This window comes from Scyliorhinus canicula, chromosome 30, assembly GCF_902713615.1.
Source record: "Scyliorhinus canicula chromosome 30, sScyCan1.1, whole genome shotgun sequence".
NCBI lineage: Eukaryota > Metazoa > Chordata > Chondrichthyes > Carcharhiniformes > Scyliorhinidae > Scyliorhinus > Scyliorhinus canicula.
In genome coordinates, this window is record NC_052175.1 from 12,366,687 (window position 1) to 12,428,555 (window position 61,869).

Consider the following 61,869-nt stretch of genomic DNA (forward strand, 5'->3'; position numbering starts at 1 on the left):
AGGGAGCGGCGCGTTCTGGAGCACACGTCTTCAGTACTATTGCTGGGATATTGTCAGGGCCCAGTGCCTCTGCAGTATCCAGTGCCTTCAGCCATTTCTTGATATCACGTGGAGTGAACCGTATTGTCTTGGACATCTGTGATGCTGGGGACCTCCGGAGGAGACCCAGGTGGATCATCTACTCGGCACTTCTGGCTGAAGATTGTTGCAAATGCCTCAGCCTCGTCTTTTGCACAGATGTGCTGGGCTCCTCCCTCATTGACGATTAAATGAAAATCGCTCGTCACAAGCAGGCTTCAAATGAAGTTACTGTGAAAAGCCCCCTAATCGCCACTTTCCGGCGCCTGTTTGGGGAGGCTGTTACGGGAATTGAACCGTGCTGCGGGTCTGCTTTCAAAGCCAGCGATTTAGCCCAGTGTGCTCCTCCTCCAGTGAGTTAATTGTCCGCCGCCATTCACGGCTGGATGTGGCAGGATTGCCGAGCTTAGATCTGATGCGTTGGTTGTGGAATCGCTTCGCTCTGTCTGCTTATGCTGTTTGGCACACAAGTAGTCCTGTGTTGTAACGTCACCAGGCTGATATTTCATTTCTCGGTCTGCCTGATGTTGCTCCTGGCATGCTCTCCTGTGCTCTTCATTGAACCAGGGTTGCTCCCCTGGCTGGGTGGTAATGGTAGAGTGGGGGGTGTGTCAGGCCATGTGGTTACAGATTGTGGCTGAATACAATTCTTCTGATGGCCCACAGCGCCTCATGGATGGCCAGTTTTGAGTTGCTAGATCTGTTCGAAGTTTATCCCATTGAGCACAGTGGTAGTGCCAAACAACACGAGGGTCTCCTCAATGTGAAGACGGGACTTTGTCTCCACAAGGATTGTGCGGTGGTCACTTCTACCGATACGGTCTTGGACAGATGCATCTGTAGCAGTCCCAGTCTAGCAGCGATTGTCCTTTCGGACCCCCCGCCAGCTCGGTCTGTGATGGTGCTACCGAGCCACTCTTGGTGATGGACATTGAAGTCCCCACCCAGAGTATATTCTGTGCCGCCACCACCCTCAGTGCTTCCTCCAAGTGGTGTGCCAACATGTGAGGAGGACGATTCATCAGCTGGATGGTGGCCGGTACGTGGACATCAGCAGGTTTCCCTGCCCATGTTTAATCTGAAGCCCCGAGACTCCATGGGGTCCAGAGTCAATGTTGAGGACTTCCAGGGTAACTCCCTCCAGCCTGTATCCCACTGTGCCATCCCCTCTGTTGGGTCTGTCCTGCCGGTGAGATAGGACATACCCAGGAATGTGATAGCGGTGTCTGGGACATTGTCTGTGTCATGTGAGTGTACCTTCAACAAATGGGCGTTTATAAATGGGGGTGTATATAAATATCTGTAGTGAGAGCACCTTTAAGAAATGGGTGTGTATAGGTACACTACGAGCCCGGTGGTGGCGGCTACCCTCAAAATTTGGGGGCAGTGGAGGCGACACAGGGGGGAAGTGGGGGGCTCGGTGGAGGCCCCGCTGCAGGGGAACCACAGGTTTGGCCCAGGGAACATGGATGGCGGGTTCCTGGGGTGGCACAGGGCGGGCATTAGGAAGTTGGAGACCTGTTTATCGACGGGAGGTTCGCAAGCCTTGGCGAACTGGGGGAGAAGTTTGAGCTTCCCCCCGGGGAATATGTTCAGGTACCTTCAGGTCAAGGCGTTTGCTAGGCGGCAGGTGGAGGGGCTCCCTTTGCTGCCCCCGCGGGGGGTGAGGGATAGGGTGCTTTCGGGGGTGTGGGTTGGAGATGGGAAGGTGTCTGACATCTACCAGGTAATGCAGGAGGTGGGGGAGGCGTCGGTAGAACATAGAACAGTACAGCACAGAACAGGCCCTTCGGCCCTCAATGTTGTGCCGAGCCATGATCACCCTACTCAAACCCACGCATCCACCCCGTATCCGTAACCCAACAACCCCCCCCTTAACCTTACTTTTATTAGGACACTACGGGCAATTTAGCATGGCCAATCCACCTAACCCGCACATCTTTGGACTGTGGGAGGAAACCGGAGCACCCGGAGGAAACCCACGCACACAGGGGGAGGACGTGCAGACTCCACACAGACAGTGACCCAGCCGGGAATCGAACCTGGGACCCTGGAGCTGTGAAGCATTTATGCTAACCACCATGCTACCCTGCTGCCCCAAGGAGCTGAAGGCTAAGTGGGAGGTGGAGCTGGGGGAGCAGATTGAGGAGGGGACATGGGCGGACGCCCTGGAGAGGGTGAACTCCTCCTCTTCATGCGCGAGGCTTAGTCTCATCCAGTTCAAGGTGCTGCACCGGGCCCACATGTCTGGATCTAGGATGAGCAGGTTCTTTGGGGGCGAAGACAGGTGTGTCAGGTGTTCAGGGAGTCCAGCGAACCATGCCCATATGTTCTGGGCATGCCCGGCACTGGAGGAGTTCTGGAAGGGGGTGGCGAGGACGGTGTCGAGGGTGGTGGGATCCAGGGTCAAGCCAGGCTGGGGACTCGCGATATTTGGAGTTGGGGTGGAGCCGGGAGTGCAGGAGGCGAAAGAGGCAGATGTTTTGGCCTTTGCGTCCCCAGTAGCCCGGCGGAGGATCTTGCTGCAGTGGAAAGATGCGAGACCTCCGAGCGTGGAGACCTGGATTAATGACGGCGGGATTTATTCAGCTGGAGAGGGTCAAATTCGCCGAGGGATTCGGTACAAGGGTTCTTTAGGAGGTGGCAGCCTTTCCGGCTCAACGATAAGGTTCTAGGTCAGCAGCAGCAGCAACCCGACCGGGGGGGGGGGGGTTTAGGGGGATAGTGTTTAAGTTAATTTGATTATTGTTAATTTAATTTATTTTGTTGTTCATTGGGTTGGGGGGGGGGGGGGGGGTTTGTTATATGCGCGGTTACGGAGATGCCGGGGGGGGGGGGTGTTTATTATTATTGTTCTGTTGATTATATTTTTCAAAAAATTCCAATAAAAATTAGTTTAAAAAAAATAAATGGGTGTGTATATAAATATCTGTGGTGAGAGTACCTTTAAGAAATGGGTGTTTACTACTGCAGTGATATCAGAGCATGGGTGGAGCTGGGCTGCCTGTCAGCTTTTTACTTTCGTTTTTGAGCAGGCTGCAGGCTGTGTTTGAGTTTGGTTTTCAGTGTTGGAGCTGAAGCCAGACAGAGCAGGTGTACTGCTGCTCTCTCTGCCATCAAAAGACTATCTCTTGATCATTTGGTGAATGCAGAATTATAAATGTTCTCAGTAGCGAATGTAAACCTGATGTACTGCTGTTAAAAGGTGTTTCTTTCTGTCTTCTGGATGTTGTTTGGGACGTTATTAAGGATTACTTCGTGTTGTAGTCTTTGGGGGGTGTATTTGAATTGATGGTTGCTAAGATGTTGACTGTATGTTAGAAAAAGGTTAACTTGAGTTCATAGAATAAACGTTGTTTTGCTTTAAAAAATCAATTTTTGCTGTGCCACACCTGTAGAGTGGGCCGTGTGCTCCCCACACCACAATCTGTGGGTCAGGTGAACTCCATGATACACTTTGGGGTTCTCCGAACCCTGGCCCATAACATCGGTAAGGTACGACTCTGTGAGTGCGACGGTGTCAGGTTGTGGCTTGACTAGTCTGTCAGACAGCTCTGCCCCCAGATGTTGTGAAGGAGGGTTGGCAGGGCTGGGTTTACCGTCGTCGTTTCCGGTGCCCGGCTCGATGCTGGGCGATCTGTCCAATTTCATTCCCCTTTTTCTGTTTTTGTAGTGGTTGAATACAACTGAATAGCTTCCTTGGCCATTCCGGGGGGCCGTAATGGGTCAGTCACATCGCGGTGTGGGTCTGGAGTCACATGTGGGCCAGATCGGGCACGGGCGGCAGATTTCCTTCCCTCAGGGGGAACTAGGTGTTTTTTTTTTTAAATTAAAACAGCAGTTGACAATAGTTTGATGGTCATCATTAAACTTTCAATTCCAGGCATTTTAATCTCTGTAACCTCCTCCAGCCCTGGTGGGATTCTAAACTGGAACCCCAAATCATTACCCGCTAGATCACTTAGTCCAGCGAAACTACCACAGTGCCGACAACTCCTGCTGGAGGTTACAGAGATAGGGAGGGGGTGTAGGGACTGGAGGAGGTTACAGAGATAGGGAGGGGGTGTAGGGACAGGAGGAGGTTACAGAGATAGGGAGGGGGTGTAGGGGCTGAAGGAGGTTACAGAGATAGGGAGGGGGGTGTAGGGGCTGGAGGAGGTTACAGAGATAGGGAGGGGGTGTAGGGGCTGGAGGTTACAGAGATAGGGAGGGGGTGTAGGGACTGGAGGAGGTTACAGAGATAGGGAGGGGGGTGTAGGGGCTGGAGGAGGTTACAGAGATAGGGAGGGGGTGTAGGAGGTTACAGAGATAGGGAGGGGGTGTAGGGGCTGGAGGAGGTTACAGAGATAGGGAGGGGGTGTCAGGGCTGGAGGAGGTTACAGAGATAGGGAGGGGGTGTAGGGGCTGGAGGAGGTTACAGAGATAGGGACGGGGTGTAGGGGGCTGGAGGAGGTTACAGACATAGGGAAGGGGTGTAGGGGCTGGAGGAGGTTACAGAGATAGGGAGGGGGTGTAGGGGCTGGAGGAGGTTACAGACATAGGGAGGGGGTGTAGGGGCTGGAGGAGGTTACAGAGATAGGGAGGGGGTGTAGGGGGCTGGAGGAGGTTACAGCGATAGGGAGGGGGTGTAGGGGCTGGAGGAGGTTACAGATATAGGGAGGGGGTGTAGGTGCTGGAGGAGGTTACAGAGATAGGGAGGGGGTGTAGGGGCTGGAGGAGGTTACAGAGATAGGGAGGGGGTGTCGGGGATGGAAGAGGTTACAGAGATAGGGAGGGAGTGTAGGGGTTTGGGGGAGGTTACAGAGATAGGGAGGGGGTGTAGGGGCTGTAGGAGGTACCAGAGATAGGGAGGGGGTGTAGGGGTTGGAGGAGGTTACAGAGATAGGGAGGGGGTGTCGGGGCTGGAGGAGGTTACAGAGATAGGGAGGGGGTGTAGGGGCTGGAGGAGGTTACAGAGATAGGGAGGGGGTGAAGGGGCTGGAGGAGGTTACAGAGATAGGGAGGGGGTGTAGGGGCTGGAGGAGGTTACAGCGATAGGGAGGGGGTATAGGGGCTGGAGGAGGTTACAGAGATAGGGAGGGGGTGTAGGAGCTGGAGGAGGTTACAGAGATAGGGAGGGGGTGTAGGGAGCTGGAGGAGGTTACAGATAGGGAGGGGGGTTTAGGGGCTGGAGGAGGTTACAGAGATAGGGAGGGGGTGTAGGGTCTGGAGTAGGTTACAGAGATAGGGAGGGGGGTGTAGGGGCTGGAGGAGGTTACAGAGATAGGGAGGGGGTGTAGGAGCTGGAGGAGGTTACAGAGATAGGGAGGGGGTGTAGGGTCTGGAGTAGGTTACAGAGATAGGGAGGGGGGTGTAGGGGCTGGAGGAGGTTACAGAGATAGGGAGGGGGTGTAGGAGCTGGAGGAGGTTACAGAGATAGGGAGGGGGTGTCGGGGATGGAAGAGGTTACAGAGATAGGGAGGGGGTGTCGGGGTTTGGGGGAGGTTACAGAGATAGGGAGGGGGTGTAGGGGCTGTAGGAGGTACCAGAGATAGGGAGGGGGTGAAGGGGCTGGAGGAGGTTACAGAGATAGGGAGGGGGTGTAGGGGCTGGAGGAGGTTACAGCGATAGGGAGGGGGTGTAGGGGCTGGAGGAGGTTACAGAGATAGGGAGGGGGTGTAGGAGCTGGAGGAGGTTACAGAGATAGGGAGGGGGTGTAGGGAGCTGGAGGAGGTTTCAGATAGGGAGGGGGGTTTAGGGGCTGGAGGAGGTTACAGAGATGGGAGGGGGTGTAGGGGCTGGAGGAGGTTACAGAGATAGGGAGGGGGTGTAGGGGCTGGAGGTGGTTACAGAGATAGGGAGGGGGTGTAGGGGCTGGAGGAGGTTACAGAGATAGGGAGGAGGTTACAGAGATAGGGAGGAGGTGAAGGGGCTGGAGGAGGTCACAGAGATAGGGAGGGGGTGTAGGGGCTGGAGGAGGTTACAGCGATAGGGAGGGGGTGTAGGGGCTGGAGGAGGTTACAGAGATAGGGAGGGGGTGTAGGAGCTGGAGGAGGTTACAGAGATAGGGAGGGGGTGTAGGGAGCTGGAGGAGGTTACAGATAGGGAGGGGGTTTAGGGGCTGGAGGAGGTTACAGAGATAGGGAGGGGGTGTAGGGGCTGGAGTAGGTTACAGAGATAGGGAGGGGTGTAGGGGCTGGAGGAGGTTACAGAGATAGGGAGGGGGTGTAGGGGTTGGAGGAGGTTACAGAGTTAGGGAGGGGGCTGGAGGAGGTTACAGACATAGGGAAGGGGTGTAGGGGCTGGAGGAGGTTACAGAGATAGTGAGGGGGTGTAGGGGCTGGAGGAGGTTACAGCGATAGGGAGGGGGTGTAGGGGCTGGAGGAGGTTACAGAGATAGGGAGGGGGTGTAGGAGCTGGAGGAGGTTACAGAGATAGGGAGGGGGTGTAGGGAGCTGGAGGAGGTTACAGATAGGGAGGGGGTTTAGGGGCTGGAGGAGGTTACAGAGATAGGGAGGGGGTGTAGGGGCTGGAGTAGGTTACAGAGATAGGGAGGGGTGTAGGGGCTGGAGGAGGTTACAGAGATAGGGAGGGGGTGTAGGGGTTGGAGGTTACAGAGTTAGGGAGGGGGCTGGAGGAGGTTACAGACATAGGGAAGGGGTGTAGGGGCTGGAGGAGGTTACAGAGATAGGGAGGGGGGTGTAGGGGCTGGAGGAGGTTACAGAGATAGGGAGGGGGTGTAGGGGCTGGAGGAGGTTACAGAGATAGGGAGGGGGGTGTAGGGGCTGGAGTAGGTTACAGAGATAGGGAGGGGTGTAGGGGCTGGAGGAGGTTACAGAGATAGGGAGGGGGTGTAGGGGTTGGAGGAGGTTACAGAGTTAGGGAGGGGGCTGGAGGAGGTTACAGACATAGGGAAGGGGTGTAGGGGCTGGAGGAGGTTACAGAGATAGGGAGGGGGTGTAGGGGCTGGAGGAGGTTACAGAGATAGGGAGGGGGTGTAGGGGGCTGGAGGAGGTTACAGAGATAGGGAGGGGAGAGACGGGGCTGGAGGAGGTTACAGAGATAGGGAGGGGGTTTAGGGGCTGGAGGAGGTTACAGAGATAGGGAGGAGGTTACAGAGATAGGGAGGGGGTGTAGGGGCTGGAGGAGGTTACAGAGATAGGGAGGAGGTTACAGAGATAGGGAGGGGGTGTAGGGGCTGGAGGAGGTTACAGAGATAGGGAGGGGGTGTGGGGGTCACTCCTCGATCTCTTTGTTCTGCAAGTTCAAAGATGTGCAGGTTAGGTGGATTGGCCATGAAAAAACTGCCCTCAGTGTCCCTAACCGCCCTGAGGGTCCCTAACTGCCCTCAGTGTTGGGTGGGGTTACTGGGTGACGGGGAGAGGGTGGAGGCGAGGGGCTTGGGTTGGGCGCTGTTTCCAAGGGCCGGTGCAGACTCGATGGGCCGAACGACCTTCTTCTGCACAGTAAATTCTACGATTCCCTGATAACCACTCCCCGTGCTCCCTACCATTATCTGAGAGAGAGAGAGAGAGAGAAGAAATGTACAGAGGAGTGCCGGGGAAGGGAGCAAAGAGGAGGGGAGAAAAATAAACCCTTGTTAAAACATGTTCAGTTGCACTTCGCTTGTTTTTTTTATGCCGTAATTACAAAGAAGAAAGGGCCGAACGGCGAGGAGCCGGATCCGTCTACAGTTCTTTGTGTTTTTTATATATACACAGAGATACATCATTCACTGAATTAACACACAATACAAAATACACCTCAAAAGAAGCCATTGAGGGCACATGGTCCATATCACTTGACGTTCCTAAGGAAGGGGGGGGGGGTGTACGGAATAAGAGCGGGAGGGGATATGAGGGTCGGGAGAGGCGCGCGCGCGCACGCACGTGTGTGTGTGTGTGGGGGGGGAGGGGGGGGGGAAGGTGGCAGAGGAGAGGCAGAGAGAGAGAGAGAGAGAGGGTGTGGATCAAATAAGCAGTAGTTGTCAAAAATAAAAACTCCTTCATCGGGAGGAGGGGTGGGAGGGGGGGGAAGAGACGAGGGTTGGGTTGGTCTGGGGAATCCGGGGCATTTTTATTTCGTTATTTAAGAAAAAAAAACACCACGAGCATCTCGTAATTGTAACGCAGTGGAGAGGGGGGGTGGGGGGGAGAAAATGACAAACTCTATGTTACAGACAACAGTAACGTCGGGGCGTGACGGACACAGCGTAGAGCTTTCGCCTCGGTTTATCACACTTTGCTAACGCAAGCGTCGCACGGATGTTCCCCCCTCGCCGTTTCCTGCTTCACGAGGGGGGGGGGGGGGGGGGGTGGGGGGGGGAAATAAACGACCGCCCGCGTTCGGCTGACTCAACATTTCTGGTTCTTTTGAAGCAGGCGTGCGTCGCGGGGTGCGGAGGGAATGGGGGCGGCGACGGTCGGGGTGTGTTCCTTCCCCCCCCACCCCACCCCCCCCCAACCTTCAGCCCACTCCCTCCCCCATCCTCAGCTCTGTTCAATTGGGACCCCAATAGGCCGAGCTGTTGTAGGCGGACTTATTCCCTTGGGACTTCTGCTGGATGCTGTTGGCCGGGGTGCGCTGTCCCGTTCCACCCTACAGGACGAGAGAGAGAGAGAAGAAAAAGAGATGAACGAATACTGTAACGTGGCTGTTTTAAACCCCCCCCCCCCCCGTTACGTCCCAGAGCCCTGGGGTTTTTCCTCGACGAGGGGCCATTCATCAGTGACGGCCCTGTACAGTCGCCATGACAACGAGGCCTGCGCACGCACAGGAAGCCCTCACAAGGCCCCGTTTTCCTAGTTTTCCCCCCCCCCAAGCGAGGCGGGTCGACTCCGGGACGTTGCCGGGTTTCAGCGGGAGCCCGCGCGCGGGCGGGTGTGCTTCCTGTTTAGCCCAGTGTCCCATCTCTCCCCCCCCCCCCCCCCCCCCCCCCCCCACCCCCGAACCATCGTTTGCCAGCCATCCCTCTTCCCTGAGGACCTGCGGGGCAACTGAAGCTTTCCGCCTCGCACCCATCGATTCGCAAGAGGGCCGATTTGCGAAACGCAACAACAATTCGTACTGCGCGGGAAGAGAATGCCGAATGGTGGGCTTTTCGACTGGTCGAGGCATCGCCATGGGAATGCTCCAATTGCCAAGCTAAAGAGTAACCAATTCATTCCTTTCCAATTAATGGGGCAATTTAGCGTGGCCAATCCACCTAGCCTGCACATCTTTGGGTTGTGGGCTCGAAACCCACGCAGACATGGGGAGAATGTGCAAACTCCTCACGGACAGTGACCCAGGGACTTTCAATCCCTCCCCCAGTAGCTAATCCCTCCAGAACCCCTCCCCCAGGAGTTAATCCCTCCAGAACCCCACCCCCAGGAGCCAGTCCTCTCCTCCCACTCCACCCCCAGAGAATATAGTTTCCCTCCATCAAACCCGTATCAACATAAGAACTAGGAGCAGGAGTCGGCCATCTGGCCCCTCGAGCCTGCTCGCCATTCAATTAGATCATGGCTGATCTTTTGTGGACTCAGCTCCACCTTCCGGCCCGAACACCATAACCCTTAATCCCTTTATTCTTCAAAAAACTATCTATCTTTACCTTAAAAACATGTAATGAAGGAGCCTCAACTGCTTCACTGGGCAAGGAATTCCATAGATTCACAACCCTTTGGGTGAAGAAGTTCCTCCTAAACTCAGTCCTAAATCCACTTCCCCTTATTTTGAGGCTATGCCCCCTAGTTCTGCTTTCACCCGCCAGTGGAAACAACCTGCCCGCATCTATCCTATCTATTCTCTTCATAATTTTAAATGTTTCGATAAGATCCCCCCTCATCCTTCTAAATTCCAACGAGTACAGTCCCAGTCTACTCAACCTCTCCTCATAATCCAACCCCTTCAGCTCTGGGATTAACCTAGTGAATCTCCTCTGCACACCCTCCAGCGCCAGTACGTCCTTTCTCAGGTAAGGAGACCAAAACTGAACACAATACTCCAGGCGTGGCCTCACGAACCTTATAATGATGCTGACTGCACAGAAGGCAGCCATTCAGCCCACGCCACTCCAGAAAGGTCTGACAAGACTATCCCCGCTTCCCAGCGCTGGGCCCATGGCCGCTGGAGGTTAGGGCAGCGCGACTTGATTAGGTCACGCCCCGAGTCTCCCGCGCACGAGGGGAGGTGGGGGCGCAACGCACGCCGACTGGGAGGTAACCGGAGCGCCGCCCAGCGGGAACGGAACGCGGAACCCTTCCCAGCACGCTCCCCCCCCCGCCTTCCCTGCTTCCCGTACCTGTCCATCCTGTTGGAGATGCAGGATCTGCGAGTGCATCTGCTGCTGGTGAGGGGCCAGGATGTGCATGAACGGAGGGGGGTAGCCGGCGGCGGTGGCAGGGTTGACGGGGCCTGCGCTGGCCAGGGCCGAGGGCAGGTTGAAGGAGGCTGCCGGGGTGCCCGTGTGAAAGCCCTGCTTCTCGAAAGACTGCCGGCGGAAGGGAAAGGAGGTTAGTAAACGGGCGAGAGACAAGAACCGACTTTGCCCCTTAAACACCCCCCCCAATCCCGTCCTTTCACACGGAGTAGCCATTTTGCCGTCTTTGGCCTCCCTCCTTCCCCCCCCTCGAGAGAACCTCTGTAACAAGGCCGGCCTCTCTCAGGCCTGCACTGAGGCGTCAGTTTTATTCTTTTGACTGGATTTGGTGGGGGGGGGGGGGGGGGGCTGCCGCCGACAGGGGGCCAGCATTTTGTTGCCCATCCCCCAATTGCCCCTCGAGAAGGTGGTGGGTGAGCCGCCATCTTGAACCCGCTGCAGTCCCACGCGCGGTGTAGGTACAGCCGCCGTGCTGTTAGGGAGGGAGTTCCGGGATTCTGACCCCGGCCACAGTGAAGGAACGGCCGATATATTCCCGAGTCGGGAGGGCGAGCGGCTCGGTGGGTGGGGGGGGGGGGGGGGTTCCCCATGTGTCTGCTGCCCCCCCTCGTCCCTCTAGATGGTAGAGGTGGCGGGTTTGGAAGGTGCTGTCGAAGGCAAGTGGCCGCGGTGTGTCTTGTAGACGGTGCACACGGCTGCCGCTGTGCGTCGGGGGGGGGGGGGGGGGTGGAGGGAGTGAATGTCGGTGGTTAGCGTGTCGATCGAGCGGGGCTGCTTTGTCCTGGATGGGGGGGGGGGGAAGTGAATGTCGGCGGTTAGCGTGTCGATCGAGCGGGGCTGCTTTGTCCTGGATGGGGCGGGGGTGGAGGGAGTGAATGTCGGCGGTTAGCGTGTCGATCGAGCGGGGCTGCTTTGTCCTGGATTGGGGGGGGGGGGGGGGGGGGGGGGGTGGAGGGAGTGAATGTCGGTGGGTAGCGTGTCGATCGAGCGGGGCTGCTTTGTCCTGGATGGGGGGGGGGGTGGAGGGAGTGAATGTCGGCGGTTAGCGTGTCGATCGAGCGGGGCTGCTTTGTCCTGGATGGGGGGGGGGGGGGGGGGGGGGGGGGGGGGGGGGGTTAGAGGGAGTGAATGTCGGTGGTTAGCGTGTCGATCGAGCGGGGCTGCTTTGTCCTGGATGGGGCGGGGGTGGAGGGAGTGAATGTCGGCGGTTAGCGTGTCGATCGAGCGGGGCTGCTTTGTCCTGGATGGGGGGGGGGGGGGGGGGGGGGGGGAGTGAATGTCGGTGGGTAGCGTGTCGATCGAGCGGGGCTGCTTTGTCCTGGATGGGGGTGGGTGGAGGGAGTGAATGTCGGTGGTTAGCGTGTCGATCGAGCGGGGCTGCTTTGTCCTGGATGGGGGGGGGGGGTGGAGGGAGTGAACGTCGGTGGTTAGCGTGTCGATCGAGCGGGGCTGCTTTGTCCTGGATGGGGGGGGGGGTGAATGTCGGTGGTTGGCGTGTCGATCGAGCGGGGCTGCTTTGTCCTGGATGGGGGGAGGTGGAGGGAGTGAATGTCGGTGGTTAGCGTGTCGATCGAGCGGGGCTGCTTTGTCCTGGATGGGGGGGGGGTGGAGGGCGTGAATGTTGGTGGTTAGCGTGTCGATCGAGCGGGGCTGCTTTGTCCTGGATGGGGGGAGGTGGAGGGAGTGAATGTCGGTGGTTAGCGTGTCGATCGAGCGGGGCTGCTTTGTCCTGGATGGGGGGGGGTGGAGGGGGTGAATGTCGGTGGTTAGCGTGTCGATCGAGCGGGGCTGCTTTGTCCTGGATGGGGGGGGGGTGGAGGGAGTGAATGTCGGCGGTTAGCGTGTCGATCGAGCGGGGCTGCTTTGTCCTGGATGGGGCGGGGGGTGGAGGGAGTGAATGTCGGTGGTTAGCGTGTCGATCGAGCGGGGCTGCTTTGTCCTGGATGGGGGGAGGTGGAGGGAGTGAATGTCGGTGGTTAGCGTGTCGATCGAGCGGGGCTGCTTTGTCCTGGATGGGGGGGGGTGGAGGGAGTGAATGTCGGTGGTTAGCGTGTCGATCGAGCGGGGCTGCTTTGTCCTGGATGGGGGGGGGGGGTGGAGGGTGTGAATGTCGGTGGTTGGCGTGTCGATCGAGCGGGGCTGCTTTGCCCTGGATGGTGTCGAGCTTCTCGAGTGTTGTTGGGAGCCGCGCTCATCCGGGCAAGTGGAGAGTCTCCCATCGCCCTCCTGACTCGAGAGCTCAAGTTTTCAGCTGGCTGTGGGTAACTTGAATACATTTCAGCCCGAGAGAGCCGGGCTGAACTGATTGGACCTCGCGAGAAGGAACGCTTGCTCTCTCTCGCTACCTCGCGCAGAGGAACATCTTCGCTATAAACTTGAAGTGATCAGGAACCGACAGAGAAAGTAGACGCACCCACCTGCTGGGTCTTACTGTACACAGATCCTGAGATGTCCGGGACCCCCGTGTTGCTCGAAGTCACCGACACGCCAGCTAAAAGGCCAAAAACATCAAAACAAAGACACAGTGAACAACTGGCACCGGATGTGACAGCAGGATTGGAGAAGGAGAGTGGGAGAGAGAGCGAGAGAGAGCGAGAGAGAGCGAGAGAGAGCGAGAGAGAGCGAGAGAGAGCGAGAGAGAGCGAGAGGGAGCGAGAGGGAGAGCGAGAGAGAGAGAGCGAGAGAGAGCGAGAGAGAGCGAGAGAGAGAGCGAGGGAGAGAGAGCGAGAGAGAGCGAGAGAGAGAGCGAGAGAGAGCGAGAGAGAGAGAGAGAGAGAGAGAGAGAGACACAGAGAGAGACAGGATGGGATTGGATTTGTTTATTGTCACGTGTACCGCTGCGAGCAGCTCAACAGATCATTCAGTACATGGGAAGAAAAGGGAATAAAAGAAAATACATAATAGGGCAACACAAGGTAGACAATGTAACTACATAGACACCCACATCGGGTGAAGCATACAGGGTGTAGTGTTAATGAGGTCAGTCCATAAGAGGGTCGTTTAGGAGTCTGGTGACAGTGGGGAAGAAGCTGTTTTTGAGTCTGTTCGTGCATGTTCTCAGACTTCTGTATCTCCTGCCCGATGGAAGAAGTCGGAAGAGTGAGTAAGCCGGGTGGGAGGGGTCTTTGATTATGCTGCCCGCTTTCCCCAGGCAGAGGGAGGTGTGGACGGAGTCAATGGATGGGAGGCGGGTTCGTGTGATGGACTGGGCGGTGTTCACGACTCTCTGAAGTTCCTTGCGGTCCTGGGCCGAGCAGTCGCCACACCCAGGCTGTGATGCAGCCCAATGGGATGCTTTCTATGGTGCGTCTGTAAGAGTTGGTCAGGGTTACTGTGGAGGGAGGTGGAACGTGAATCCGAAGACATCGCAAGAGAGGTCAGGAAAAGGAAGCTGGAACGGTGGCAGCCGTTGCAAAGGGAGTGGAATGTAAAAGCTTCAGTGAGAGCTGGGCCCCTGCGGCCATCGCTGGAGGACGGCGCGGAGCTTTGGTCTCCTGATTCGAAGAAAGGACCGTTTGCTCGCCTCATTGCGGGGGGCAAGGGGCTCGCCTCATTGCGGGGGGCAAGGGGCTCGCCTCATTGCCGGGGGCAAGGGGCTCGCCTCATTGCCGGGGGCAAGGGGCTCGCCTCATTGCCGGGGGCAAGGGGCTCGCCTCATTGCCGGGGGCAAGGGGCTCGCCTCATTGCGGGGGGCAAGGGGCTCGCCTCATTGCGGGGGGCAAGGGGCTCGCCTCATTGCGGGGGGCAAGGGGCTCGCCTCATTGCGGGGGGGCAAGGGCCTCGCCTCATTGCGGGGGGCAAGGGCTCGCCTCATTGCGGGGGGCAAGGGGCTCGCCTCATTGCGGGGGGCAAGGGGCTCGCCTCATTGCGGGGGGCAAGGGGCTCGCCTCATTGCGGGGGGCAAGGGGCTCGCCTCATTGCGGGGGGCAAGGGGCTCGCCTCATTGCGGGGGGCAAGGGGCTCGCCTCATTGCGGGGGGCAAGGGGCGCGCCTCATTGCGGGGGGCAAGGGGCTCGCCTCATTGCGGGGGGCAAGGGGCTCGCCTCATTGCGGGGGGCAAGGGGCTCGCCTCATTGCGGGGGGCAAGGGGCTCGCCTCATTGCGGGGGGCAAGGGGCTCGCCTCATTGCGGGGGGCAAGGGGCTCGCCTCATAGCCGGGGGCAAGGGGCTCGCCTCATTGCGGGGGGCAAGGGGCTCGCCTCATTGCGGGAGGCAAGGGGCTCGCCTCATTGCGGGGGGCAAGGGGCTCGCCTCATTGCGGGGGGGCAAGGGGCTCGCCTCATTGCGGGGGGCAAGGGGCTCGCCTCATTGCGGGGGGGCAAGGGGCTCGCCACATTGCGGGGGGCAAGGGGCTCGCCTCATTGCGGGGGGCAAGGGGCTCGCCTCATTGCGGGGGGCAAGGGGCTCGCCTCATTGCGGGGGGCAAGGGGCTCGCCTCATTGCGGGGGGCAAGGGGCTCGCCTCCAGAGCAGGGCTGGACTACGGCCTTTTGGAGTTTCGAAGAACGGGAGGCGATCTTCTTGGAACGTGAAAGGTCCTGAGGGGGGTCTCAATAGGGCGGAGGATGTTTCCCACCTTGTGGGGGTGGGGGAAAGATAGAACCAGATTTGGAGGGAGGGGGCAGTTTAATAACCAAGGTGTCTCCCATTGAAGACGGAGATGACGAGGAATCTCTTCTCTAAGAGGGTAGTCAAGTCACTAATAAATCCGATTGGGGAGTGGGGGCAGAATGTGGGACTGGCTCCCACGGGGAGTGGGGGGAGAATGTGGGACTCGCTCCCATGGGGAGTGGGGGAGAATGTGGGGCTCGCTCCCACGGGGAGTGGGAGGGAATGTGGGACTCGCTCCCACAGGGAGTGGGGGAGAATGTGGGACTCGCTCCCACGGGGAGTGGGAGAGAATGTGGGACTCGCTCCCACGGGGAGTGGGGGAGAATGTGGGACTCGCTCCCACGGGGAGTGGGGGAGAATGTGGGGCTCGCTCCCACGGGGAGTGGGGGAGAATGTGGGACTCGCTCCCACGGGGAGTGGGGGGAGAATGTGGGACTCGCTCCCACAGGGAGTGAGGAGAATGTGGGACTCGCTCCCAGGGGGCGTGGAGGAGAATGTGGGACTCGCTCCCACGGGGAGTGGGGGAGAATGTGGGACTCGCTCCCACAGGGAGTGGGGGAGAATGAAATTAAATGAAAATGAAAATTGCTTATTGTCACGAGTAGGCTTCAATGAAGTTACTGTGAAAAGCCCCTAGTCGCCACATTCCGACGCCTGCCCGGGGAGGCTGGTACGGGAATCGAACCGTGCTGGTGGCCTGCCTTGGCCTGCTTTAAAAGCCAGCGATTGAGCCCAGTGAGCTAAACCAGCCCCTGTGGGACGCGCTTCCACGTGGAGTACTAGAGGGGAATAGCAGAGATACATTGAAGGAGGGCGAGCTGGATCAACAAGAGGGAAGAAGGAGGGAGGGAGGAAAGAATAGACAGATATGGTGATGGAGTTTGGGTGATGAAGAGGGGGCGGTGGGGAGGAGGTGTGGAGACCCCGCAGGCTCGTGCGCTGTGGGACATGGGCTGGCGAGCCCCCAGGGCTGCTGGCTGAATTTAAATTGGATGAATAAAATCGGGGATCGAAAAGCGAGCCTCGGGAACGGTGGCCGTGGCAACGATCGGTGTTCGTGCGCGAGACTGCTGCGGTCATGTTTCTCAAGAACCCTGGTGTGCAAGGCAGTTCGGTTTTTCGGGGTGTAATGAAAGCACGGTTTGGGCTCATTGATTGCGTTGAGAGGGTTTTCCCTGCGGAGTAGTTTTTGAAGTAAATATAAATGTACAGAATGTCGAAAGTACAACCAAGACGACCACCACGTCAACCCAACAAGCAGCCCCAGCCCTCCAGCTCCCCAGGACATCGACCCCCAACCACGTCCCGCCTTCCACGTTTTAACTCCCTCCCCTTCCTCTCCCGCTGATCCCCGGATCTCCTCGAGGAACTCAATGAACGGTTTCTACCTCGCAGATGACGCGGACGCAAGGCCTCAGCCCCGACCTCCTGTTTGCGCTCGACATAGAACATAGAACAGTACAGCACAGAACAGGCCCTTCGGCCCTCGATGTTGTGCCGAGCAATGATCACCCTACTCAAACCCACGTATCCACCCTATACCCGTAACCCAACAATCCCCCCCATTAACCTTACACTACGGGCAATTTAGCATGGCCAATCCACCTAACCTCCTCCACCCGGGTGACATTCCCTGATTTCAGCCTCCATCATAAGCTTAGCCCCGGGAATTCCGGCACCCTCCCTCCTCACGGAATCCGAACCATTCCCATTGGGAATCTCAAACCATTCATGAGGGAAATGAAAATCGCTTACTGTCACAAGTGGGCTTCAAATGAAGTTACTGTGAACAAAGCAAAGTACAGCACAGGAACAGGCCCTTCGGCCCTCCAAGCCTGTGCCGACCATGCTGCCCGTCGAAACTAAAATCTTCTACACTTCCGGGGTCCGTATCGCTCTATTCCCATCCTATTCATGTATTTGTCAAGATGCCCCTTAAACGTCACTATCGTCCCTGCTTCCACCACCTCCTCCGGCAGCGAGTTCCAGCCACCCACTACCCTCTGTGTAAAAAACTTGCCTCGTACATCTCCTCTAAACCTTGCCCCTCGCACCGTAACCTATGCCCCCTAGTAATTGACCCCTCTACCCTGGGGAAAAGCCTCCGACTATCCACTCTGTCTATGCCCCTCATGATTTTGTCGACCTCTATCAGGTCGCCCATCAACCTCTGTCGTTCCAGTGAGAACAAACCGGGTTTATTCAACCGCTCCTCATAGCTAATGCCCTCCATACCGGGCAACATCCTGGTAAATCTCTTCTGCACCCTCTCTAAAGCCTCCACATCCTTCTGGTGGTTGAGCCGACCAGAATCGAAAAGCCCCTAGTCGCCACATTCCGGCGCCTGCTCGGGGAGGCTGGTACGGGAATCGAACCCGTGTTGCTGGCCTGCCTTGGTCTGCTTTCAAAGCCAGCGATTTAGCCCTGTGCTAAACCAGCCCCTCTCATCCAACTCCTCCAGCCCGCAAATCGGTTCTTACACAAGTTCCTAAAGTAGCAGGAACATCCCCCCCCCCCCCTCCTAAAATCCACCTTGGTCGCATCCACCAATCCGGCCGAGCTCAATCTGTGCAGCTCCGGCCCAGCTGGATACTGAGGGATCTGAAAGCTCGTCACCCGCCACCCTGAACGGCAACTCCCCCTAACCTCCTTTCCTGCCCCCGGGCATCGATCGAGAACACCTCACTCTTTCCCACGGTCAATTTGTGTCCTGAAAAACTGGACAAATTCACACAAAATCCCCTTAATCCGCCCAATGGGCCCGAAATATACAAGAAGATTGGCTGCTTACAGTGAAACCAGATACTTGCCCCCCGGCCTCACTGTACGTCCTCACCAGCCCCGCCCCAAACTTTTTAATAAAATTTGCCTGGGAGCCCATCCGACCCCGGGGCCTTCCCTGCCTGCATCGCTCCCATACCGCCCATCCGACCCCGGGGACCTTCCCTGCCTGCATCGCTCCCATACCGTCCATCCGACCCCGGGGACCTTCCTTGCCTGCATCGCTCCCATACCGCCCATCCGACCCCGGGGCCTTCCCTGCCTGCATCGCTCCCATACCGCCCATCCGACCCCGGGGACCTTCCTTGCCTGCATCGCTCCCATACCGCCTATCCGACCCCGGGGCCTTCCCTGCCTGCATCGCTCCTATACCGCCCATCGCACCCCTCAGACCAATCGGGGCCTTGAGGCCCCGCACCCGCCCCTCTTCCACCTTGGGCAAACCTCCAACCCATCGAGGAACCGCCTCATCCCCTCTCGGGGGCTCAGACTCATAGAGCCTCCGATAGAAGGCCTCAAATACCGCATTCACCCCCTCGGGATCCAACACCACCGTACCCCCTCCTCGCCCCTCACTTTACTACACCCCCCCCCCCCCCCCCCCCCACCGCCTTCCCTGTAGACACCAACCCAAACTCCATTTGGAGCCTCTGTCTCACCTTCCACAACCCCTCCTCCGATGCCACCGAGTATCTCCGATCCACCCTCAAAATCTCGTCCACCAGCTCCCTGTGAATTGAAATAAACTCCCCTCTAACTGTACCCTGAAGAGCCTCCCACGTGGCGGCTGTGACCTTCCCCCGCATCATTCACCCCCACGTAGCCCACCACACCCCCCCCCCCCCGTGCGGCAGCACAAGTGGGTCGCACTGTGGCTTCACAGCGCCAGGGTCCCAGGTTCGATTCCCGAATGGGTCACTGTCTGTGCGGAGTCTGCTCGTCCTCCCCGTGTGTGCGTGGGTTTCCTCCGGGTGCTCCGGTTTCCTCCCACAGTCCAAAGACCTGCAGGTTAGGTGGATTGGGCGTGATAAATTGCCCCTTAGTGTCCAAAGAAGGTTCGGAGGGGTTATCGGATTAAGGGGATAGGGTGTAAGTGGGTCGGTGCAGACTCGATGGGCCGAATGGCCTATGTTCACCCGCCAACAGCCCCACATCCAACTGCCGCTGTTGGGCCTCGCCCCACCAACCGCCCGCAAACCCACCCAATGCGGCTTTATTTTTCTCCCAGTGTGGCCAGGGTGGATCCAACTTCTCTCTGGGGGGGGGGGGGGCCTGTGGAACGGCTGGTCGCCGACAGAGAAGAGCATCTGGGGATCGCTTGTTGGGGGCAGTCAGCGGCGACAGACTTGGGAAGTCAGGACGCTGTGACCTGATGCCGACCGTGAAGCCCTTGTCGATTGTCGCAAGAACCCATCTGGTTCCCTCATGCCCTCTCGTGAAGGAACTCTGCCTTCCTTACCCGGTCTGGCCTACGTGTGACTCTGGACCCACAGCAGCGCGGGCGACTCTTAAATACCCTCAGGGATGGGCAATAAATGCCGGCCCAGCCGCACCCCACAAAACGAAAAGTCCCATTGAATAGGATCGTGGCTGACTTAACACTCGCTCGGGACCACCTTCCTGTCTCATCTCCGTAACCCTCTATTCCCCCCCCCCCCCCCCCCCCCGCCACCGATTTCCCCAGACAACAATCCTCGAAGATCGCGGGCATCGTTAAGAGTTTGAAATGCACATCTTCATCCAATTAAAGTTTGACGATCAGGCGATTCGTACCCCGGGTCCCCGTCTCCCCTCAGAGCGTTACTCCAGCGTTACCCCCCCCCCGCCCGCGCCAACGCGTCCCTCCCTTCGCAGGTCGCAGGGCGAGCCTTTCCCCCCCCGAGGAGGGCACGCTGTGGTCCCCGTCCGCGGGTCGATAGGTGCCAGGCGCCGCAGGGACGCGCCGGCAGCCGTCACTTACCGGTGCTGTAGCCGTGCGTGCCGTAGCCGCTCGCTTGCTGAAAGGCCGTCGCCGGCGCGTTCACGCTCACGCCGTGCTGCTTGGACGATGTAGGGGGCACCTGCGGCAGACAACACAGAGCCAGTCACGCAAACGCGGGCACAGGAGCCCCCCCCCCCCCCCCCCCCTACTCACGGCCGGGCACAACGCCCGGCAGCCAACCGGGGGGTGGCAACACCCGGATTCTTAATAATAAAAAAAAGGGACGCCGCTCTTAAAGGGGCAGGCCGGTGTAGGCGAGTGATCCCAGAGCACCACAAGAGGTGGAGGCACGGGGTGGGGGGGATTTGCCACCTTAGCCGTCAATATCTACAACCTCATGACCCTCAGAGGGGTGGCACGGTGGTTAGCGCCGCAGCCTCACGGCGCCAGGGACCCGGGTTCGATTCCGGCCTCGGGTCACTGTCTGCACGTTCTCCCCCCCCCCCCCCCCCATGTCCGCGTGGGTTTCCTCCGGGCGCTCCGGTTTCCTCCCGCAGACCCCGAGATGTGCGGGTGAGGGGGGGGGGGGGGGGTGACGGAAAATATGGAGCTCCGAGCGCCGCACTCCGCAGCGTCAGACCAGCACCAAGAAGGAGTTTGAAATTTAACAAGTTATAAAAGCGATGCAGGGACGGCCATTCGGCCCCTCACGGGCGTGTCGGCTCTTTGAACAAGCAAGGGGGGACTGGCGGCAATACAATCGCATCTACAGAGACCTGCGGCACACAGGGAACGCCATTCGGCCCCTCGATTCGGTGGGTGCTGGCTCAGTGAACAGAGCCGTGTGTATCCCCCCCGCACGTGATAATTCCCTCCGCTGCAAATTCCGGATCCTGGAAACCCGTCAAGTGAACGCTCCCCACCCCCCCCCCCCCCCCCCCCCCCCACCATTATACTCACAGCGAACATGGCTGGTCCGTACTGAAAGGTACTGGGCAGGCCAGGAACCCCGGCGTAGTACGGCAGGCTGGTATAGCTGTAGCCGGGCGGCAAGGCCGGGTTCAGGAACGTCTGCTGCGCTGTGTGGTGGGTCTGCGTCTGGTTCTGCTGAGGCTGCGCGAGGGTGGTCGCCGGGGCGGGGGAGGACGCATCTCCGCGGCTGAACTTGGACAGGTCTCCTGCAGAGAGGGAGAGAGAGAGAGAGAGAGGGAAGGGGAGGAGAGAGAGAGAGGGAGGGGGGGAGAGAGAGAGAGAGAGAGGAAAGGGGAGGAGAGAGAGAGGGGGGGAGGGGAAGAGAGGAAAGGGGACAAGAGAGAGGGAAGGGGAGATGAGAGGGGGAAGGGGAGGAGAGAGAGAGAGGGAAGGGAGGAGAGAGAGAGGGAAGGGGAGGAGAGAGAGGGGGAAGGGGGGAAGAAAAGGGGAGGAGACAGGAAAGGGGAGAAGAGACAGGAAAGGGGAGAAGAGACAGGAAAGGGGAGAAGAGACAGGAAAGGGGAGAAGAGACAGGAAAGGGGAGAAGAGAGGGAAGGGGAGATGAGAGGGGGAAGGGGAGAAGAGAGAGAGAGAGGGAAGGGAGGAGAGAGAGAGAGGGAAGGGAGGAGAGAGAGAGGGATGGGGAGGAGAGAGAGAGGGATGGGGAGGAGAGAGAGAGGGATGGGGAGGAGAGAGAGAGGGATGGGGAGGAGAGAGAGAGGGATGGGAGGAGAGAGAGAGGGGATGGGGAGGAGAGAGAGAGGGATGGGGAGGAGAGAGAGAGGGGATGGGGAGGAGAGAGAGAGGGGATGGGGAGGAGAGAGAGAGGGGATGGGGAGGAGAGAGGGAAGGGGAGGAGAGAGGGAAGGGGAGGAGAGAGGGAAGGGGAGGAGAGAGGGAAGGGGAGGAGAGAGGGAAGGGGAGGAGAGAGGGAAGGGGAGGAGAGAGGGAAGGGGAGGAGAGAGGGAAGGGGAGGAGAGAGTGAGAGAGTGAAGGGGAGGAGAAGAGAGAGAGAGAGGAGAGAGAGAGAGAGAGAGAGAGAGAGAGAGAGAGGAGTGGGGGAAGGAAGGGACCATTTTTGTTATTGCTTGACGATGCTCTGTGCCGGGTGATTCCCCGCCCTCCCCCCTCCCCGTTTCCTTACCAGAGTAGGGGTTATTTGTCAAGCTGGCCTCTCTCCCGGTGATGGGCGTTGTTGGAGTGGCGAATGGGATTCCGTAGTAGTCCTGCAGGAAAGATCGGACGGTTAAAGGGCTGGAACGGGAAATCTGCCATCAGCACAGAGGGCGAGGGAGGTCAGGGGGTGACACTGAAAGCGGTGCCCTGGTGGGGGCGGCGGGCAGCCGTGCCCGGCGGGCAAAGGGGTGAGGGGCACCGGGAGGGGGGTGGGGGCAACTGGCACCCTCTACGAAGCCAGCCCGGAGACAGCTCAGAGTTACGGCCCCCCCCCGTGGCCCATGTTCCACTTTACTCCGTGCAACCTTCCGGAACTTTCCCTCCAGAGCGGAGTCAGTAAGCTCTCCCGGCCAATTCTCTCTTTCCCCACCCCCTCCCATGGAGGAGGGGGGGGGGGGGGGGGGGGGGGGGGACCAGGAGAGTCCCGGCTGGATGCCAAAAGGGGTACAACAAATAGGGCGCCTGAAGAGAGAGAACCCACCTCCCTCCCCCATTTAATATTTCTAATCAAATACTTACGTTTAAAGATGGCGGACTGATCCAGGTCACGCACAGCAGGATCCCGTGAGCGGCAAGCGTGGCATGGGGGGGGTAAACGGGGGTGGTGACTGTTGGTGAGAGAGGAATGCCCCTCAGGGATCTGTGCCTGCTCTCCAGCGAGAGCCACTCCACCCACGGCAAATGGGCAGAGAGCAGCACATCTCGTCTACAATGCCAGCAATCGCCAGTAACGCAGCGCAAGGTCGCGATGGACAGAAAAACACCCCCTCAGCCCCCCCCCCCCCCCCCCGCCGGAGTCTTTGCATGCTGTCCCGGGTGAGGGTGGGTGAGGGACCTCAAGTCAGTCAGGTGGCAGGATGGAGTTTGACATTTGGAGAAATGTGAGCCAGAGCAGGCGGGCGAGAGAGAGAGAGAGCCAGAGCGGGCGATGTAAACAAAAGGGTGCCACATTAAAGGGGATGAAGGGCAGACGTGACCTGGGTGTCTCAGTGTGTTGATCACAGAATTATTACGAGTGCAGAAGGCCGCTGTGTCTGTACCAGCTCACGGAATGAACATCCCCCTCCCTCCCTCCCCTACCCACACATGGCCTTCTGCACATTATATGAATAGAAACAATCATCAAAGCTGAAAACTGTGAGCTGATGCATTCTGGGAACACCAACGAGGCGAGGGAATCCACGATGGAGGGTAGGGCGCTAGGGAGGACCAGAGGGACCTTGGGGTGCAGGCCCACAGATCCCTGAATGCAGCAGGACAGGTGGGTGTGGTGGTTAACGAGGCCTGAGGCCTACTTGCCTGTATTAGCCGAGGCTGAGAATCTAAGAGCGGGGAGGTTATGTATAAAACGCTGGTTAGGCCCCAGCTGGGGTACTGTGTGCCGTCCTCGTCGCCACTCTATAGGAAGGATGTGATTGGGCTGGAGAGGGTGCGGAGGGAGATTCACCAGGAGGCTGCCTGGGGCTGGAGCGTTTCAGCTGGGAAGAGAGGCTGGTTAGGCCGGGGGTTGTTTTCCTTGGAGCAGTGAAGGCCGAGGGGGGGGACCTGATCGAGGGGGACAGAATAATGAGGGACACCGATAGGGTGGAGAGGAGGGAGGAACCTTTCCCCTTTAGCAGAGGGGCCAATAACCAGGGGGTGGGGGGCACAGATTTAAGGTCAGGGGTCGGAGGGGATTTGAGGGAAACACTTTTCGCCCAGAGGGTGCTGGGCGAATGGGGAACTTGCTGCCTGACAGGGTGGTCGATGCGGGAACCCTCACAACATTTCAGAAACATTTAGACGAGCCTTCAGCTGAGCAATTGGCGCAGCAATCTGGTTGGGAGGTATTTTGGAAAGGGTGACCCGAAGCGAAAGCTTTCGCTCCCCAGAACTTATCCAATATCACACAGACCAAAATAAATCAATCCTTCCCTGGAGGTGAACAACTTACCAGAGGAAATCGCGTCTGAAGCATTTGCAAATCGTCATAGCCATACACCTGAGGCTGGGGCAAAGGGGAAGTTAACAGAATATGTCCACTTTATATCATAACATTTTATAATTCCAGGACACGGGGTTAGATACAGAGTAAAGCTCCCTCTACACTGTCCCCATCAAACACTCCCAGGACAGGTACAGCACGGGGTTAGATACAGAGTAAAGCTCTCTCTACACTGTCCCCATCAAACACTCCCAGGACAGGAACAGCACGGGGTTAGATACAGAGTAAAGCTCCCTCTACACTGTCCCCATCAAACACTCCCAGGGCAGGTACAGCACGGGGTTAGATACAGAGTAAAGCTCCCTCTACACTGTCCCCATCAAACACTCCCAGGACAGGTACAGCACGGGGTTAGATACAGAGTAAAGCTCCCTCTACACTGTCCCCATCAAACACTCCCAGGACAGGTACAGCACGGGGTTAGATACAGAGTAAAGCTCCCTCTACACTGTCCCCATCAAACACTCCCTGGACAGGTACAGCACAATGGCACAGTGGGTTAGCCCTGCTGCCTCACGGCGCCGAGGTCCCAGGTTCGATCCCGGCTCTGAGTCACTGTCCGTGTGGGGTTTGCACATTCTCCCCGTGTCTGCGTGGGTTTCGCCCCCACAACCCAAAGATGTGCCGGGTAGGTGGATCGAACACACTAAATTGCCCCTTAATTGGAAAAACGAATTGGGTACACTGCTGCCTCACAGCGCCAGGGTCCCAGGTTCCATTCCGGCTTGGGTCACTGTCTGTGTGGAGTCTGCACATCCTCCCCGTGTGTGCGTGGGTTTCCTCCGGGTGCTCCGGTTTACCCCCACAGTCCAAAGATGTGCAGGTTAGGTGGACTGGCCGAGCTAAATTGTCCCTTAGGGCAGGGTTGCAGGAATGCGGGGGATGAGGCCCACATGCGGTGCTTTTTCAAAGTGTCGGTGCAGACTCAATGGGCCGAATGGCCTCCTGCACTGCAGGGATTCTCCGATTCTAGGCCGCCCGTAATGCCGAAAGACACACTTGCACGTTCCTTGTCCCCGTCATGTTCCTCACCTGGTATGCGGGAAGGAGACCGGGTGCCACGATGTACGGGTTAGGCAGCAATGGTGGAACCCCAGGAGGGAGATTCGGAGGCGCCTTTCCTGCAAATCAATCAAATCAAAATATTAATACTCAGCGTTCATCACAAGAGTTAGATACAGAGTAAAGCTACCTCTACACTGTCCCCAAACACTCCCAGGGCAGGTACAGCACGGGGTTAGATACAGAGTAAAGCTCCCTCTACACTGTCCCCATCAAACACTCCCAGGACAGGTGCAGCACGGGGTTAGATACAGAGTAAAGCTCCCTCTACAGTCCCCATCAAACACTCCCAGGACAGGTACAGCACGGGGTTAGATACAGAGTAAAGCTCCCTCTACACTATCCCCATCAAACACTCCCAGGACAGGTACAGCATGGGGTTAGATACAGAGTAAAGCTCCCTCTACGCTGTCCCCATCAAACACTCCCAGGACAGGTACAGCACGGGGTTAGATACAGAGTAAAGCTCCCTATACACTGTCCACATCAAACACTCCCAGGACAGGTACAGCACAGGGTTAGATACAGAGTAAAGCTCCCTCTACACTGTCCCCAAACACTCCCAGGACAGGTACAGCACGGGGTTAGATATAGAGTAAAGCTCCCTCTACACTGTCCCCAAACACTCCCAGGACAGGTACAGCACGGGGTTAGATATAGAGTAAAGCTCCCTCTACACTGTCCCCAAACACTCCCAGGACAGGTACAGCACCGGGTTAGATACAGAGTAAAGCTCCCTCTACACTGTCCCCATCAAACACTCCCAGGACAGGTACAGCACGGGGTTAGATACAGAGTAAAGCTCCCTCTACACTGTCCACATCAAACACTCCCAGGACAGGTACAGCACGGGGTTAGATACAGAGTAAAACTCCCTCTGCACTATATTACTGCAATGATGTCAGAGAGTGGATGGAGCTGGGCGGTCTGTCAGCTTTTTACTTTCAAAGAACAAAGAAAATTATAGCACAGGAACAGGCCCTTCGGCCCTCCCAGCCTGCGCCGATCCAGATCCTTTATCTAAACCTGTTGCCTATTTTCCAAGGATTTACTTCTCTCTGTTCCCCTCCCGTTCATATATCTGTCCAGATGCATCTTAAATGATGCTATCGTGCCTGCCTCTACCACCTCCGCTGGCAAAGCGTTCCAGGCACCCACCACCCTCTGCATAAAAAAACTTTCCACGCACATCTCCCTTAAACTTTCCCCCTCTCACCTTGAAATCGTGACCCCTTTGTAATTGACACCCCCACTCTTGGGAAAAGCTTGTTGCTATCCACCCTGTCCATACCTCTCATAATTTTGTAGACCTCAATCAGGTCCCCCCTCAACCTCCGTCTTTCCAACAAAAACAATCCTAATCTACTCAACCTTTCTTCATAGCTAGCACCCTCCATACCAGGCAACATCCTGGTGAACCTCCTCTGCACCCTCTCTAAAGCATCCACATCCTTCTGGTAATGTGGCGACCAGAACTGCACGCAGTATTCCAAATGTGGCCTAACCAAAGTCCTATACAACTGTAACATGACCTGCCGACTCTTGTACTCAATACCCCGTCCGATGAAGGCAAGCATGCTGTATGCTTTCTTGACCACTATCGACCTGCGTTGCCACCTTCAGGGTACAATGGACCTGTAAATTCTATGATATACAGGGTTTAACCACATCGGGAATAACCGGGGCTCCGGTTCTGGCCTGCACGGTCCCTAAAAGATTTACGGATGAGAGGCCGAGTACATCGGGTTTATATTCCCTTGGGGTTTGGAAGAATGAGCGGCCAGCTCGTTGCGAAATTGTGATGGGCGGACGCTGAGAGATCGTTCCCGCTGGTCGGGGGTGGGGGAAGATCTAAAACACGGGCTGGAGCGGGGAGGGATTCTAGAACTCGGGAGCCCAGGCAGCTGGAGGCACGGCTGCCAATATCGGAGGGATTCTAATTGGAATCTGCTAAGAGAGCAGCATCGGAGGGACTTAGACCCGGCAGAGTTGTGGGCTTGGAGCTGACGACGGAGATAGCGAGAGAGGGGCAAGGACGCAGAGCTAATTGAAAGCGAGGAGGGGGAACATGAAAATCAACCGTGCTGCTCGACCGGGCGGCTAATGTCGGCTAGCGAGGGGGGAAATGGGGCTCGCTGTCTGTTAGGGCGACGATTGGGACACTCGATCGAGGGAGGCGGGGGGGGAATGGTTCGCAGAATGGGGGCAGGAATCGGAGAGAAGCTACTCCCCCCCCCCCCCCAAAACCCCACCCCCCGTTCCCACCCTGCCAGGGTCGCTCCACTGGCCCCCTCCCTCCCGCCCGCCCGCCCAAGCGGCCCGTTACCTGAGGTCGTCGCGACAGAGCTGCGGGCCGAAGCGGTCACGGTGGAGTTGCTGACCAGACTCAGGCCCAGGTTGCTCACCCCTCCAAGGGTGTTGGAGACACTTGGTGACGGGGCCACGGACACGGTGCTCGCTGCCGTGGCGAACGTGCTGGGGGACGAGTGGAGGCTGACTTCGCTTTCCGCGCTTGTGTGCTGCGGGGGTGGGGGGGGGGGAATTAAAAGAAAACAGTAAAAAAAACGGACAGCTCAAGCCAATCTTCGCTTTGGACTTGGCAGCTGGGTGTTGCAGGAAACACGAGTCCAGCGAACCATTTCCAGAAACAAACGCACTTTTCTCAACGTCTGCTAGACCCCACCGACAGGACTGCACCCAGTTACCGGCCACCGCGGGCAAGGAAGGGCGCCAGGGTCGTCCAGGCGCTGCAGGGGGAGATGTACCCGAGTGGGCCCAGGGACGAGAAGATTTATAGTTACAGGGTTCGGGCTGGAGAAGCCTGGTTCGCTCTCCGCCGAGCGAAGAGAGAGAGATGGAGGGACAATTCGACGAGGGAGATGACGACTGACTGGGTTGCTCGACAAGAGCCAGCAGCGGATGGGACGGATGGCTGCTTTCCGTGCCACAATCGACCGCCCCCCCAGATCCCGACTTGGAAAATATAATCGGCCGTTTCCTTTATCGCGTCTGCGACAAAATTCCCTCCTGAACAGCGCCTGCCGACACCAACACCAACAGGCGGCTACCTTCTCGAGGGATCCATTCGGGACGGGCGGTAAACGCTGGGCCCGGCCATCGAGGCCTCGCCCCCCCCCCCCCCCCCCCCCCCCCCCCCACCCCAGCAGGAATCTCTGGGCACTTAACGAGAGGTACAATCAGCCGATGGGACGATCTTATCGGGTGAAGAGGTCGCATCAATTCGCGCTACATCCTGTACGAAGGGCGACTTGAGCACCCTGACCCAGGATTCTGGGGCAGGATAAGAAAACGTGCCACCCAGGAGGGGAAACGGCACGGTGGCACAGTGGTTAGCACCGCTGCCTCACGGCGCCGGAGACCCAGGTTCGAATCCCGGCTCTGGGTCACTGCCCGTGTGGAGTTTGCACATCCTCCCAGCGTCTGCGTGGGTCTCTCCCCCCACGACCCAAAGATGTGCAGGGTAGGTGGATTGGCCAGGCTAAATTACTCCGTAAGTGGGGGAAAAAAAAAAAGAGAATTGGGTACTCTATAAATAAATAAGAGTTGGCACCCTGGCTAATGTGCCTGACAGCCAGGGGGAGCAGTACACGGGAAGATTAAAGATTGCACATTCCTTTGAACAAGTGAGGGCTTATCAAGAAAGATTTTCGTTGTGTGTTATATGCTTACCAAGTGAGTCGAAGTTGAATGCCGGCCTGATGAAGATGACAGACTGCTGCTCTGTTGGGTCGACACAGCGCTGGAAGAACGGAAAGAGGAGATAAATTATATTTATACACCGTGGCTTTGATGGCCGAGGGAGGGGACCCGAGCACAAGAGGGCCTGCGCCAGTGGGGCAGGCTTCGGGACAGGGCCTCCCCTGGGCTACCGCCAAACACCTTTTACATTTCGAACATACAGGGCAGAAGGACGCCATTCGGCCCATCGAGTCTGCACCGACCCACTTCCACCCTATCAACGTAACTCAATAACCCCTCCTAACCTTTTTGGACACTAAGGGATAATTTAACACGGCCAATCCACCTAACCTGCACATCTTTGGACACTAAGGGGCAATTTAGCATGGCCAATCCACCTAACCTGCACATCTTTGGACACTAAGGGACAATTTAGCACGGCCAATCCACCTAACCTGCACATCTTTGGACACTATGGGGCAATTTAGCACGGCCAATCCACCTAACCTGCACATCTTTGGACACTAAGGGACAATTTAGCACGGCCAATCCACCTAACCTGCACATCTTTGGACACTATGGGACAATTTAGCACGGCCAATCCTCCTAACCTGCACATCTTTGGACACTAAGGGACAATTTAGCACGGCCAATCCACCTAACCTGCACATCTTTGGACACTATGGGACAATTTAGCACGGCCAATCCACCTAACCTGCACATCTTTGGACACTATGGGACAATTTAGCACGGCCAATCCACCTAACCTGTACATCTTTGGACACTAACGGGCAGCACGGTGGCCTAGTGGTTAGCACAACCGCCTCACGGCGCTGAGGTCCCAGGTTCGATCCCGGCTCTGGGTCACTGTCCGTGTGGAGTTTGCACATTCTCCCCGTGTCTGCTTGGGTTTCGCCCCCACAACCCAAAAATGTGCAGAGTAGGTGGATTGGCCACACTAAATTGCCCTTAATTGGAAAAAATAATTGGGTAATCTAAATTAAAAAAAAAAAAAAAAATCTTTGGACACTAAGGGACAATTTAGCACGGCCAATCCACCTAACCTGCACATCTTTGGACACTAAGGGACAATTTAGCGCGGCCAATCCACCCAACCTGCACATCTTTGGACACTAAGGGACAATTTAGCACGGCCAATCCACCTAACCTGCACATTTTTGGACACTGAAGGACAATTTAGCACGGCCAATCTACCCAACCTGCACATCTTTGGACACTAAGGGACAATTTAACACGGCCAATCCACCTAACCTGCACATCTTTGGACACTAAGGGACAATTTAGCACGGCCAATCCACCTAACCTGCACATCTTTGGACACTAAGGGACAATTTAGCGCGGCCAATCCACCCAACCTGCACATCTTTGGACACTAAGGGACAATTTAGCACGGCCAATCCACCTAAACTGCACATCTTTGGACACGAAGGGACAATTTAGCACGGCCAATCCACCTAACCTGCACATCTTTGGACACTGAAGGACAATTTAGCACGGCCAATCCACCTAACCTACACATCTTTGGACACTAAGGGGCAATTTAACACAGCCAATCCTCCTAAACCGCACATCTTTGGACACGAAGGGACAATTTAGCACGGCCAATCCACCTAACCTGCACATCTTTGGACTGTGGGAGGAAACCGGAGCACCCGGAGGAAACCCACGCAGACATGGGGAGAAGGTGCAGACTCCGCACACAGGCAGTGACCCAGCCGGGAATCGAACCTGGGACCCTGGAGCTGCGAAGCCACAGTGCTATCCACTTGTGCTACCGTGCTGCCCCCTTGAGCCTGCCCCGCCAGGTGACTGACTTACGGCTTACCCGATCCTTGATGGGGGGGGGGGATTCCGCAGACGAGCCACCCTGCGAGAGAAGAAATCCCTCAACTCTTGAGCCCCGATTTTTAAACCCCACCCTCTTCCGCCTTCCCCTTTGGGGGAGATGGGGAACATTCCTCTAGCGTGGCCGATTACTGGTCCAGTGACATCATCGTGACACCGCACCCGCCTGATGCGTTGTTCCGAACGAGGACAAGAGAATCTGATCGAAAAGTATAAGATTCGAATGGGGGGGGGGGGGGGGGGGGGGGGGGTCATGGGAATGTCTCTCTCGAAGAAACGTTTGCCTTATCACACGGCTTCAGTGATGTCATTGTGTGGGTGGAGCTGGGCTGTGGCTCTGGGTTTTTACTTTGGCTTTTGAGCTTTAACTGCACAGGTTGAAAGACGTGTTTCTCCATCTGCATTTTGAAAGTTGTTTCCAGGCTGCTTGATAACTTAAAAGAAGGGGGCGGCACGGTGGGTTAGCGCTGCTGCCTCACGGCGCCGAGGTCCCAGGTTCGATCCCGGCTCTGGGTCACTGTCCGTGTGGAGTTTGCACATTCTCCCCGTGTCTGCGTGGGTCTCGCCCCCACAACCCAAAGATGGACAGGGTAGGGGGGATTGGCCACGCCAAATTGCCCCTTAATTGGAAAAAATGAATTGGGCACGCTAAATTTAAAACAAAAAATAACTTAATAGAGATAATTGCTTTCTGGAAGGAATCAAACTCTTATACCAGTAAGACTGCTGGGTCACACCTTTGAAAAGGGGTTTCTGGTTTTGGTTGTTATTGAATTGGAACAGTTAAGGGGGAATTCATTCAGGGTATACATAGATTACTGTTGCTGTGCGGGGTCTTTATGTTTGTAGTTGATAATAATTCTTAGTGTGTGTGTTTATACAAATGTTAACTAAATTCGTAGAATAAAGCTTGTTTATTGATGAAAAGCGCCTCAGGCCTCTGTTGAGTAACACCTGAAAGGTAGGCCCTTGGGCTCATCATCGCCAAAATCGATAAACAGTTAGAGGTCAGGGGACTCCATGACATAATTTGGCGTTGTTAAGCTCTGGCCCAGAACGGTGGGACAGACGGGATGCCGGGAGGTTTTTTTCCCTCGGTTGGGGAATCTCGAACCCGGGAACAGAGTCTCGGGATATGGGGCGGACCATTCAGGACCGAGAGGAGGGTAAAATAGGTCAGCTCAAATGGTTCTCGGCCGCAGAAGGTCGTGGGGGGGGGCCGCAGAAGGTCGTGGGGGGGGGGCGCAGAAGGGCGTGGGGGGGGGCCGCAGAAGGGCGTGGGGGGGCCGCAGAAGGGCGGGGGGGAATCGCAGAAGGTCGCGGGGGCCGCAGAAGGCCGTGGGGGGGGGGACGCAGAAGGGCGGGGGGAATCGCAGAAGTTCGCGGGGGCCGCAGAAGGTCGTGGGGGGGGCGGCAGAAGGTCGTGGGGCGGGCCGCAGAAGGTCGTGGGGGTGCCGCAGAAGGTCATGGGGGGGGCCGCAGAAGGTCATGGGGGGGCCGCAGAAGGTCATGGGGGGGTGGCCGCAGAAGGTCGTGGGGGGGGCCGCAGAAGGGCATGGGGGGGCCGCAGAAGGGCATGGGGGGCCGCAGAAGGTCGTGTGGGGGGGCCGCAGAAGGTTGTGGGGGGGGGCTGCAGAAGGTCGTGGGGGGGCTGCAGAAGGTCGCGGGGGGGCTGCAGAAGGTCGTGGGGGGGGCCGCAGAAGGTCGTGGGGGGGGCGCAGAAGGTCGTGGGGGGGGGCCGCAGAAGGTCGTGGGGGGGCCGCAGAAGGTCGTGGGGGTGCCGCAGAAGGTCATGGGGGGGCCGCAGAAGGTCATGGGGGGCCGCAGAAGGTCATGGGGGGGTGGCCGCAGAAGGTCGTGGGGGGGCCGCAGAAGGGCATGGGGGGGGCCGCAGAAGGGCATGGGGGGCCGCAGAAGGTCGTGTGGGGGGGCCGCAGAAGGTTGTGGGGGGGGGCTGCAGAAGGTCGTGGGGGGGCCGCAGAAGGTCGCGGGGGGCCGCAGAAGGTCGTGGGGGGGCCGCAGAAGGTCGTGGGGGGGCCGCAGAAGGTCGTGGGGGGGCCGCAGAAGGTCGTGAGGGGGGGCCGCAGAAGGTCGTGAGGGGGGGGCCGCAGAAGGTCGTGAGGGGGGGCCGCAGAAGGTCGTGAGGGGGGCCGCAGAAGGTCGTGGGGGGGGGCCGCAACACCGAATGTACGCCATAGATGCTAATTTGCTTACCTGCTCTGCTGCGGGGCGGTGGTGCTCGGGTGCTCCTCGGTGTGGCTCAGGCTGACAAGGCCCGCCGGGTGGGGGCCGCTCGGCGTCAACAGCGGCGAGGCCGTGACGGCGTTTGAGAGAGACGCCATACTGGGGACTGCGGGCGAGTCAGACTTCACCACAGAGCCGGCTGGACAGAAAGAGAGGAGGCGTGGAGGGTGAGTTAGAATCACGGGACCCCCGACAGTGCAGGAGGATCCCATTCGGCCCATCGAATCTGCACTGACCCCTCCAAAAGAGCCCTCGACCCTCCTCCCAACTAGATTTTCCAAATAAACGGAGCAAACGAAATCAAACGAACTGAGGGGCAAATTAAAGGGGCGGTCTCTTAAAGGGATACTGCCATCAAACCAAAAGTGTGATTGGTGGGTTCAATAAGTCACCACAAGCCCCTGCGGTGCCCACCAGGCAGTCGCAAGGGTGCCCGTGTATGCCGCATGCTCCCACTCTGGGCACACTGTTCAATCTCCCCTCCGCCCCCTCTGTTCAATCTCCCCTCCGCCCCCTCTGTTCAATCTCCCCTCCGCCCCTGTTCAATCTCCCCTCCGCCCCCTCTGTTCAATCTCCCCTCCGCCCCCTCTGTTCAATCTCCCCTCCGCCCCCTCTGTTCAATCTCCCCTCCGCCCCCTCTGTTCAATCTCCCCTCCGCCCCCTCTGTTCAATCTCCCCTCCGCCCCCTCTGTTCAATCTCCCCTCCGCCCCCTCTGTTCAATCTCCCCTCCGCCCCCTCTGTTCAATCTCCCCTCCGCCCCCTCTGTTCAATCTCCCCTCCGCCCCCTCTGTTCAATCTCCCCTCCGCCCCCTCTGTTCATTCTCCCCTCCGCCCCCTCTGTTCATCTCCCCTCCGCCCCCTCTGTTCAATCTCCCCTCCGCCCCCTCTGTTCAATCTCCCCTCCGCCCCCTCTGTTCAATCTCCCCTCCGCCCCCTCTGTTCAATCTCCCCTCCGCCCCCTCTGTTCAATCTCCCCTCCGCCCCCTCTGTTCAATCTCCCCTCCGCCCCCTCTGTTCAATCTCCCCTCCGCCCCCTCTGTTCAATCTCCCCTCCGCCCCCTCTGTTCAATCTCCCCTCCGCCCCCTCTGTTCAATCTCCCCTCCGCCCCCTCTGTTCAATCTCCCCTCCGCCCCCTCTGTTCAATCTCCCCTCCGCCCCCTCTGTTCAATCTCCCCTCCGCCCCCTCTGTTCAATCTCCCCTCCGCCCCCTCTGTTCAATCTCCCCTCCGCCCCCTCTGTTCAATCTCCCCTCCGCCCCCTCTGTTCAATCTCCCCTCCGCCCCCTCTGTTCAATCTCCCCTCCGCCCCCTCTGTTCAATCTCCCCTCCGCCCCTCTGTTCAATCTCCCCTCCGCCCCCTCTGTTCAATCTCCCCTCCGCCCCCTCTGTTCAATCTCCCCTCCGCCCCCTCTGTTCAATCTCCCCTCCGCCCCCTCTGTTCAATCTCCCCTCCGCCCCCTCTGTTCAATCTCCCCTCCGCCCCCTCTGTTCAATCTCCCCTCCGCCCCCTCTGTTCAATCTCCCCTCCGCCCCCTCTGTTCAATCTCCCCTCCGCCCCCTCTGTTCAATCTCCCCTCCGCCCCCTCTGTTCAATCTCCCCTCCGCCCCCTCTGTTCAATCTCCCCTCCGCCCCCTCTGTTCAATCTCCCCTCCGCCCCCTCTGTTCAATCTCCCCTCCGCCCCCTCTGTTCAATCTCCCCTCCGCCCCCTCTGTTCAATCTCCCCTCCGCCCCCTCTGTTCAATCTCCCCTCCGCCCCCTCTGTTCAATCTCCCCTCCGCCCCCTCTGTTCAATCTCCCCTCCGCCCCCTCTGTTCAATCTCCCCTCCGCCCCCTCTGTTCAATCTCCCCTCCGCCCCCTCTGTTCAATCTCCCCTCCGCCCCCTCTGTTCAATCTCCCCTCCGCCCCCTCTGTTCAATCTCCCCTCCGCCCCCTCTGTTCAATCTCCCCTCCGCCCCCTCTGTTCAATCTCCCCTCCGCCCCCTCTGTTCAATCTCCCCTCCGCCCCCTCTGTTCAATCTCCCCTCCGCCCCCTCTGTTCAATCTCCCCTCCGCCCCCTCTGTTCAATCTCCCCTCCGCCCCCTCTGTTCAATCTCCCCTCCGCCCCCTCTGTTCAATCTCCCCTCCGCCCCCTCTGTTCAATCTCCCCTCCGCCCCCTCTGTTCAATCTCCCCTCCGCCCCATCTGTTCAATCTCCCCTCCGCCCCCTCTGTTCAATCTCCCCTCCGCCCCCTCTGTTCAATCTCCCCTCCGCCCCCTCTGTTCAATCTCCCCTCCGCCCCCTCTGTTCAATCTCCCCTCCGTCCCCTCTGTTCAATCTCCCCTCCGCCCCCTCTGTTCAATCTCCCCTCCGCCCCCTCTGTTCAATCTCCCCTCCGCCCCCTCTGTTCAATCTCCCCTCCGCCCCCTCTGTTCAATCTCCCCTCCGCCCCCTCTGTTCAATCGGCCATCCCCCCCCCACCATCTGCAAGTGGGAGACTCTGGACAGCAGCCCAAACCAAACCCCTTCATGATCGAAAAGAGCCCCAACAAATCCACCTTTCCCCAACTTCATTCACCCCCAGTCCACTACTCCTCCGCGACCTCCCTCGCCCACCGACCTTCTTCGCCCCGCCCTCAGCACACGGACCCCCTTCACCCCCGACCTCACCCCTCCCCCTCTAACCCCTCCCCCTCTAACCCCTCCCCCTCTAACCCCTCCCCCTCTAACCCCTCCCCCTCTAACCCCTCCCCCTCTAACCCCTCCCCCCTCTAACCCCTCCCCCCTCTAACCCCTCCCCCCTCTAACCCCTCCCCCCTCTAACCCCTCCCCCCTCTAACCCCTCCCCCACCTCTCCCCTCCCCCACCTCTCCCCTCCCCCACCTCTCCCCTCCCCCACCTCTCCCCTCCCCCACCTCTCCCCTCCCCCACCTCTCCCCTCCCCCACCTCTCCCCTCCCCCACCCCTCCCCTCCCCCACCTCTCCCCTCCCCCACCTCTCCCCTCCCCCACCTCTCCCCTCCCCCACCTCTCCCCTCCCCCACCTCTCCCCTCCCCCACCTCTCCCCTCCCCCACCTCTCCCCTCCCCCGCCGCAACGTTCCTCACACCCCCATCTCCAGACCACCCTCACCCCCCCATCCCGAGACCTCCCTCCCCCATCCCTAGACCTCCCTCCCCCCATCCCCAGACCTCCCTCCCTCCCCCCATCCCGACATCCCTCACCCCCCCATCCCCAGACATCCCTCACCCCCCCATCCCTAGACCTCCCTCCCCCATCCCTAGACCTCCCTCCCCCCATCCCCAGACCTCCCTCCCTCCCCCCATCCCCAGACCTCCCTCACCCCCCCATCCCTAGACCTCCCTCCCCCCATCCCCAGACCTCCCTCCCTCCCCCCATCCCCAGACATCCCTCACCCCCCCATCCCTAGACCTCCCTCCCCATCCCCAGACCTCCCTCCCCCCATCCCCAGACCTCCCTCCCCCCACCCCAGACCTACCTCACCCCCCACCCCAGACCTCCCTCCCCCCCATCCCCAGACCTCCCTCCCCCCATCCCCAGACCTCCCTCCCCCCACCCCAGACCTCCCTCCCCCCCCATCCCCAGACCTACCTCCCTCCCCCCATCCCCAGACATCCCTCACCCCCCCATCCCTAGACCTCCCTCCCCCATCCCCAGACCTCCCTCCCTCCCCCATCCCCAGACATCCCTCACCCCCCCCATCCCTAGAACCTCCCTCCCCCCTCCCCAGACCTCCCTCCCTCCCCCCCTCCCCAGACCTCCCTCCCCCCCATTCCCAGACCTCCCTCCCCCCATCCCCAGACCTCCCTCCCTCCCCCCATCCCCAGACATCCCTCACCCCCCCATCCCCAGACATCCCTCCCTCCCCCCATCCCCAGACCTCCCTCCCCCATCCCCAGACCTCCCTCCCCCATCCCCAGACCTCCCTCCCCCCATCCCCAGACCTCCCTCCCCCCCCCCATCCCCAGACCTCCCTCCCCCCATCCCCAGACCTCCCTCCCCCCCATCCCCAGACCTCCCTCCCCCCCCCATCCCCAGACCTCCCTCCCCCCCATCCCCAGACCTCCCTCCCCCCATCCCAGACCTCCCTCCCTCCCCCCATCCCCAGACATCCCTCACCCCCCCATCCCCAGACCTCCCTCCCCCATCCCCAGACCTCCCTCCCCCATCCCCAGACCTCCCTCCCCCCATCCCCAGACCTCCCTCCCCCCCCCCATCCCCAGACCTCCCTCCCCCCATCCCCAGACCTCCCTCACCCCGCATCCCCAGACCTCCCTCCCCCCCATCCCCAGACCTCCCTCCCCCCCCCATCCCCAGACCTCCCTCACCCCCCCATCCCCAGACCTCCCTCCCCCCCATCCCCAGACCTCCCTCCCCCCATCCCCAGACCTCCCTCCCCCCATCCCCAGACCCTCCCTCCATCCCCAGACCTCCCTCCCCCCATCCCCAGACCTCCCTCCCCCCATTCCCAGACCTCCCTCCCCCCCATCCCCAGACCTCCCTCTCCCCCCCCATCCCCAGACCTCCCTCACCCCCCCAACCCCAGACCTCCCTCCCCCCATCCCCAGACCTCCCTCCCCCGTCCCCAGACCTCCCTCCCCCCCCATCCCCAGACCTCCCTCTCCCCCATCCCCAGACCTCCCTCCCCCCATCCCCAGACCTCCCTCCCCCCATCCCCAGACCTACCTCACCCCCCCAACCCCAGACCTCCCTCCCCCCATCCCCAGACCTCCCTACCCCCCCATCCCCAGACCTCCCTCACCCCCCCCATCCCCAGACCTCCCTCCCCCCCCATCCCCAGCCCTCCCTCCCCCCATCCCCAGACCTCCCTCCCCCCCATCCCCAGACCTCCCTCCCCCCATCCCCAGACCTCCCTACCCCCCCATCCCCAAACCACCCTCACCCCCCATCCCCAGACCTCCCTCAACCCCCCAACCCCAGACCTCCCTCACCTTCACCCTTAACCCCAGACCTCCCTCACCCCCCCAATCCCCAGACCTCCCTCACCCCGCATCTCGCCACCCACCCCCCCCCCCCCCCCCACCCACCCACCCCACCCTCCAAATCGCGAATCCTGCCTCACCTTCCATGGACTGCGACGTCTGTATCGAGCTGAATCCGTTCTGTAAGAGAAAGCAGCTGTCAGGCGGAGTGCTACACGGCCCAGGAGCGGGGAGCAAGACAGAGAGGAGATTGCACGCAATGCTTCGCTCGAGGACCGGGCGATGGGCCGGGGGGGGGGGGGGGGGGGGGGGGGGGAGAGGAGATGGGGTGGGGGCGCCATTACCTTGGCCTGCGTCAGGTCTTTCTGAGGCGAGGAGGCGAGCGAGTTGGAGTACGAGGACCGCTGGTTGGAGCTCTGCTCGTACTGCGGCCCGGGAGCGGCGCTCTGCCCCGTGAACGCCGCCGTCGTGATCGTGCTGGGCTGGAACCCGGAGTCTTGGCTCTGATTGGACGAGATGGTCGGCGACGCCTCGCTGCAAGAGAACGGGAGCGGTGAGAAAGCGGCAGCCACGACCACCGTGGGGGATAACAGATGTACGGGGGGGGGGCCTGGATAGACACGTGGGTGGCGGAAGAGAAATACCAGCGGGAGAGCAGAGGGCTCGTTTTGCATGCGGAGAATCACAGGATCCTGAAAACAATGCAGGAGGAGGCCATTCGGCCCATCGGGTCTGCTTCACAGTGAAGCAGTCTGGGAAGTGTGGCCTCACAGTCAGCGTCACAGTGAAGCAGTCTGGGAAGTGTGGCCTACAGTCAGCGTCACAGTGAAGCAGTCTGGGAAGTGTGGCCTCACAGTCAGCGTCACAGTGAAGCAGTCTGGGAAGTGTGGCCTACAGTCAGCGTCACAGTGAAGCAGTCTGGGAAGTGTGGCCACACAGTCAGCGTCACAGTGAAGCAGTCTGGGAAGTGTGTCCTCACAGTCAGTGTCACAGTGAAGCTGTCTGGGAAGTGTGTCCTGCAGTCAGCGTCACAGTGAAGCAGTCTGGGAAGTGTGGCCTCACAGTCAGCGTCACAGTGAAGCAGTCTGGGAAGTGTGGCCTGCAGTCAGCGTCACAGTGAAGCAGTCTGGGAAGTGCGTCCTGCAGTTGGCGTCACAGTGAAGCAGTCTGGGAAGTGTGTCCTGCAGTCAGCGTCACAGTGAAGCAGTCTGGGAAGTGCGTCCTGCAGTTGGCGTCACAGTGAAGCAGTCTGGGAAGTGCGTCCTGCAGTCAGCGTCACAGTGAAGCAGTCTGGGAAGTGTGGCCTCACAGTCAGCGTCACAGTGAAGCAGTCTGGGAAGAGTGTCCTGCAGTCAGCGTCACAGTGAAGCAGTCTGGGAAGAGTGTCCTGCAGTCAGCGTCACAGTGAAGCAGTCTGGGAAGTGTGTCCTGCAGTCAGCATCGCTGACTGGTTGACGAGTAACTGATATTAGGGACCGTGTCTAAATAGCTGCAACTTAAATAACTGAACAGTTCGGGAATACAGTGAATCAAAGCAGAACTAGGAAATCCAAAGAGCTGAATGGGTGAGTACATTTATATATTCAATACTAACAAGGAGCAGAGAAGATGATCCCTAGTTAGTGCGAGTTAACACTAGTTATTATTTGATATTAAAAGGATAAATTTAATTTAAAGGGTTCGGACATGGCATCAGAGCCGCGGTGTGCTCCTCTTGCTCCACGTGGGAGACCAGGAACATTTCCAGTGCCCAGGGCCAGCATGTGCGCAGGAAGTGCTTCCAGTTGCAGGTCCTGGAAGCCCGGGTTTCGGAGCTGGAGCTGAGGCTGGAGACACTGTGGAGCATCCGCGAGGCAGGAGGGTGCCGTGGGTAGCACGTATAGAACGGTGGTCATGCCGCAGGTTCAGAATCCTCTGACGGGAAGGGAATGGGTGACCACCAGGCAGAGCAAGAGAGCGAGGCAGTACAGGCCAATCCCCTGCTTTGCTTTGGGAGGGGTGCAATGTGCCGTAGGAGTTGGGGAGGTTTGAAACTAATATGGCGGGGAGGGGGAGAACATACGCAAGGATTCAGACCGGGGACAAATCGAGAACAAGAGAAAAATGCACCGATGAGATTAAGAAAACTGATGGGCAGAGAAATCAAGGGCCTGTATCAGATTGAAGTCTTACAACACCAGGTTAAAGTCCAACATGTTTGTTTCAAACACTAGCTTTCGGAGCACTGCTCCTTCCTCAGGAGATTCACCCGAGGAAGGAGCAGTGCTCTGAAAGCTAGTGTTTGAAACAAACACGTTGGACTTTAACCTGGTGTTGTCAGACTTCTTACTGTGCTCACCCCAGTCCAACGCTGGCATCTCCACATCGCTGGATCAGATAATAACACTGTAAAAATAGTAGGGAAGGGACAGGGTACGTTAAAAGGACTGGCCTTACGATTGTGTGCCTGAACGGGTCGGGCTTTCAAAATAAAATCGATGAACAAGTGCGGCACACGGCGCAGTGGTTAGCACTGGGAATGCGGCACAGAGGTCCCGGGTTCGATCCCGGCCCTGGGTCACTGTCCGTGTGGAGTTTGCACATTCTCCCCGTGTCTGCGTGGGTTTCACCCCCACGACTTAAGATGTGCAGGGTAGGGGGATTGGCCATGCTGAATTACCCCTTAATTGGAAAACAAAAAATAATTGGGTACTATTACATAGATAGAATTTACAGTGCAGGAGGCGGTCATTCGGCCCATCGAGTCTGCACCGGCTCCTGGAAAGAGCATCCTACCCAAGGTTACCCCACCCAACACCGAGGGCAATTTTGGACACTAAGGGGCAATTTATCACGGCCAATCCACCTAACCTGCACATCTTTGGGCTGTGGGAGGAAACCGGAGTCCCCGGAGGAAACCCACGCACACACACGGGGAGGACGTGCAGACTCCGCACAGAGAGTGACCCAAGCCGGAATCGAACCTGGGACCCTGGAGCTGTGAAGCCATTGTGCTATCCACAATGCTGCCGTGCTGCACAGATAGATGCCAAGGGACGTGATATCGTTGGGGTCACGGAGACATGGCATCTAGGTGACCAAGGGTGGGAACTAAACATCGAGGGCTGCTCAGTGTTTAGGACGGGGGGGGGGGGGTCAGGTTAAGAAACACCAGGGGGAAAAACACATTCGTCGGGGCGAATATACAGACCCCCAAACCGCAATGGTAATGTCGGGGATAGCATGAGACAGGAAATCAGAGTTTCATGTGAGAAAGGAACATCTGTGAGTATGGGTGACGTTAAACTGCATATAGATTGGGTGACTCATTAGTCACAGTACAATAGCAAAGGAATGTATACTGGTTGGTTTCGTGGACCAGTATGATGAGGAACTAACAAGGGAACAGGCCATCATGGACTGGGTGTTGTGCAATAAGAAAGGATTAGTTGGCAATGTAGTTGTGAGCGAGCCCTTGGGGATGAGTGACCATAACCTTTTTTCAAAATAAATTTAGAATACCCAATTCATTTTTTTCCAATTAAGGGCCAATTTAGGGTGGACAATCCACCTAACCTGCACATCTTTGGATTGTGGGGGTGAAACCCACGCAAACACGGGGAGAATGTGCAAACTCCACACGGACAGTGACCCAGAGCCGGGATCGAACCTGGGGCCTCGGCGTCGTGAGGCAACAGGGTTTCACCCACTGAGTGGCCATAACATGATTGAAATCTTTTATCAAGGCGACTAGTGAGGGAGTTGAGTCTGAGACCAGGGTCCTGAAGCTCGATAAAGGTAACTACGATGGTCTGGAGCATGAGCTGGCTACGATGGACTGGGAAACATTACTGAAAGGCAGGACAGCAGACAGGCAATGGCAGGCATTCAAGGGACGGATAGGTAAACTCCAAAAGTTGTTTATTCCTAGTTGCCTAGAGTAGAAGGGGAACTGGGGCCAAACTATGGCTTACAAGGGAACTTTGAGATCGTATTAGATTCTGTCATGTGAGTGTACCTTTCAGAAATGGATGTTTATAAATGGGTGTGTATATCAATATCTGTAGTGAGAGTACCTTTAAGAAATGGGTGTTTACTACTGCAGTGATGTCAGAGTGGGTGGAGCTGGGCCGCCTGTCAGCTTTTTACTTTCGTTTTAGGCTGTTTGCTGCAGGGTGTGTTTTAGTTTCGTTTTTAGAGCTGGATAGCTGCAGTCACAGCCAGAAGGTGCCTGAATCTCTCTCTGTAATCTAAAGACTCTAAATCGATCCTGGTGATTTAAAACTATAACAGTAGTGACTTTAACCAGACGTGCTTCTGGTAAAAGATTTTTTAAGTCGTATGGATGTTATAAAGGAAAACTTAAAGGATTACCTAGTGTTGTATTCTTTGAGGGGTTGTATTTGAATTGATGGTTGCTAAGATGTTCACTGTATGTTTTAAAAAGGTTAACTTGAGTTCATGGAATAAACATTGTTTTGCTTTAAAAAATACTTTTCCATTTCTGCTGTACCTGTAGAGTGGACCGTGTGCTCCCCATACCACAATCTAGTAAAAGTTGTGGGTCAGGTGAACTCTATGATACAGTTTGGGGTTCTCTAAACCCTGGCCCATAACAATGCAAAGATGAGGCGTACAAATTAGCAAGAGAAAGCAATAGACCTGAGGATTGGGAACAGTTTAAAATTCAGCAAAGGCGGATCAAGGGATCGGGTTAAGGAGGGGAAAATACTAGTCTCCAGTACCTGGGTGGGAGAGGGGAAGGTATCGGATATTTACCAGGAGCTTTCGGAGGCGGAGGAAACTCCGGTGGAGGAGCTTAAGGGCAACTGGGAGGACGAGCTAGGAGGAGAGATAGAGGCGGGTCTGTGGGCAGATGAAAAAATGAAAATTGCTTATTCTCACGAGTAGGCTTCAGTGAAGCTACTATGAAAGCTACCCGGCTACAATGAAGCTACCCGGCTGATTCCTGGGATGGCGGGACTGTCATACGAGGAGACATAAATCGGTTAGGATTATATTCATTGGAGTTTAGAATAGTGAGAGGGGATCTCATAAACTTGTAAAATTCGGATTAATTTAGTACTCTTTGTCACAAGTAGGCTGACATGAACACTGCAATGAGGTTACTGTGAAAAGCCCCTAGTCGCCACATTCCGGCGCCTGTTCGGGTGCACAGAGGGAGAATTCAGAATGTCCAATTCACCCAACAAGCCCGTCTTTCGGGACTTGTGGGAGGAAACCGGAGCACCCGGAGGAAACCCACGCAGGCACGGGGAGAACGTGCAGATTCCGCACAGACAGTGACCCAGCGGGGAATCGAACCCGGGACCCTGGCACTGTCAAAGCCAGAGTGCTAACCATTGTGCTAGGGTAGATTCAGAAATAATGTTCCCAATGGTTGGGGGGGGGGGTTTAGAAGGTCAGAAGTGGGGATGTTTGCAGTGCAGCCTGGTAGCATTGTGGATAGCACAATTGCTTCACAGCTCCAGGGTCCCAGGTTCGATTCCCAGCTTGGGTCCCTGTCTGTGGGTCACATCCTCCCCGTGTGTGCGTGGGTTTCCTCCGGGTGCTCCGGTTTCCTCCCACAGTCCAAAGATGTGCAGGTTAGGGTGGATTGGCCATGCTAAAGTGTCCTTAGTGTCCAAAATTGCCCTTAGTGTTGGGTGGGGTTACTGGGTTATGGGGATAGGGTGGAGGTGTTGACCTTGGGTAGGGTGCTCTTTCCAAGAGCCGGTGCAGACTCGATGGGCCGAATGGCCTCCTTCTGCACTGTAAATTCTATGAAGCAGTCCGTGTCCAAATGCAGCAAGACCTGGACAATATCCAGGCTTGGGGCTGGCAAGGGCCAAGTTACATCCATGCCACACAAGTGCCAGGCAATGACCATCTCCAAGATAGAACCTACCCATCATCCCTTGACATCCCCCTGTTCACCATCCACAAGACACAAGTCAGGAGTGTCCTCAGTGTCCAAAAAGGTTAGGTGGGGGTACTGGGTTACAGGGATAAGGTGGAGGTGTGGGCTTAGGTAGGGTGCTCTTTCCCAGGGCTGGTGCAGACTCAATGGGCCGAACAGACTCCTTCTGCATTGTAAATTCTATGTCCAAAGATGTGGTTAGGTGGATTGGCCGTGCTAAATTGTCCCTGAGTGTCCAAAGATGTCCAGGTTAGGGTGGATTGGCCGTGTTAAATTGTCCCTTAGTGTCCAAAGATGTGCAGGTTAGGGTGGATTGGCCGTGCTAAATTGTCCCTTAGTGTCCAAAGATATGCAGGTTAGGGTGGATTGGCCGTGCTAAATTGTCCCTTAGTGTCCAAAGATGTACAGGTTGGGTGGATTGGCCGTGCTAAATTGTCCCCGAGTGTCCAAAGATGTGCAGGTTAGGGTGGATTGGCCGTGCTAAATTGTCGCTTAGTGTCCAAAGATGTGCAGGTTAGGTGGGGTCACGGGGATAGGGCGAGGGAGTGGGTCTGGATGGGGTGCTTTTACAGAGGGTGGGTGCAGGCCCGATGGGCTGAATGGCCTCCTTTTGCACTGTCGATTCCAAGTATCCTTTTTCTTAATAAATTTAGAGTAGCCAATTCATTTATTCCAATTAAGGGGCAGTTTAGTGTGGCCAATCCACCGTAAGCCCCTCAGGACTTGGGTCGCGGACACTACCCTGAGGGACTTGGCTCGAGGACACTACCCTGAGGGACTTGGCTCGAGGACACTACCCTGAGGGACTTGGCTCGAGGACACTACCCTGAGGGACTTGGCTCGAGGACACTACCCTGAGGGACTTGGCTCGCGGACACTACCCTGAGGGACTTGGCTCGAGGACACTACCCTGAGGGACTTGGCTCGAGGACACTACCCTGAGGGACTTGGCTCGAGGACACTACCCTGAGGGACTTGGCTCGAGGACACTACCCTGAGGGACTTGGCTCGAGGACACTACCCTGAGGGACTTGGCTCGAGGACACTACCCTGAGGGACTTGGCTCGAGGACACTACCCTGAGGGACTTGGCTCGAGGACACTACCCTGAGGGACTTGGCTCGAGGACACTACCCTGAGGGACTTGGCTCGAGGACACTACCCTGAGGGACTCCTGCAGTGATGTCCTGGGCATGAAGAGGAAGCATTAAGCAGCTTACCTTACAGCGCTGGTGTAGAGGTTGCTCTGGGGCTGGATCACTGGCACACTGGTCGTCGGGGTTGATTCATACTCGGTCAGCATGGGCTCCGAACCAAACTGCAACGCCCCAAACTGCAGGTTTAACCCCGCAATTTCCGCTGAAGCAGGCATCTCCACAGCAGAGGATGGGATCTGTACAGGGGCAGGAGGGACAGACAGTGAGAGAGAGCGTGAACGAGAGAGAGCACGAGATAGAGAGCGTGAGCGCGAGAGAGAGCGTGAGCGCGAGAGAGAGAGCGTGAGCGCGAGAGAGAGAGAGCGTGAGCGCGAGAGAGAGAGAGCGTGAGCGCGAGAGAGAGCGCGTGCGAGCGAGAGAGAGCGCGAGCGAGAGAGAGCGCGAGCGAGAGAGAGCGCGAGCGAGAGAGAGCGCGAGCGAGAGAGAGCGCGAGCGAGAGAGAGAGCGCGAGCGAGCGAGAGAGAGCGCGAGCGAGAGAGAGCGCGAGCGAGAGAGAGCGCGAGCGAGAGAGAGCGCGAGCGAGAGAGAGCGCGAGCGAGAGCGCGTGAGCTAGAGAGCGCGAGTGAGAGCGCGAGCTAGAGAGCACGCGAGCTAGAGAGAGAGCGCTCGCGTGCGAGAACGCGGTGAGCGAGAACACGAGTGAGAGAGAGAGCGAGCTAGAGAGCGTGAGCGCGAGAGAGAGAGCGCGAGCGAGAGAGAGCTAGAGAGAGAGCGCACGCGTGCGAGAATGCGGTGAGCAAGAGCACGAGTGACAGAGAGAGCGAGCGAGAGAGAGCGTGAGCGAGAGAGAGCGCGAGCGAGAGAGAGCGCGAGCGAGAGAGAGCGCGAGCGAGAGAGAGCGCGAGCGAGAGAGAGCGCGAGAGAGAGAGAGCGCGAGAGAGAGAGCGTGAGCGCGAGAGAGAGAGCGTGAGCGCGAGAGAGAGCATGAGCGCGAGAGAGAGAGCGTGAGCGCGAGAGAGAGCGTGAGCGCGAGAGAGAGCGTGAGCGCGAGAGAGAGAGAGTGTGCGAGAGAGAGAGCGTGAGCGCGAGAGAGAGCGCGAGCAAGAGCGCGCGTGAGTGAGAGAGAGCGCTAGAGAGAAAGCGCGATCGCGAGTGAGAGAGCGTGCGCGAGAGAGCGCACGGGCGCGAGAGAGCGAGCGCGAGAGAGAGAGCGAGCACGCGGGAAAGAGCGAGACAGCACGCGAGAAAGAGCGAGAGAGCACGCGAGAAAGAGGGAGACAGCACGCGAGAAAGAGCGAGAGAGCACGCGAGAAAGAGCGAGACAGCAGGCGAGAAAGAGCGAGACAGCAGGCGAGAAAGAGCGAGACAGCAGGCGAGAAAGAGCGAGACAGCACGCGAGAAAGAGCGAGACAGCACGCGAGAAAGAGCGAGACAGCACGCGAGAAAGAGCGAGACAGCACGCGAGAAAGAGCGAGACAGCACGCGGGAAAGAGCGAGAGAAAGAGCGAGAGAGCACGTGAGAAAGAGCGAGAGAGCACGCGAGAAAGAGCGAGACAGCACGACAGCACGCGAGAAAGAGCGAGAGAGTTCGCGAGAAAGAGCGAGAGAAAGAGCGAGAGAAAGAGCGAGAGAGCACGCGAGAAAGAGCGAGAGAGCACGCGAGAAAGAGCGAGAGAGCGCGCGAGAAAGAGCGAGAGAGCGCGCGAGAAAGAGCGAGAGAGCGCGCGAGAAAGAGCGAGAGAGCGCGCGAGAAAGAGCGAGACAGCGCGCGAGAAAGAGCGAGACAGCGCGCGAGAAAGAGCGAGACAGCGCGCGAGAAAGAGCGAGACAGCGCGCGAGAAAGAGCGAGACAGCGCGCGAGAAAGAGCGAGACAGCGCGCGAGAAAGAGCGAGAGAGCGCGCGAGAAAGAGCGAGAGAGCGCGCGAGAAAGAGCGAGACAGCGCGCGAGAAAGAGCGAGACAGCGCGCAACAAAGAGCGAGACAGCACGCGAGAAAGAGCGAGACAGCACGCGAGACAGCACGCGAGAAAGAGCGAGAGAGCACGCGAGAAGGAGCGAGAGAGCACGCGAGAAAGAGCGAGAGAGCACGCGAGAAAGAGCGAGAGAGCACGCGAGAAAGAGCGAGAGAGCACGCGAGAAAGAGCGAGAGAGCACGCGAGAAAGAGCGAGAGAGCACGCGAGAAAGAGCGAGAGAGCACGCGAGAAAGAGCGAGAGAGCACGCGAGAAAGAGCGAGAGAGCACGCGAGAAAGAGCGAGAGAGCACGCGAGAAAGAGCGAGAGAGCACGCGAGAAAGAGCGAGAGAGCACGCGAGAAAGAGCGAGAGAGCACGCGAGAAAGAGCGAGAGAGCACGCGAGAAAGAGCGAGAGAGCACGCGAGAAAGAGCGAGAGAGCACGCGAGAAAGAGCGAGAGAGCACGCTAGAAATATCGAGAGAGCACGCGAGAAAGAGGGAGAGAGCACGCGAGAAAGAGCGAGAGAGCACGCGAGAAAGAGCGAGAGAGCACGCGAGAAAGAGCGAGAGAGCACGCGAGAAAGAGCGAGAGAGCACGCGAGAAAGAGCGAGACAGCACGCGAGAAAGAGCGAGACAGCACGCGAGAAAGAGCGAGAGCAGCCGAGAAAGAGCGAGACAGCACGCAGAAAGAGCGCGACCACGCGAGAAAGAGCGCGACAGCAGCGAGAAAGAGCGAGACAGCACGCGAGAAAGCGCGAGAAAGAGCGAGACAGCACGCGAGAAAGAGCGAGAGAGCACGCGAGAAAGAGCGAGACAGCGCGCGAGAAAGAGCGAGACAGCGCGCGAGAAAGAGCGAGACAGCACGCGAGAAACAGCGAGACAGCACGCGAGAAAGAGCGAGACAGCACGCGGGAAAGAGCGAGAGAGCACGCGAGAAAGAGCGAGACAGCACGCGAGAAAGAGCGAGACAGCACGCGAGAAAGAGCGAGACAGCACGCGAGAAAGAGCGAGACAGCACGCGAGAAAGAGCGAGAGAGCACGCGAGAAAGAGCGAGAGAGCACGCGAGAAAGAGCGAGACAGTACGCGAGAAAGAGCGAGAGAGCGCGCGAGAAAGAGGGAGAGAGCACGCGAGAAAGAGCGAGAGAGCACGCGAGAAAGAGCGAGAGAGCACGCGAGAAAGAGCGAGAGAGCACGCGAGAAAGAGCGAGAGAGCACGCGAGAAAGAGCGAGAGAGCACGCGAGAAAGAGCGAGAGAGCACGCGAGAAAGAGCGAGAGAGCACGCGAGAAAGAGGGAGAGAGCACGCGAGAAAGAGCGAGAGAGCACGCGAGAAAGAGCGAGACAGCACGCGAGAAAGAGCGAGACAGCACGCGAGAAAGAGCGAGACAGCACGCGAGACAGGGCGAGAGAGCACGCGAGAAAGGGCGAGAGAGCACGCGAGAAAGGGCGAGACAGCACGCGGGAAAGGGCGCGAGAGCACGCGAGAAAGAGCGAGACAACACGCGAGAAAGAGCGAGAGAGCACGCGAGAAAGAGCGGAGAGCACGCGGGAAAGAGCGAGACAGCACGACAGCACGCGAGAAAGAGCGAGAGAGTTCGCGAGAAAGAGCGAGAGAAAGAGCAAGAGAAAGAGCGAGAGAAAGAGCGAGAGAGCACGCGAGAAAGAGCGAGAGAGCACGCGAGAAAGAGCGAGAGAGCACGCGAGAAAGAGCGAGAGAGCACGCGAGAAAGAGCGAGAGAGCACGCGAGAAAGAGCGAGAGAGCACGCGAGAAAGAGCGAGAGAGCACGCGAGAAAGAGCGAGAGAGCACACGAGAAGAGCGAGAGAGCACGCGAGAAAGAGCGAGAGAGCACGCGAGAAAGAGCGAGAGAGCACGCGAGAAAGAGCGAGAGAGCACGCGAGAAAGAGCGAGAGAGCACGCGAGAAAGAGCGAGAGAGCACGCGAGAAAGAGCGAGAGAGCACGCGAGAAAGAGCGAGAGAGCACGCGAGAAAGAGCGAGAGAGCACGCGTGAAAGAGCGAGAGAGCACGCGAGAAAGAGCGAGAGAGCACGCGAGAAAGAGCGAGAGAGCACGCGAGAAAGAGCGAGACAGCACGCGAGAAAGAGCGAGAGAGCACGCGAGAAAGAGCGAGAGAGCACGCGAGAAAGAGCGAGAGAGCACGCGAGAAAGAGCGAGAGAGCACGCGAGAAAGAGCGAGACAGCACGCGAGAAAGAGCGAGAGAGCACGCGAGAAAGAGCGAGACAGCACACGAGAAAGAGCGAGACAGCACACGAGAAAGAGCGAGACAGCACACGAGAAAGAGCGAGACAGCACACGAGAAAGAGCGAGACAGCGCGCGAGAAAGAGCGAGACAGCACGCGAGAAAGAGCGAGACAGCACGCGAGAAAGAGCGAGAGAGCACGCGAGAAAGAGCGAGGCAGCACACGAGAAAGAGCGAGACAGCACACGAGAAAGATCGAGACAGCACGCGAGAAAGAGCGAGACAGCACGCGAGAAAGAGCGAGAGAGCACGCGAGAAAGAGCGAGACAGTACGCGAGAAAGAGCGCGCGAGACAAATGTTATTTGCTAAGTACTGTCTCGTCCAGCAGCAAGGCATCCCAGAATGTCTTCATAATCAACAAAGTACATTACACTTTAAAAGGTGCTTTTTTGAAGTCTGATCACTCTCCGACTGACGGGTCTGTGGCAGCTGTGCACAGCAAGATCCCACAACGTGCTCACCGTTGTGTCCCAACACAAAATTGACATTGAGGCTCTTGGGAGGGACGAGCTGGCTCTTTCTCCAAAAGGATGAGGGAGAGGCTGGGGGTATGGGTGTCCCCTAGATTGATCTCTCCCCCCTGCCAGTGGCTTCTCATCCCCTGGGCGTCCCGTCTGGGCCGGGAGGAATTTTGCAGCACCCCCCCCCCCCCCCCGCCCCCCCCGCCGAGGCCCCACTGAAACGCAAACGGCTCGTCCCCAGTGGGAACACTCACCTTCGACGAGATGGACGCCTTCTTCTTCTGAGGCTTCAGCTTCTGCTGGGCAGGCTGGGGGCTGGAGGGCTGGTTCTCGGAGGAGCCGGGGGAGGCCTGAGCCCCGGCGGGCTTGCTCTGCAGGGGGGAGCTGGGGGTCGCCGTCGGCTGCTTGGTGGGAATGAAGACTTCCATCATGGTGCAGTTGGAGTAGGAATGCCGCTGGCCAAAGGGGCTGTGAACGGACGATTCCGATTGGTTCTTCAACTCTGCATTTTTTAACAAAAAAAAACAGGGGAGATGGATCTTCGCATCTGTGGGGAAAACGTCACTCTCAACATCTGGGCAATTTAGCACGGCCAATCCACCTAACCTGCACATCTTTGGACACTAAGGGGCAATTTAGCACGGCCAATCCACATAACCTGCACATCTTTGGACACTTAAGGGACAATTTAGCACGGCCAATCCACCTAACCTGCACATCTTTGGACACGAAGGGGCAATTTAGCACGGCCAATCCACATAACCTGCACATCTTTGGACACGAAGGGGAAATTTAGCACGGCCAATCCACCTAACCTGCACATCTTTGGACACTAAGGGGCAATTTAGCACGGCCAATCCACCAACCTGCACATCTTTGGACACCAAGGGACAATTTAGCACGGCCAATCCACCTAACCTGTCACATCTTTGGACCACTAAGGGGACAATTTAGCATGGCCAATCCACCTAACCTGCACATCTTTGGACACCTAAGGGGACAATTTAGCACGGCCAATCCACCATAACCTGTACATCTTTGGACACTAAGGGGCAATTTAGCACAGGCCAATCCACCTAACCTGCACATCTTTGGACACTAAGGGGCAATTTAGCACGGCCATCCACCTAACCTGCACATCTTTGGACACGAAGGACAATTTAGCACGGCCAATCCACCTAACCCTGCACATCTTTGGACACTAAGGGGACAATTTAGCACATGCCAATCCACATAACCTGCACCCTTTGGACACTAAGGGACAATTTAGCACGGCCAATCCACGAACCCTGCACATCTTTGGACAAGGGACAATTTAGCACGGCCAACCCACCTAACCTGCACATCTTTGGACACGAAGGGGCAATTTAGCACGGCCAATCCACCTAACCTGCACATCTTTGGACACTAAGGGGCAATTTCAAACCATGTTACCGAAGTTTGCAAAACTGTAGAATTCTGTATCCCAGAGGGCAGTGGGAACTCGGTCATCGAGTGAGTATAAAGCGCAGACGGATTGGGCGGCACGGTGGCGCAACGGGTTAGCGCTGCTGCCTCACGGCGCCGAGGACCCGGGTTCGATCCCGGCCCACCTGTAACGGACTTTTGGACCTTTTCCCCCCGGATTTTATGGGATACATCGGTAAAGAGTGAGACAGTAAGGAGAAACCCCCCTCCGGTGTCTGGGAAATTGGACCAGAAGTGGCCGTGTGAGATGACAAAGTCCGATAAGGGAGACGCGAGCCAGAGTTGGTAACACGGGAGAGCATGGCGGAGGGCAAGGAGACGGCACAGTGGTCGACGGAGCAGCTGGTGAAGCTTTTCGAGGATTGCCTTGCCCAGCTGAAGGAGGACATGCTGGACCCGATTAAGGCTTCGGTTGATCCAAGTGGTTCAGAATCTGGAAACCCACGGGAGAGCGATCCTGGAGGTCGAACAAAGGTTGCCCGAGCACGAGGAGCGCTGGAAAGCCGGGTGGGGGGTGATGAACGAGCGCCAGAAAAGAATGCAGCTGGAGAATAGGTCCAGGAGGCAGAATCTCAGAACTGTCGGCCTCCCCGAAGGCAGTGAGGGATCGGACGCGAGGGCCGATGCGACGGACATGTTGGAGAAGTCGATGGGGGCTGGGGCGCTCCCTCGGCCCCTGGAATTGGACAGAGCGCGCAGAGCCCTCGCGAGGAAGGCCAGAGCGAACGAGCCGCCGAGGGCCATGGTGGTACGTCTTCACCATTTCATGGACACGGAACACGTTTTGCGTTGGGCCAAGAAAGAACGGAGCAGCAAGTGGGAGAGCTGTGAGCTGCGCATCTGGGAGCGGATTTGGCCACGAGGCGAGCTGGGTACAATCAGGCAAAAACGGCCATCTTTCAGAAGGGGGTGAAGTTCGGGATGCTGTACCCAGCCCGCCTGTGCGTCACACATGAGGAACAGGACTTCAACTTTGAAACACCAAAGTATGAAAATGAAATGAAATGAAAATGAAAATCGCTTATTGTCACGAGTAGGCTTCAATGAAGTTACTGTGAAAAGCCCCTAGTCGCCACATTCCGGCGCCTGTCCGGGGAGGCTGTTACGGGAATCGAACCCGTGCTGCTGGCCTGCTTGGTCTGCTTTAAAAGCCAGCGATTTAGCTCGGTGAGCTAAACCAGCCCCTTGTATGGACCTTTATTAGAGAAATGAAGCTGAGGCAACTTAAAAGACACTGAAGCCTTGGAGAAGTACCGTGGCAGCGATTTGCGGTGCTGGATTGTATAACTTTAAGTAGCTCTATGTGAAATAACGGGCTGTGTGGATGGTTAAAGGGTGATCGGTCTTGTAGGGACCTTGTTGGGGGGGGGGGGGGCTTTGAATTTAGTTCTGCTTTTTGGGTGACGATTTGTCTAAAGTCATTGTTTCTTCACTGTCTTTTTTTCTGTTGTTTGTTTACTGGGGAATGTGACGCTTTTAAAATGTTTCTTCATGGGGGGGGGGGGGGGGAGGAGAGGAGAGGAGAGTACAATAGGGAGACAGACTGCTTGGTGCCAGGGGCGGGAGCTATCGGGTCAGCATGGGTCAGCTGACTCTCGGAAGCGCAGTGGGGGGTGGACAGGTGTTAAGCTAGAGCTTGACTTGGGGGGTTGGGTTTTTAGTGTTCTTGCGGAGGGGAGGAGGGAGGGAGGGGGGAGCTGCTTTGCTGACAGGGGACAGCCCTAAGCAGGGTTAATACCTCCTCATTGTGCTCCAGGCTTAGCCTGATACAATTTAAGGTAGTCCACCGGGCACACATGACAGCGGCTAGGATGAGTAAGTTCTTCGGGGTAGAGGATAGGTGTGCGAGGTGCGCGGGAAGCCCAGCAAATCATGTCCACGCGCTTTAGGCCTGCCCGAAGCTGAGAGGGTTTTGCTAAGGCAACGGCCACGGTGCTAAAAACACGGGCGGTGCGGAGTCCGGAGGTAGCGATCTTTGGAGTGTCGGAAGAGCCGGGAATTGAAATGAAAATGGCTTATTGTCACGAGTAGGCTTCAATGAAGTTACTGTGAAAAGTCCCTAGTCGCCACATTCCGGCGCCTGTCCGGGGAGGCTGGTACGGGAATTCAGGGGGCGAGAGAGGCCGACGTCCTGGCCTTTGCCTCCCTGGTAGCCCGGAGACGGATCTCGTTAATGTGGAGGGACTCGAAGCCCCCCCCCCCCAAAAGTGTAGAGACCTGGGTCAGCGACATGGCTGGGGTTTCTCAGCCTCGAGAAAATAAAGTTCGCCTCAAGAGGGTCAATGTTAGGGTTCACCCGGAGGTGGCAACCGCTCGTCGACTTTCTCGGGGAAAATTAAAAATGTCAGCAGATGAATTATTCCAAGGGTGGGGGGGGTGGGGTTGAGGTGTGCGAAGATTGGGCTGGGGTGGGGTGTGGGGGGGGTGATGTTTATCCCACAGTCCCAAAGATGTGCAGGTTAGGGTGGATTGGCCGCGCTAAATTGCCCGTAGTGTCCAAAATTGCCCTTAGTGTTGGGTGGGGTTACTGGGTTGCGGGGATAGGGGTGGAGGTGTTAACCTTGGGTAGGGTGCCCTTTCCAGGAGACGGTGCAGACTTGATGGGCCGAACGGCCTCCTTCTGCACTGTAAATTCTATGATCTATGGAGCATCAAGAATCTTTGAATTATTGTAGTTGGGATCATTTAAGGTTTGATAATAAATTTGGTTGAATTGTAGACTACCCGTGTCCATCTCGCAAATAAGGGCACCTGGATAATATTTGATCGAGTTGTCTGTCGGCCCACTCGCTTACCAAAATGGCCGTGCGCCGAGGGTTGTGACGTGGGCCCCATGTCCCAGGAGGCGGCGGTGTTACTGGTGGGCTGCGTGTGTTGGGCGGCCAGCTGCGCCAGGGCCTGGGCCGTCTTCAGCTGCTCCAGCAGCTGCGATCCGGCGGTGCTGCCCCCCTTGGGCTCGCTCACGTCCGCAAAGTTCTTACTCAGCATGGTAACCTGGAGGCGAGACAGAGAGAGAGAGGCCGAGATTGAAAAGCTGGTTCAGAGGCACCTGCGCGAGGTTGGAATCCGCGGTGCGGAACACCCGAGAAAAACTTAGAACATAGAACAGTACAGCACAGAACAGGCCCTTCGGCCCTCAATATTGTGCCGAGCAATGATCACCCTACTCAAACCCACGTATCCACCCTATACCCGTAACCCAACAACACCCCCATAACCTTACTTTTTAGGACACTACGGGCAATTTAGCACGGCCAATCCACCTAACCCGCACATCTTTGGACTGTGGGAGGAAACCGGAGCACCCGGAGGAAACCCACGCAGACACGGGGAGGACGTGCAGACTCCGCACAGACAGTGACCCAAGCCGGAATCGAACCTGGGACCCTGGAGCTGTGAAGCATTTATGCTAACCGCCATGCTACCGTGCTGATCATACTTCCCGCTGATCAAGTTCCCTCGCGATCATCGCCTTCGTCCCAAGAAAAAAAAAAAACCGGTTGCTTGGGTTCGTAAGGGGCGGAATGTCAAACGCTTTGGGTCACTTTTTGTTCTCGTGGCCAATGCTTTTGATGCGAAAACTGGGGTGGCGATGGAAGTGCCACCGGACTAGTAATCTACAGATCCCCCCCCCTCCTCCCCCCAGGCCAACGCTCTGGAGGGGGAAGCACGGATTCGAACCCCCCCCCCCCCCCCCCCCCCACCCCCCCCCCCCCCCCCCCCCCCCCCCCCACCCCCCCACAAAACCCGGTAGAATACAAATTCAAATCATAAACTCCGCGATTGAAAAGCGAGTCTCGGTAACAACGATCGGCGATGGTCGTTTAAAAGCCCCGTCTGGTTCACTCACACACATCCCCTTTCGGGAGGGAAGTCTCCCGCCCTCGCCCCCGACCTGGCGACTCCGGAATGTGTAAACTCCGCACGGAGGGCGAACCCGGGGCCGGGATCGAACCCGGGTCCTCGACGCCGTGAAGCTAGGGCTGTGCTACTGTGCCGTGCGCCCCCCCCCCCCCCCCCCCAAATCGGTATCGATAGCGGATGTGTACGCCGCTCTCAAAAACGTCCAGCGAGGGTCAGAGGTCAGGATTGGCACTTCCCACCCGTGACTTGCGCAGGAACAACAGCGGTCAACACATCATTAGCTAGTCGCTTGCCTGAAGGAGACGGTCCATGGTCGGTGGAATCAAATCATAGAATTTACAGTGCAGCGGACCATTGGGTCTGCCCTGGCCCTTGGAACGAGCTCACTACTTTTTGTTTTAAAAATAAATTGAAGAGTACCCAATTTCTTTTTTCCCCAATTAAGGGGCAATTTAGCGCAGCCAATCCACCTAACCCTGCACATCTTTGGGTTGTGGGGGCGAAACCCACGCAGACACGGGGAGAATGTGCAAACTCCACACGGACAGTGACCCAGGGCTGGCATTCGAATCCAGGCCCCCAGCCCCAGTGCTAACCACTGCGCCACATGCCGCCCCAAGAGCACCCTACTCAAGCCCACACCTCCACCCTATTCCCGTAACCCCCACCTCACCTTTTTGGACACTCGGGGCAATTTATCGCGGCCAATCCACCAAACAGCACATCTTTGGACTGTGGGTGGAAACCGGAGCACCCGGAGGAAACCCACGCTGACACGGGGGGGGGGGGGGGGGGGGAACGTGCAGACTGCACGCACGCAGTCACCCGGGGTCAGGGTCGGGACCCTGGAGCTGCGAAGCGACTGTGCCGCCGTGCCCTGTCCTGTCAGACGTCCGCACTGACGCTGGTAAAATAGTCACCGTAGGAGTCGGGGAACACAGCACGTCCGCAGCAAGTCTGCGCGTTTGGCAGAGTAAATGGCTGAGAGGCCGTCCCAATCCCGGCTCCCGCCCTCCCCCTCTCACTGGAAAGTCTAAGGCGAAGGAGACGCGATCTCAGGATTAGGGGTCGGCCATCTTGGACTGAGACGAGGAGAGAATCCTTCCCGGGGGTGGCAAATCTTTACAATCCACCCCTCCCCCCCCCCCCCCCCCCCCCCCCGAGGTGGCTGTGCACACTCGACGGTCGAGAGCGACAGGTGTTGGGGACGAAGGCCACCGAGAAACAACGCGCGCGCGCGCGCGACCCGGTCCCGACTTACCATGTTGTGCTGAGAGAACGTGGTGGGGCTCGGCTGCGACACTGGATGCTGTTTCGAGTTGTTGAAGACCAGGGGCTGAGAGAGCGTGGGCGAGGCGGTGGGGTCCAAGGGAGTTGGCTCGCTCTCGGATGCGGAGGGCTGCTTTCCCAGCAGCACTGCCAGGTCGATCCTGCACTCGGAGGAGGAGGAGGACACGTTAAGCGGAAGCCCCCAAGTCGGAACGACGCGTGCCGAGAACCGTTGGGTGCACTCTGACCCAGGCTGACGTACGCCGACTGAACGTGTGCAGGGGCGGCCCAACGGAACCGAGACCGCCATGTAAAACACTCCGCGACACGAGATAAGGAGAGAAGAGGTCAGGAAGTAGAAAGGGTCGGGAGCTTCAAGTTTTTAGGTGTCCATGGAACAGTACAGCACAGAACAGGCCCTTCGGCCCTCGATGTTGCGCCGAGCATTGCCCGAAACCAAGATCAAGCTATCCCACTCCCTGTCATTCTGGTGTGCTCCATGTGCCTATCCAATAACTGCTTGAAAGTTCCTAAAGTGTCCGACTCCCACTATCACAGCAGGCAGTCCATTCCCCACCCTAACCACTTTCTGAGTAAAGAACCTACCTCGGACATCCCTCCTATATCTCCCACCCCGAACCTTATAGTTATGCCCCCTTCTAACAGCTACATCCACCCGAGTAAATAGTCTCTGAACGTCCACTCTATCTATCCCCCTCATCATCTTATAAACCTCGATTAAGTCGCCTCTCATCCTCCTCCGCTCCAATGAGAAAAGCCCTAGCTCCCTTAACCTTTCCTCATAAGACCTATCCTGCAAACCAGGCAGCATCCTGGTAAATCTCCTTTGCCTCCTTTCCAATGCTTCCACATCCTTCCTTTTAATGAGATGACCAGATCTGCACACAATACTCCAAATGTGGTCTCACCAGTCATGTGTAGTTGCAGCATAACCATATCCAGATCACCAACAACCTATCCTGGTCCCCCCATGCCGACACTATAGTTAAGAAAGCCCACCAATGACTCTACTTTCTCAGAAGACTAAGGAAATTTGGCATGTCAGCTACGACCCTCACCAACTTCTACAGATGCACCATAGAAAGCATTCTTTCTGGTTGTATCACAGCTTGGTATGGAGCCTGCTCTGCCCAAGACAGCAGGAAACCACAAAAGGTCGTGAATGTAGCCCAGTCCCATCACGCAAACCAGCCTCCCATCCATTGACTCGGTCTATAATTCCTCAGAAAGGCAGCCAGCATAATTAAGGACCCCACGCACCCCGGCCATACTCTCTTCCACCTTCTTCCGTCAGGAAAAAGATCCCAAAGTTTGAGGTCACGTACCAACCGACTCAAGAACAGCTTCTCCCCTACTGCCATCAGACTTTTGAATGGACCTACCTCGTATTAAGTTGATCTTTTCTCTACACCTTGCTATAACTGTAACGTTATATTCTGCAGTCTCTCCTTCCTTCCCTATTTACGATAGGCGTTGTTTGTACAGCGTGCAAGAAACAATACTTTGCACTGTATACTAATACATGTGACAATAATAAGTCAGATCAAGTCAAGGTGCCCCCGGGAGATGATTTTTAATGAGTTTGTACAAAATCAAAACAGGACAACGTGTAGAGGAAACCTCCCCGCATTCGTTGAAGGCACTGCGCACCTTCTGCTGTCTGGCAGGTACAGCTTTACTAACTTTAGCATCAGAACATGAATAGCTTACAATACGATGAAGCAGGGTGGAGGCTACCGCCGGATAGCTCACTGGGCTAAATCGCTGGCTTTGAAAGCAGGCCAAGGCAGGCCAGCAGCACGGGTTCGATTCCCGTAACAGCCTCCCCGGGCAGGCGCCGGAATGTGGCGACTAGGGGCTTTTCACAGTCACTCCATTTGAAGCCGACTCGTGAGAAGAAGCGATTTTCATTTCGTTTCAACTACGAGCAATACGAATACAAGGGAAGCGACGACTCCCGTGGCGGCAGCTACGGACGATACAGCTCCAGCTGGGGACAGCAGCCAGCCAGACATTTTCCAGGTCGTCGTGATCGACGGCCGCTTAACTGTTTCTGAAGGGACTTCCTTTTTTTTGGGGGGGGACGAACACCGTCTAATCTCTTGAATTCAATCTTGCTTATTCGGTAGGCTGTCTAACTTCTCTCCGCCCACGCACACCTACTCCAGAATGGCAGTAAAGGGGTTTTCAATCCAACTGGGGGCCGTGTTCCAAATTTTAAGTGGTTCAAGGGTCCCGTGCCATGAACCGACCTTAATTCCGCCACAATAACTAAACTGTGCAGCGTTGTTTACATTTTTTTTTAAAACCACGATTTAAAAAAAAATTATTTGGACAAGTTGTACTTAGTACATACTTGCAATTTTATCTTGGGTTTTTTTGTCTGCTTTTCACAGCATTGGGGCTCGATGGTGTGGTTCCCTCACATTCCTCGCTGTTTGCTTTGCCTTCCCGGGTGTCTGTGGTGGTTTCAAAATGGCGCATTCACCTTGTGCACAGACTCCATGCTGGAGTCTCCCTCACAACGTGCCCACGCCCGCCCGCCTGGCCGCAGTAACATTCTGGGCCACCAGGGTGAGTTGCTTCCTGCATCAAGCCTCAACTTGGCGCTGTCATGTGAGTGTACCTTTACGAAATGGGTGTTTATAAATGGGTGTGTATATAAATATCTGTAGTGAGAGTACCTGTACGAAATGGGTGTTTACTACTGCAGTGATGTCAGAGAGTGGGTGGAGCTGGGCTGTCTGTCAGCTTTTTACTTTCGTTTTTGAGCAGGCTGCAGGGTGTGTTTTAGTTTGGTTTTCAGTGTTGGAGCTGAAGCCAGACAGAGCAGGTGTACTGCTGATCTCTCTGCCATCAAAAGACTATCTCTTGATCATTTGGTGAATTCAGAATTATAAATGTTCTCAGTAGTGAATGTAAACCTGATGTGCTTCTGGTAAAAGGTGTTTTAGGTCTTCTGGATGTTAAAAGGAAAGCTTAAAGGATTACTTAGTGTAGTAGTCTTTGGGGGTTGTATTTGAATCGATGGGTGCTAAGATGGTCACTGTATGTTTTAAAAAGGTTAACTTGAGTTCATAGAATAAACATTGTTTTGCTTTAAAAAACGTTTCAATTTCTGCTGTACCGCACCTGTAGAGTGGGCCGTGTGCTCCCCATACCACAATCTATTAAAAGTTGTGGGTCAGGTGAACTCCATGATACACTTTGGGGGGTTCTCCAAACCCTGGGCCATAACAGAACAAAGGATTTAGGAGCAGAAGTCGGCGATTCAGCCCTTCGAGCCTGCTCTGCCATTCAATCAGGTCATCTTCCTGATCTCAAAGTCACCTCCCCACCCGTGCCCCATATCCCTTTAACCCGTTTTTTAAAAAAAATCAGAAATATATCTCTCTCCTCTAGACACATTTAATAATTCTGACCCCACCGAACAATGGGGCAGCGAGTCCCACAAATTCACCATCCTCTCCGAGAAATAATTCCTCCTCATCTCAGTTCTAAATCTACCGCCTCTCAACCTATGACCTCTCGTTCTCGGTTGCCGCAGAAGGGGGAACATTTGGCCTACGTTTACTTCATCAACCCCTCTTTGTATTTTATTTTATTTAAAATAAATTTCGAGTACCCAATTATTATCTTTCTCCCCCCAATTAATGGGCAATTTAGCGTGGCCAATTCACCTACCCTGCACATCTTTTTTTGGGTTGTGCGGGGTGAGACCCACGCAGGCAATGTGCAAACTCTACAGGGGACAGTGACCCGGGGCCAGGAATGAACCCCGGTCCTCGTCCTCTTAGTATTTGATACACCTCGATCAGATCCCCTCTCATTCTTCTAAACTCCAGTGAGTACAAGCGCAAACCGTTCAATCTCTCCTCGTACTTCAACCCTTTCGTCCCCGGAATCAATCTGGTGAACCTCCTCTGAACTGCCTCCAACGCCGCCACAACCTTCCTCAAATAAGGAGAGCAAAACTGGACGCAATACCCCAGATGCGGTCTCAACAACACCCTGTACAACTGCGACGACACTTCTCTACCTTTATACTCGAGTCCTTTTGCAATAAACTGGAAAATACTCTTTCATTACATGTTGCCCCTGCAAACGGACTTTGAGATTCATGAACAAAGAGAGCAGATCCCTCTGCTTTCCATTTCGCTAATAAGTTGCCTATTTTTGTGGGTGGGAAATGTGGGAAAGGGAAGAGAATGCAGGAGGACGCACCACATACCTCTGCCCCGCCGTGATTGTCAGAGTCTCGTTTCCTGGAGGCAGAGGCCCAACATTGGAAGCGGTAAAAATCTTCGTCTCCGACAGCTGGGGGAAAAGAGGGGAAAGTCAATTCTGGTCGTTAAGGCAGAGAGAGACCTTTTTTATATTAAAAATATATATTTCAAGCGGCAAACCGCCCCCGCCTCCCCGAAGGTGCCACCCACTCCCCCTCGAAACACTGACGGCCACCTTCGACTTGCTGCAGTTGGGCGCTTTGGTCGGCTCTCAGTTGGGATCTGGAGCTGGATCGGCACAGGCTTGAAGGGCCGAAGGGCCTCTTCCTGTGCTGTAATTTTTCTTTGTTCACATGACGAGCACTAACAGCAACGTTGACAATCGCCCCCAAGACTTGCTTCCCAATTGGTTAATGAGCTGGTGGAGACATGATCTGCGAATTTGAGGCCCACAATTGGCTGGCACTAATCGCCACCCATGCTTTAAACCAGCTGGGCTCTCTTTGCCTGTGCGCATTCGTCAATGAACAGGTTTGGAGGGGATATTCCCCGTCGCCGCTGCGGTAGATCGGAATCACGCGCAAACCAGACAGGGCCCCACCCCGGTAACCCACGTCACTTGCCGCCTCCCGCTACAGGTGAGCGCTGCTCGGAGTTCCCCCTCTTTCAGCTCAACTTATTGCCATTTAATAAATCTTTATCATTGTCGCAAGTAGGCTGACATGAACACTGCAGTGAAGTTTCTGCGAAAAGCCCCTCGTCGCCACATTCCGGCGCCTGTTCGGGTACGCAGGAGGGAGAATTCAGAATGTCCAATTCACCCAACGAGCACGTCTTTCGGGACTTGTGGGAGGAAACCGGAGCGCCCGGAGGAAACCCACGCAGACACCGGGGAGAACAGTACAGTATCCACACAGACAGTCGATAGTTTATTCCAGTCGCGATTTTCCACGAGATTCTCTCCAGTCCATCTAAACAGCAAGAACGTCAGCCTCTGCCTGCTCCTCATTGGGCCGCGCACGCGCCACACACGGAACTGGACGCGCCACACACGGAACTGGCCGCGCCACACACGGAACTGGACGCGCACAGACGTACACGCACACACGGACGTACATGCACGTGCACGTATACACACACACACACACACACACACACCTCTGCAGTGGCTCAAGCTAGATAGCTCAGTCCGAGGGGCAGTTAGGGATGGGGAACAAAAGCTGGCCCTTGTCCAGCGGCGTTCCGCAACCCCAGGAAAGATTAACGGAATATTAATCCCATTGCAAAGAGGAGATGCCCCCACCGTGTGTTCCAGGGGTCGATATACACGCCCGAGCCAACATCATAAAACAACAGGTGATCAGAGTCGCTGTCACAGGGCAGCCTGTGGGGGCTTGCTGTGCAGAAAATGGCTGCCACGCGTCCTTCATTGACAAAGTGACCAGGAACCACTCAGCAGCTCCCAAAAGGTGCAACGGAAATGCAGCTTTACTATGACTGGAGCTCCATTATCAGCCGGAGGAGAGGGGCATTTACTCAGAGAGAGAGAGAGACAGAAGAAGGTGAGAGGTAGATTTGGGGGGGGGGGGGGGGGGGGGGGGGGGGGGGGG

At 57.1% G+C, this 61,869-nt stretch overlaps 1 protein-coding gene across 1 annotated transcript; it reads right to left on the reverse strand.

Annotated features, from left to right (window-relative positions):
• Positions 1-7,740: 7,740 nt before the first annotated feature.
• LOC119958600 (ubiquitin-associated protein 2-like) lies at positions 7,741-60,359 on the reverse strand (the record flags this gene model as incomplete). The annotated part of the gene is made up of 18 exons (XM_038787080.1): positions 7,741-8,655; positions 10,343-10,531; positions 12,838-12,911; positions 19,772-19,871; positions 20,693-20,910; positions 21,849-21,930; positions 23,814-23,867; positions 24,897-24,985; positions 27,253-27,445; positions 28,617-28,686; positions 32,706-32,874; positions 37,821-37,860; positions 38,025-38,214; positions 44,799-44,971; positions 49,667-49,914; positions 53,675-53,873; positions 56,005-56,173; positions 60,265-60,359. Coding segments are annotated over 18 exons (2,451 nt in total), but the record flags the coding sequence as incomplete, so codon positions are not given.
• Between the last annotated feature and the right edge of the window lie 1,510 nt (positions 60,360-61,869).